A 72,089-nucleotide genomic window follows, 5' to 3' on the forward strand; every position below is an offset into this window, starting at 1 on the left:
GAATATTTATTGGGAGGAGTTTCTCCTCCTGAGTCCATAATCCCTGAGCTTTCAGGGAATTCCAGACTGCTCCCCAGCCTAGAAGGCTGGCGTCTGTTGTTACAATCATCCAATCTGGCCTGCGAAAGGTCATCCCCTTGGACAGATGTGGCCGAGAGAGCCACCATAGAAGAGAATCTCTGGTCTCTTGATCCAGATTTAGTAGGGGGGACAAATCCGAGTAATCCCCGTTCCACTGACTTAGCATGCACAATTGCAGCGGTCTGAGATGCAGGCGCGCAAATGGTACTATGTCCATTGCCGCTACCATTAAGCCGATTACTTCCATGCACTGAGCTACTGACGGGTGTGGAATGGAGTGAAGGACACGACAAGCATTTAGAAGTTTTAATAACCTGGCCTCTGTCAGGTAAATTTTCATCTCTACAGAATCTATAAGAGTCCCTAGAAAGGGAACTCTTGTAAGTGGTAATAGAGAACTCTTTTCCACGTTCACCTTCCACCCATGCGACCTCAGAAATGCCAGAACTATCTCTGTATGAGACTTGGCAGTTTGAAAACTTGACGCTTGTATCAGAATGTCGTCTAGGTACGGAGTCACCGCTATGCCTCGCGGTCTTAGTACCGCCAGAAATGATCCTAGAATTTTTGTAAAGATTCTTGGAGCCGTAGCTAATCCGAAGGGAAGAGCTACAAACTGGTAATGCCTGTCTAGGAAGGCAAATCTCAAATACCGGTAATGGTCCTTGTGAATCGGTATGTGAAGGTAGGCATCCTTTAGGTCCACCGTGGTCATGTACTGACCCTCTTGGATCATGGGAAGGATGGTTCGAATAGTCTCCATTTTGAATGATGGAACTCTTAGAAATTTGTTTAGGATTTTTAAGTCCAAGATTGGTCTGAAGGTTCCCTCTTTTTTGGGAACCACAAATAGATTTGAATAGAATCCCTGCCCGTGTTCCGTCCGCGGAACTGGGTGGACTACCCCCATTAGTAAGAGGTCTTGTACACAGCGTAGAAACGCCTCTTTCTTTGTTTGGTTTGCTGATAACCTTGAAAGATGAAATCTCCCCCATGGAGGAGAAGTCTTGAAGTCCAGGAGATATCCCTGGGATATGATCTCCAACGCCCAGGGATCCTGGACATCTCTTGCCCAAGCCTGGGCGAAGAGAGAAAGTCTGCCCCCCACTAGATCCGTTTCCGGATAGGGGGCCCTCTCTTCATGCTGTCTTGGGGGCAGCAGCAGGTTTCTTGGCCTGCTTGCCCCTGTTCCAGGACTGGTTAACTTTCCAGCCCTGCCTGTAACGAGCAACAGCTCCTTCCTGTTTTGGAGCGGAGGAAGTTGATGCTGCTCCTGCCTTGAAGTTACGAAAGGCACGAAAATTAGACTGTTTGGCCTTTGATTTGGCCCTGTCCTGAGGTAGAGCATGGCCCTTACCTCCCGTAATGTCAGCAATAATTTCTTTCAAGCCGGGCCCGAATAAGGTCTGCCCTTTGAAAGGAATATTAAGCAATTTAGATTTAGAAGTCACGTCAGCTGACCAGGATTTAAGCCATAGCGCTCTGCGCGCTTGGATGGCGAATCCGGAGTTCTTAGCCATAATTTTGGTTAAATGCACAACGGCATCAGAAACAAATGCGTTAGCTAGCTTAAGTGTTTTAAGCTTGTTCATTATTTCATCCAATGGAGCTGAGCGAATGGCCTCTTCCAGAGACTCAAACCAGAATGCTGCCGCAGCAGTGACAGGCGCAATGCATGCAAGGGGCTGTAAAATAAAACCTTGTTGAACAAACATTTTCTTAAGGTAACCCTCTAATTTTTTATCCATTGGATCTGAAAAGGCACAACTATCCTCCACCGGGATAGTGGTACGCTTAGCTAAAGTAGAAACTGCTCCCTCCACCTTAGGGACCGTCTGCCATAAGTCTCGTGTGGTGGCGTCAATAGGAAACATTTTCCTAAATATGGGAGGAGGGGTAAAAGGCACACCAGGTCTATCCCACTCCTTGCTAATAATCTCTGTAAGCCTTTTTGGTATAGGAAATACGTCAGTACACACCGGCACCGCATAGTATTTATCCAACCTACATAATTTCTCTGGAATTGCAACCGTGTTACAATCATTCAGAGCCGCTAATACCTCCCCTAGCAATGTGCGGAGGTTCTCTAGCTTAAATTTAAAATTGGAAATCTCTGAATCCAGTCTCCCTGGATCAGATCCGTCACCCACAGAATGAAGCTCTCCGTCCTCACGTTCTGCAAACTGTGACGCAGTATCTGACATGGCTCTCATCTCATCCGCGCGCTCTATCCTTAACCCAGAGCTATCGCGCTTGCCTCTTAAATCTGGCAACTTAGATAATACTTCTGTCTTGCAAAGTGATTTGTAAGGGCCTCCCTGATGTACTTGGCGCCACAAATCACGCACCTCCTGAGCGGGAGGCGCAGGTACTGACACGTGAGGAGAGTTAGTCGGCATAACTTCCCCCTCGTCGTCTGGTGATAATTTCTTTACATGTAAAGATTGACTTTTATTCAAAGTAGCATCAATGCAATTGGTACACAAATTTCTATTGGGCTCCACATTGGCCTTTAAACATAGTGAACAAAGAGATTCATCTAAGTCAGACATGTTTAAACAAACTAGCAATGAGACTAGCAAACTTGGAAATACTTTTCAAAATTAATTTACAAGCAATATAAAAAACGTTACTGTGCCTTTAAGAAGCACAGAAAAACTGACACAGTTGAAATAACAATGAACAAAAATAGTTATAGCAACCAAATTTTCACAGTAAATGTATTAAGTTAGCAAAGGATTGCACCCACCAGCAAATGGATGATTAACCCCTTAGTACCCAAAAACGGATAACAATTATATAATTAACGTTTTTCTCACAGTCAAATACACTGACACAGGACTACTGTGACTGATTACCTCCCTCTGTGAGGTAAATTTTCACTTATATTACAACAGTGGGGAAGCTCAGAAACTGTTTCTATGCAGAAAATAAAAATGGCCATGTGGTAAAAATCAAGCCCCAATAAGTTTTATCACCAAGTACCTCACAAAAACGATTAACATGCCAGTAAACGTTTTAAACATACATTTGAAAGTTATGTATTATTATTAATAAGCCTGCTACCAGTCACATTTACTGCAGTTAAGGCTCATACATTATTTCAGTATTTACAGTATTTTCAGAGTCAATTCCATTCCTTAGAAAATACATTCAGTGCACACACACTCATCAGCCTAATACCAGTCGCTATCGCTGCATTTAAGGCTGAACTTACTTTACAATGGCATCAGCAGTATTTTCTCAGTCAATTCCATTCCTCAGAAAATAATTTACTGCACATACCTATTTGTTGCAGGGGGCCCTGCATGCTATTCCCCTTCTCTGAAGTTACCTCACTTTTTCCTCAGATGAGAACAGCCAGTGGGTCTTAGTTACGTCTGCTAAGGCCATAGAAAAAAACTCAGGCAGATTCTTCTTCTAAAGCTGCCTGAGAATAAACAGCACACTCCGGTGCCATTTAAAAATAACAAACTTTTGATTGTAGAAATAAAACTAAGTTAAAAAACACCACAGATCTCTCACAGCTTCCTATCTGTTTGGCTGCAAGAGAATGACTGAGTATGACAGGTGAGGGGAGGAGCTATATAGCAAGCTCTGCTGGGTAATTCTCTTGCAGTTTCCTGTTAGGAAGAGAAATATTCCATAAGTAATGGATGACCCGTGGACTGACTACACTTAACAGGAGAAACTGACATTTCTCTCTTTTTTTTTAACATAAGACTTTTCAGGAATGATAACAGAAACAGCAAACTGTGAGGCATCGAACGTGGCTTATATAATGCGATAGAGTAACTGTAGGATAGAGCGTGAGAAAGGCATCCAGCCGAAACCCGTTGCTCTTTTTTGCCCTATTGGGGCTTCCGTATACTCGAGGATCAGTAGCGGTAGAGTTGAACAAAAAACAGGAACATCAGGACTACTGTTTAAACTACTCCAGTAGCTGTATAATCACTTACAGAGCCGCACCGGAAAGGGGTTCTTTTTCAAGAGGACATCCACACCAGTCTGCTTTAATTACGGTGTAAGTAAGAAGCTGCACCTTACGTTTAATAACTTTATTATATTGTGAAAAGGATTTCCTGTCTCACTGCACGGATTCGGTATACGCTTTGCCGCATTGGATTAGGACTCTTACTTACTGTATATGAATTCCTTATGTGATTTTTTTTATAGAATAAATGTCCACATTTTATTTCTGAAGCCAGATACTGCCTATATATTAAGCTGGTTTAGCACTATAGTAACTGATGTTGTGTAAACATTAACGGTCACATTTGTACCTAATCCACTTATCTAGAGGGGGGAAAAAAAATGTGCATCAGACGAGAACAGTAGAAAAAAAAAGCATTTAATTTAGGGTTCTTATAAAAAAAAAACATAATAAAGGAGAACACAGGAAGCCTAGAGATACCACAACATAATATTCTATAAAACAGCAACCACTCTCGGCTAGTAACATGGAAGTATAAGGGCCCAAGTTTTCTGAATAATGCCCATTATTTATTTCAAGTATAACAAGTTTTAATTTATATATTAGAAAAATCTGTCAGTAGCAGTTACCTTTTCTAGGTTCTGAAAAGGACATGTAGCATAAAGGCAGTAGATCCTTCTAGTGAGGGAAGAAAACCCTTTAAATTCACCCTGGATCCAGCAGTTAACTGATCCTTCACTACTAGAAAAGGGAATACACATTCATTTACAAAGTGCTTGTTTATTCCGCTACAGCGTGACTGAAATCTGTATGAGAATCCCAACCTGAAAGAAAAAAAAATTATGAAAAAATGCTCAATTTCAAAGTGGTTGTTTGTTGGATCTTTCCTGATACAAAGGAAAGTGATCTGGTCTTATTACTATGTGAAAATGCCGTTTTAAAATAAATGATCGCTGGTTCTCAGAGGAGAAATGAGCCACGTGTGGGTTAACTTTCTAGGTCCCATAAATAAGGCAAAATGTTCAAGTTCACAGAGAGTCTTTAGAAAACTCTGTCAAATTCAGATTGGTTTGCTGCAGCAGGGTTCCTGCCCTGATTGGCTGGCTGTTGGGGCATATGACCTCCCCGTCGTCTTGGAGGAGCTAAATATTCAAACATGGACTGATTGTGGGTCGATAACATATTTTTCAGGTCAGATGGCATTGGGTCAGACCAGAAGAAATCATGATTAAGAGCGTCATCACTGTCTGTTCTCGTAGCTGGATCCAAAACCAGCAGCTTGTCTATAAGGTCCAGAGCATAAGGGTCTTTGACATAAGCCTTTAGCCTCTCCTTCACTTTTCTCTTCTGGGCTTTGGGCAGCTCCAGCTTCTGGTATAACTCATATTTATCTACGTTGGGCCAGACCTGTGATACAAGAAATCATTGTCAGCTTAAAGGTTAAAAAGAGAATACACCCATAATGAGAGAACAATGGAATAAAAAAAACAAAAAAAACATCTTCAATTTCTGCCTCTAATAGAAACAAATGTTAAATTACTGAGATGGTATCTCATACCAACTCATTTACACTTCATCTATTCTTCTGTACCTGGAGAGTGTTGGAAAGGCTGTGAGTGAAGGCCTTCTCTTGGTCATATTTGTTGGGAACACAAGGCAATTAAATCCTACTCAATCCAGGTGATCAAAGCTAAGGAACTCTCCTTAGGTTGCACCATAGAACCCAACCCATTAATTTTCCTCCCAAACTATCCCCCTATGATAACTTGTAAATATAGACCAGCTCTTTTTAAAATTATGACAAACTGTGTTTCACCCAGTTATATTGGAAACAAACATCCTGCCCGTCTATTATGGAATAGAAGGTTTGGGGAGTCAACGCTTTAGCTTGAAAAGCCTTATATTAAAAGGGACAGTCTAGTCAAAATTAAAAACTTTCATGATTCAGATAGAGCAGGCAATTTTAAGCAACTTTCTAATTTACTCCTATTTTCAATTTTTCTTTGTTCTCTTAGAATCTTTATTTGAAAAGCAAGAATGTAAGCATAGGAGCCAGCCCATTTTTGGTTCAGCACCTGGATACACTATCTGAAAATGTAGCCACCAATCAGCAAGCGCTACCCAGGTGCTGAACCAAAAATGGGCCGGCTCCTTAACAAGCTCAAGCCGGTGGACCCACAACCCACCACTAAAATTGAATTACCCTTTGTATTATTGGACTGTTATCCTTATATTAACCAAGAACTTTAGCTGTATGATACGGCAGAACTACTACAGAGTTTATATGTCAAATCATTTGTTATGTATTCTGCTGCCTTAATGTATTATGCAAATTCTAACAATAAAGTTTGTTTCAAGAAATTTTTTTTTTTTTAAAAATGGTCCGGCTCCTAAGCTTATATTCAAATAAAGATACCAAGAGAACGAAGAAAAATTGAAGATAGGAGTAAATTAGAAAGTTGCTTAAAATGGCTGCTCTGAATTATGAAAGTTTAATTTTGAATAGACTTAAGGCTGACAAACTGGCTTTCTTTCTTAAAAGGGACCTGAAACCAATTTCCCAATTTACTTCTATTATCAAATTTTCTTTGCGTCCACGTGTCTGAAGCACTATATGGTAGCAGTTCTGCAATAATGTTATTTATTTGCAAGATCACTAGATGGCAGCACTATTTCCTGCCATGTAGAGCTCCAGATGCCTACCTAGGTATCTCTTCAACAAAGAATACCATGGGAACAAAGCAAATTTGGTAATAGAAGTAAATTGGAAACTTTTTTGAACAATTGTTTGCTCTGTCTTAATCACAAAAGACAATTTTGGGGTTTCATATCTCAAATGTAGAATTTTATTGGAATGACATTACTTAGAAATATCACAGTGTGGGAATTAGGGGTGGCCTTGCCTGGTACATATTGTCACTTTATTGTACTTCCCCTTCTACTACATTTTTTTTTAAAATAACTTGTTTTGCTTATTGAAAACTTTATCTTTTAAATGATTGTAAACTTAAATGATTATCTCAACAATCTTTGTAATAAAAAAGTAAATGATGGGCACTTTGTCATCAAAATCATTGTAGACGCTAAATTATATAAGTAATTACCCTTTCATTTTGTTTTACATTTCGCCATTCTTCCGCCCGCAACCCATAGTCTATTTCTGTGTAAAATGACGAATCATGCTGTAGCCAATCGTATTGCGCCCCCTTTGGCATCAAAACCAGGGGAGTTATTAACTTGCTGGATGCCAAAGGGGGCGCAATACAATTGGCTATAGCATGATTCGTCAATTTACACAGAAATAAAACTATGGGTTGCAGGTGGAGGAATGGCGAAATGTAAAACAAAATTAAAGGGTAATTATTCATATCAATTTAGCGCCTACAATGATTTTAATGAATGAAACTTCTCAGAAATATTGTTGAGATAATTGTTTACGTTTACAATCACTTTAAATATTAGCTAATGTTGTGGACTATTATCAAATTATTCTTGATGATCCTGAAAAAAATTATTGATTTTTTTCCTTTATTTTCCTCTATCCTCTTGATTTTTAATTTTTTAATTTTATTAATTTGCTGATTTATTATTAGTCTTTGAACCTACCACACACATGCATGAATATTTATATTTTATTGTTTGGTTATAAAATTAATTTTTAAAAATATTACACTCATAGTTAGTTATGGATACCGGGCAATGTTTATAATTTGTGTCTGAGCGTTACACCTTCTCTGGTAGCAGGACATTTAATGTAATCCAAAACAGGTTCGATAGAGAGCGTGCGCCATATAACCATAAAGCAGTCACTATACGTTACACCCACAAGAAGATAGAAACAAAAGTTGCCCTGATTCAGCAATCAACGTTATCAGCTAAACCTCTGCCTGATCTGTGACACTGAAGGTCACCTAACTGAACCAACTAAATTTAAAATGAGATATGAATATCACAAGACAGAAGCCTATGTATATGGTAACAGTGAACTGACAGCTGCACCGTATAAAGTAACAAGAAATTAAATTTGAGGGACAACAGTCATAAAACGTATTTTTCTGTATGGATAAAACAATTTACAAACTGCTCCCAGTTATACGGTCATATTGGACCTGTGGCATCCTCATACAGATGTCCTCCATTTCTATCTCTTTCTCCTGTTATATTTCTCATTATAGTGGTTATTTCCATCTGACATTTTCACTTTGCACACTCACCTCTGGAGTAATGGAGCCGCACAGCTGGCTGATTAGCGTTAGCTGGTGCTGCTCAGTGTTTCCCTGCATTATTGGGCTCCTGGTCCACATCTCTGCCATGATGCAGCCGGCTCCCCATAAGTCAATCGGTGGGCCATAGTCTCGCTCTCCTAAAAGAGAGATAAAAAAAATATATATTTTAAAAAAATATATTTACATACTAGAATAAATGATAAATTACTTCATTATCTATCACACCACGTACTTGCAAGAGAAATGAGCCATGGGTACTGATATATAGAGCTTAGATAAAAGGCACAAAGCAAAACAGGCTATCCCAGAACGCAAAGACCCACGCACACTATCTCACACACACACACCCCCAGTACTTTAACACCATTTTTTGTTGTGGTTTAGTATGTGGCCCTTTTTCTCAGGGTAACTACATTATATACTCCCGATCTTGAGTTCCTCTGGTTCCCCAACCTAAGTGAGACACAATGTAGCACTGCCCTACACACAGACTATCTAAGCATAACTACAGCATGTACTCCTGTTCACCGGTCCCGAGGGGTGGGTGGGGGGGGTTATGCGAGACTCTTAAAAACTTAAATTATGCCTACCTAATAATTTTCTTTTCTTCTGACGGGAAGAGGCCACAGCTGCATTCATTACTTTTGGGAATTCAGAACTTGGCCACCAGGAGGAGGCAAAGACACCCCAGCCAAAGGCTTAAATACTCCTCCCACTTCCTTCATCCCCCAGTCATTCTGCCAAGGGAACAAGGAACAGTAGGAGAAATATCAGGGTGAAATAGGTGCCAGAAGAATAAAAAACTAAAATACGCCTGCCCCATAGAAAAAGCACGTCCGGGGAGCTGTGGACTCTTCCCGTCAGAAGAAAAGAAAATTATCATGTAAGCATAACTTACGTTTTTCTTCTTAAACGGGAAGAGTCCACAGCTGCATTCATTACTTTTGGGAAAACAATACCAAAGCTATAGAGGACACTGAATGCAAACAAAGGGCAGGTACAGAAGGTGGCCCCTTTGAAGGGCACCACAGCATGAAATTACCCAACACCCGATAAACAAACAGTAACACTTAGACACAAGGGTTTAAAAACCTGAAAGGACCAAGTAACTGCCCATCAGTTAACAGCTGCAAGGCTGTCCTAGAGACTACTCAGAATCTCTAGAATCCATTGAGCACAAAAAACCCCAGAGGAACCAAGTCCAGTGGGCTTTCTGATCGCACAGAACTTACCCTGACCCGAAGGAAGAGAGCCTACACCTGAGTTAATTTCGTCGACTAAAACTAGACTAAAATGACTATAAAACTAAAGAAAATTTAATGACTAAAATACGACTAAAACTAAAATGACATTTTAGTCTAAAGACTATGACTAAAACTAAATCAAAATTACATTTTAGTCAAAAGACTATGACTAAAACTAAATCAAAATTTGCTGACAAAAACATTTTATGCAAGGTGTTATAATAAATCCATATCCAATTACTGATCTTTTGTAAAATTTACAAAACTTAATTTTATTAAATTTTAAGATAAAGACGTTATATACCACAACAGTTACATCTGTTAAATCTGTATTGCATGTTCAAACTTTAATACCATAAATAAAAACAGGTTAATAAACCTTTACTCCAGGAGTATATAATGAGTTTGGAAGTTCTAGAGCAGTGCTAATATCGTTGCCAAAATTTTTTCGAATCTGTGAACAATCATTTGATTCTTCCTATAGAAATAAGCATAACCCACGAATATGGGTTTAAGTTATGCTGTGCCTGTGCTAGCTGCAGAAACTTTTTGTTGTGTTGAGTTACTTGATACTTGTTTTAATTATTAACAGAGAACTGTTAGAGTTTTTATATTGGGTAATATGTGCAATACAGCCAATACAGTTTACAGTTTTGTTTTTTTATATTTTTATGAAACTTGGTTTTATTTAATTTTTTTTTTTTTTTTAAATAAAGATTTTTATTGAGGTTGTGCGAAAAACCAATACAGCTTATGCAAAATAACATCGTACAGAACATGCATAAATGGTATACTTCACATATACTACTTCCATCCACATAGATAATAACTATAACACAGGCTATATTATGGAAGAGTTAAGAACCTCTTTTCTATAATTATATGACAGAGAAGAATAACAAGATATAATTCAAGCAACATTGACAAATGCCGTTTCTGGTTAGATAGTTTGGTATGATACGTAAGTATAGTAGGATATTTGTCTAATGGGATTTATGATAAAGTAAATTATTGTTATTAAGTATACGGAAATGCTATGTATAAAAATATGTGGTAGAACTGGTAACACCAACATAGTAAAATAATTAAGTAGGAATAAGCAGGATACGACATGGGCAAGATAAGTCGTGTAGTTAGATCTCCTAAATTAGGAGGTACATTATTATGGTATGGGGGGGGAGGTGGGCAGTTAGGTATGGGAGATATGATAGAGGGAACTCTACGTTATTGAAATAATTGGTTAGGGCAAATAATAATAAGGAAGTATGTCTCCGGTTATAATAAGGGCCTAGGAACACCTACTATGGGCTGGGGCGAACCAAACTTCAAGGATATGTACCAGAGCAAGGTAAAGGAGACTGTACGCAATAAAGGGATATAGCAAGCCCCTAGCGGGACAAGCTAAGCTTGATTATATAAATGGAAGGCTTCCATTTCTGTCAGGACATCCGGTATGGGAAGGGTAGATGAGTCAGTCATATGTAGTAGCTCTGTTTATATGACAATTACCAAGAGTTAATGGCAACATGTAGTTAAAACTAAAATTCATCTATATAGCCACACACTTATAAGAAACACGCGCCCACTGCTTCGGCCGCTAGCAGGGGAGCGTCCAAATCAAAGGCTGCACCATATTACTAGGAGTGTGTCTATTACAATAGAGATTTCCCTAGAATTGGAGGGTACATGTAGGGGCCAAGGTCCAGCCTTAGCCAAACAGGCATGGGAATGAAATAAAGATATCACCATGTAATAGTGCTATTTATCCCTCAGAGTGCGTGACTAACATGAGAGGAGTTTGAGAGTGCAGAATGATAAACATACATACACCTACAGTGATCATACCAAATGTAATAGGAGCTTGCAATCATTGACTATATATAAATATACAATAAGACCGGACTTATCCTAACAAATAATTCTTTGCACTGAGGGGAACAACCTCTACATGTTTAAAAAGTTATATCTAAAATGTAAAGCAGTTAAACAAAGAAGCTGGAACCTCTATGAATTAAAGGAACAGTAGACAGTTGATTATCTCGGTAGAATATGTGACATCCTAGGTCATTAATATTTTAAGCAAAAATCTCACACCTAGCTAGTTACACCTGTAGGAGCATAATCATGGGGAGCAACATAGAGCTTGATATAAAAAATAGGGCGTTGTATGAGCGACAATTAGAAATACACATAAGAACATCTCTCTTTGTAAATAATGCAATACCAGCTTAGTAACTGTATACAGAGGTTACTTAAACTAAAACGCAATGAGGAAACTGTTCAGAAGGCACATAAGTAGGCAGAGAATGTGTGGTTGGACATATTAATCTACAGTCATCTATATAGAGAAAAGTGACAATATAATTAACAGTGGACACACTCACACATCTGTATTAAATATCTGGCACACTCACGTAACTGAGTAAAATAGGCTCAACTAACAAACAGGCAAACATATATTAAACTAAAGTGAACCAGTATTTTCCAACTATCAAGCTGGGCTTATGACATCGAAGGGTCTGAAACTCAAAAGTTGACAATAGGAAGTCCCAGAAATAAGAGGTTACAAAATATAAAATGTCCAGCCCGTATCTTAAAGTGATAGTTAACACGGCTTGCAATGAAGTGTCTATTATAAAGCGCAGTTGGCCTAGCGTAAGAGGTCCACATATTATCGTGTGTATAAGTGTTCCCCTTAGATGACAACATAATCCAAAAAACAAGATCACACATTCAGTCCTCTGATTCACCGGTAATTGTCGCGTGCCGTGCCCCAGAGCAAGCTTAACAATAGAACGATCCGGTAAGATGTAAACATGGCTGTCCCAGAGTATGTCCCAGACTATGTTACCGCTGCATAGGACCAGCCGGGAGAGTGTGTTCTAGCCGATACCGGCTTTAAAAGGGGATGGTGGAGTTCCCTGCAGCGCAAGTTTCTGGAGCGGTATGTGCTGAGGGGAGATCAGCGCCATTGTTGACCCCCAACTCAGATCAGCAGAACAAATAGTAGGGCGCTCAACCTGAATGTTAGCACTCCCGGAACGATCCCCACTCATTGATAGTTGCTTAGTTCGCAGCAAAGCCCGCTCCGGGTCTTTAGACTGTTGATCAGCAATCTGTCTCTCGGAAAGGCAGAAGCCTCCAGCCTCCCGTATGGAAGGTGAGATCTCGTTCAGGGGTGTGCTGCTGAGTTGCAGAGGATCACAAGAGCGCGTATCCTCCAATTTGCCGGCAGGCTGGGCTTTAACATCTGGGTTAGGTAGGTTCACAATAGATTGCATAGATTCAGTGAAGCAGAGTTGATATTGCTTTAGAAGGGCCCCGATGTCCTTCAAGAGGCAGCAAGCGAACGCCATGGTGAGCTTAGAAAGGTTTTTGTGGATTATCCTTCTCGTGTAGATTAAAGATGGCTGCTCTAAAAAGGCCTCAACTTGTTCCTCCGACAAAACAGTCAGGCCAGCTTAACTTCTCATTGTCCTTCAGACTCCGAATTTCTGAATGATGCTCAGTGAGCAATTAGGCACTTTATGAGTGTTAAATTTGCTGAGTACAAAGGCCAAATATGCATTTTTTGGAAAGTATACAGCAGAGCTGTGGCAACATGCGACCTTTCTTTCTCAGAGTTGACTCCGCCCCCCGGTTTTATTTAATTTTAAGTTTAGATGTTACATATCACAACGGCTAAATCTGTGTCTGTATTGCATGTTTAAACCTTAATACCATAAATATTAACAGGTGTTATGTTTACTCCTGGAGTATATAATCAGTTTGTAAATGATAGAGAAATGCTTAAATAATGCATTACACTTTAACTAAACCCCTAACATTTTAGTCGACTAAAAGCTACTGGAGATTTAGTTGACTAAAATATACTGGAGATTCAGTCGACTAAAACTAGACCGAAACTAAAGCAATTCAGATAACTAAAATACGACTAAAACTAAAATGGCATTTTAGTCAAAAGACTAAAACTAAGACTAAATTTAAATTTGCTGTCAAAATTAACACTGACCTACACTTGAAGGGGAAAACGGAGGACCCATAAGGTATCCAAAGGACCACCAACTATGGTAAAAAAAATCTCAAAACGACTAAAGCAAACCCAAGGTTGCTAAAGACAACCACCCAGGGAATGACTCCCTAGATGGACAAGGACCAGGGATCAACTCCACACCTATGAAAAGGCGATCACGAGAAAGAACCAAGGTCTACCCTCAGCTCCCTTACACACCATACAACTTATGGTGCTTCAAGGAAGCCACAGGCTCCTCACTGTACCATAGTTTAGCAGACACAACTGCTAAAAGCAGACAACATAGGAAGAAACCCATCTGAAGCTGAAGAAATTCAGAGCCTGTAGACAAGGATAGTAAACTAATTTATCCTATCAGAGAAAAAAAAAAAAAAGGCTATCTTGTGAAAACACACAGCCACCTCTGAGCTCCAGCCTCAAGGCAGCAAGGCTGACCCTAAACCATCGTGGGAGATCAACCCACAGAAAATTTCGAAAAATATCAACGGCAACTCTCGCCTTAGAAGAACATCCAACACCAGCAGCACATGAAACAGTGGAGGGATGAAACACTGTGAAGCCCCCACCGAAGCTGGAGACCAGATTAGAAAGTTGCCACAACAAGACTCAAACACCAAGCCTTCAGCAAGTAGGCAGGGTAGAGTAGGCTACCTAGACCTGCATTAACTGGAAGTACACGGTTAAGACTCAGCAGAGCAGTCAGATCCCCGACCCCCACTCCGAGGAAACGGACCCAGACCAAAAGGATTGGCAACGTCCAAAAACAAAGAATATAAAATTCTTCGAACCACACCTCAGAAGAAAAAGGAGGGGCCTAAAAGGGAACGACCCCATGGGGGAACAACAACTATTATTTAAATCTTGCTTGCTACTACAAGCCATGACAGAAATACTACATGCTCGGGTTCCAGAACCCCTACACAGCTCCCTCCTAAGAAGGACCACTCCCAAACCAGGGAGATAGACACTAAACTACAGTGTCCCAGTACCAGAATCCAGCTCCATGACCTCTTGCACGCAAGGAGGATAGAACCCCTCGGAAACGAGAAGAGAAGGACCATGGGGCCGCAATGGAAACTGTATGCCGAAACCTCCATGGCATGGAGAAGAGATGAGAGAAGGGTGAAACCAAGTGATAAGAGACCATGCGGTCATACCGACAGCTCAGTGGAAACACAGACAACCACGAGCCCACATCAAGGTGCAATAACTGCCCCCGACGACCACTATCAGATCCCACCGGAAGACAGCAAGCTGAGCCTCAGGTAGATACCAGAAGGGAAAAAACGATGTTTCAAAACTAAAAGGTTTGAAAACAAACCGCCCAGGACCGATCCAGATCCAGACTCTGAACTCTCAGACATGGTCATAAACTAGACCCCCAGAACCCGATCGAAGTTCAAACCCCCTGAGGAACAGACAAGTTACCTCATACGGAGAAGAGCACCCTAGGCAGTGCATCCCACATCCCAATGTCCCTGGACATTGGACGCTTGAAATAGATGGAGACCAAAGAGCCTAGAAGACATCTTAACAGGTCTAATAAAAGGGCAACCAGCACCCGGGAAAGCGTCCGAAACCAGGACCTCTGCTAGTAAACTCCAAAGGCTAGATCTCTTATAGTCGTCGAAGGTCGCGGGATTACACGGAACAGGCTCCATTTGAAGGATGAAGGGCTAAGTCAGCCCTGCCGGGATTTGGACCTGTGACCTTGGGTCTTTAAAACAGGCTTTATTGAAGTCAGTCAGGCTATTTGACTAACTGAGCTACCTCACCGGCCTACAAGCCCTTAGGATGAGAAGTAATAATATCACTAAGACCCCTAAAGGATCAGCCTCCTGGAAAATCCTGTACCTCACAGGAAAAACGGTGGAAGCCTCAACTCCTGGCAGCCAGTTGACCAGGAGATGCCGGGAGAAAAAAACATCAGGGAGTAAATCCAACCCCTGCGCTCCCTAGAGAGCATGCAACATACTAAAAAGGGAAGTAGTAAGGAAGACACAGATGACCTGACCACTCAAGAAGGGCAACCAGTAGCCCCAGCAACCTACGAGAGGTAATGCAACTAGGCCAAAAAAAACAGACATCCAGAAGATACCAAGAATGAAAACTAAAAACGATCATCCATCTGGTACCCCTGACGCCCAGAGGTCATCCAAACCTCCAAACCCATGGGAAATGGAGGAACTTCGGTTCCAAGGCCAAAATGCCTCTCATGAGGAGCCTCCAAGTTCGGAACCCCCTCGACGAGAGGAGGATCGATGTAGTCCCTCCATCTCCTAGTAATGGTAACAAGAACAAACGAACATTTATCAAAGTGAACATCCCAGCACTCTACAAGGTAACCAGCACACTGGCACCACGTGGGTGACATGAACCATAAGGAACAGCAGCTAGCGCACGACCAGTACCTGCCTGGTACGAGAACACTCCGAAACTGTCCAAGGTCCAGGAAAAATCAAAGCCCCCCGAAGGGATTGATAAATTATAGACATAACTATGTCATTATATAGTACTGCGCAACTATCCCCACTCACGTGACCACAAAATTGCAAGTATCAGTTCCAGAGAAGAAACGTACCCAAACGGAAAATCATAACAGACATGAGCTTCATAAAACAAATTAAACACATCCTAACCGGATCAAATAAAATGAAGGCAGCACCAGAGGGTGAGCGCCTAAGGAGAATGGGTGCGCTAATAGGACCAGCTCTAATAGGACCAGAGGCCCTATTCTCCTAAGCTCAGAACTGGAACAGATACTTGAAAAAAAAAAAGAAAAAACAGAGACGTCAAGGAGATTGGCTTCATCCCCATACGTCTAACCCAGTTTGCCACCCGGCACGGAAGACAGAGGATCCATCTGCCCAGTAGGACCGGAAACCTCCAGCACTGCCAAAACATGCCTTAGTATTACACGAAGACGTGCCAATCTATAACTGAAGGCAAAATGTTCCCCCGCCAGATTGATGGACGACCCCAGCCCGAGGGAGGGGCCCCTGAATCCTCAGAGGCCATCGCTTCCCCAGAAGGTCAAACTGGTTCAGGCGATCTCACGCTTGACGAACCCTGGTTAACAGAACACAGACAGTATCTTAAAAATACTTCTCTTGGGAGATGTAAATGTGCCAGTGCCATAGATATGGCCATGCGGAACCGTGCCGTAACCTCTGGAGGAAACAGGCCGCCTTCCGAAGAAGGCGTAACGGCCATAGGGACAACTGCTTGTGTAGTAAAAGAAGGTTCTGAGGCACGCACTTCACAGGACATGGAATCCTCAGGGGCGGATGACTCAACGCACTCTACATTCCCTGATTTGGGGGAAGAGAGAACTCTAGAACGGCAATCGGAACATAACTGATGGGCATGGATAATCCGGGCCATTTCATACACCTCACAAGACGTATACTCCGAGTTGGAGATGTCCGCCTCCTTCATAACTTGGAGATTGCAAATATGGACTAAAGCTAAACGGCACCTTACACCCCCAATGGGTGGGGCACTCACCACCTCCTGTGAACCAGACAACCAACGAACAGACTCTCTCCGTCGCCACTTGGTCAGGGTACGGAAATGGAATTACAACATGACCACACCCGGTCACAAGGTGCACCATGTAAGCCAGCAAAAAAAAAGGCGTGCCAGTCCAAAAGGACAGCGCAGTCTGGTAAGGCCGTTATGTTCTGAATAGCCATGAGCCCAAGCATCACTACACATTAGCAGACAGATCACATAAACATGATTAAAGTCCCCCCTATTCAATAACCCCCCACAGGAGATATTAACCCTTGATTCCATTTTAAGATAGAGGAGTCCCACTGGGACCCTGACTTCTTTCGTTAACATTACATTCACATAATGAAATAAAATGAAACAATCTTACCGGAATCCACGCCATGGAACAGGAACACGGCCATTCAAGTGTGACAGGTTAGTAGCCTCGCTCCTGACAGGGACTTGAGTGAATAAAGGCAGGCAGCGAAACTCATCAACGCTGATTGCCAAAGAGCTGTTAACATGAGTCAGGATGGTTTTGCAGATAAGACACTCCCTGCATCTCCGGACTCTTTCATCTTTCATCCATGCTCTCACTGAGAGGCAAACAGGATTACTTAAAACTCCAGTCCCATGTCGAAGGGTACTACCCTCCATAAGAGACTATCTTCAATCTTCTGACACTTCTCTGCCAACCTCCTGTGACAAAAGGCAAAAAATGACTGGGGGATGAGGGAAGTGGGGGAGGTATTTAAGCCTTTGGCTGGGGTGTCTCTGCCTCCTCCTGGTGGCCTGGTTCTGAATTCCCAAAAGTAATTAATGCAGCTGTGGACTCTTCCCATTTAAGAAAAAACAAAATTTATTCTTACCTGATAAATTCCTTTCTCCTGTAGTGTAGTCAGTCCACGGGTCATCCATTACTTATGGGATTATAACTCCTCCCTAACAGGAAGTGCAAGAGGATCACCCAAGCAGAGCTGCTATATAGCTCCTCCCCTCTACGTCATACCCAGTCATTTGACCGAAAACCAAACGAGAAAGGAGAAACTATAGGGTGCAGTGGTGACTGGAGTATAATTTAAAATTTAGACCTGCCATAAAAAACAGGGCGGGCCGTGGACTGACTACACTACAGGAGAAAGGAATTTATCAGGTAAGCATAAATTTTGTTTTCTCCTGTTAAGTGTAGTCAGTCCACGGGTCATCCATTACTTATGGGATACCAATACCAAAGCTAAAAGTACACGGATGACGGGAGGGACAGGCAGGCTCTTTATACGGAAGGAACCACTGCCTGAAGAACCTTTCTCCCAAAAACAGCCTCCGAAGAAGCAAAAGTGTCAAATTTGTAAAATTTGGAAAAAGTGTGAAGTGAAGACCAAGTTGCAGCCTTGCAAATCTGTTCAACAGAAGCCTCATTCTTAAAGGCCCAAGTGGAAGCCACAGCTCTGGTAGAATGAGCTGTAATTCTTTCAGGAGGCTGCTTTGACCTCTCCTCTGTCCAGAATACACGACAAACAGGGAAGAAGTTTGTCGAAAATCTTTAGTTGCCTGCAAATAAAATTTCAGGGCACGGACAACGTCCAGATTGTGCAGAAGTCGTTCCTTCTTTGAGGAAGGATTAGGGCACAATGATGGAACAACAATCTCTTGATTGATATTCCTGTTAGTAACGACCTTAGGTAAGAACCCAGGTTTAGTACGCAGAACTACCTTGTCTGAATGGAAAATCAGATAAGGGGAATCACAATGTAAAGCCGATAACTCAGAGACTCTTCGAGCCGAGGAAATAGCCATTAAAAACAGAACTTTCCAAGATAACAGCCTGATATCAATGGAATGAAGGGGTTCAAACGGAACACCCTGTAAAACGTTAAGAACTAAGTTTAAGCTCCATGGTGGAGCAACAGCTTTAAACACAGGCTTAATCCTGGCCAGAGCCTGACAAAAGGCCTGAACGTCTGGAACTTCTGACAGACGTTTGTGTAAAAGGATGGACAAAGCTGAGATCTGTCCCTTTAACGAACTAGCGGATAAACCCTTTTCTAAACCTTCTTGTAGAAAAGACAATATCCTAGGAATCCTAACCTTACTCCATGAGTAACTCTTGGATTCGCACCAATGCAAATATTTGCGCCATATTTTATGGTAAATTTTCCTGGTAACAGGCTTCCTAGCCTGTATTAAGGTATCAATCACTGACTCCGAGAATCCACGCTTTGATAGAATCAAGCGTTCAATCTCCATGCAGTCAGCCTCAGAGAAATTAGATTTGGATGTTTGAAAGGACCCTGCACCAGAAGGTCCTGTCTCAGAGGTAGAGACCATGGTGGACAGGACGACATGTCCACTAGGTCTGCATACCAGGTCCTGCGTGGCCACGCAGGCGCTATCAGAATCACCGATGCTCTCTCCTGTTTGATCCTGGCAATCAATCGAGGAAGCATCGGGAAGGGTGGAAACACATAAGCCATGTTGAAGGCCCAAGATGCTGTCAGAGCATCTATCAGAACTGCTCCCGGGTCTCTGGACCTGGATCCGTAACAAGGAAGTTTGGCATTCTGGCGAGACGCCATGAGATCCAGATCTGGTTTGCCCCAACGCCGAAGTATTTGGGCAAAGACCTCCGGATGAAGTTCCCACTCCCCCGGATGAAAAGTCTGGCGACTTAGAAAATCCGCTTCCCAGTTCTCCACGCCTGGGATGTGGATCGCTGATAGGTGGCAAGAGTGAGACTCTGCCCAGTGAATTATCTTTGAGACTTCCATCATCGCTAGGGAACTCCTTGTCCCTCCCTGATGGTTGATGTAAGCCACAGTCGTGATGTTGTCCGACTGAAACCTGATGAACCTCAGAGTTGCTAACTGAGGCCAAGCCAGAAGGGCATTGAAAACTGCTCTTAATTCCAGAATATTTATGGGAAGGAGACTCTCCTCCTGAGTCCATGATCCCTGAGTCTTCAGGGAGTTCCAGACAGCGCCCCAACCTATCAGGCTGGCGTCTGTTGTTACAATCGTCCAATCTGGCCTGCTGAAGGGCATCCCCTCGGACAGATGGGGATGGGGCCGAGAGAGCCACCATAGAAGAGAATTTCTGGTCTCTTGATCCAGATTCAGCATAGGGGACAAATCTGAGTAATCCCCATTCCACTGACTTAGCATTCACAATTGGAGTGGTCTGAGATGCAGGCGTGCAAAGGGTACTATGTCCATTGCCGCTACCATTAAGCCGATTACCTCCATGCATTGAGCCACTGACGAGTGTGAAATGGAATGAAGGACACGGCAAGCATTTAGAAGTTTTGTTAACCTGTCTTCTGTCAGGTAAATTTTCACTTCTACAGAATCTATAAGAGTCCCTAAAAAGGGAACTCTTGTGAGTGGCAATAGAGAACTCTTTCCTTCGTTCACTTTCCACCCATGTGACCTTAGAAATGCCAGTACAAACTCTGTATGAGACTTGGCAGTTTGGAAACTTGACGCTTGTATCAGAATGTCGTCTAGGTACGGAGCTACCGATATTCCTCGCGGTCTTAGTACCGCCAGAAGAGAACCCAGAACCTTTGTAAAGATTCTTGGAGCAGTAGCTAACCCGAAGGGAAGAGCTACAAACTAGTAATGCCTGTCTAGGAAGGCAAACCTTAGGTACCGGTAATGATCTTTGTGAATCGGTATGTGAAGGTAGGCATCCTTTAAATCCACTGTGGTCATGTACTGACCCTTTTGGATCATGGGTAAGATTGTCCGAATAGTTTCCATTTTGAACGATGGAACTCTTAGGAATTTGTTTAGGATCTTTAAATCCAAGATTGGTCTGAAGGTTCCTTCTTTCTTGGGAACCACAAACAGATTTGAGTAAAACCCTTGTCCGTGTTCCGACCGTGGAACCGGGTGGATCACTCCCATTAGTAAAAGATCTTGTACACAGCGTAGAAACGCCTCTTTCTTTATCTGGTTTGTTGACAACCTTGAAAGATGAAATCTCCCTTTTGGAGGAGAAGCTTTGAAGTCCAGAAGATATCCCTGAGATATGATCTCTAACGCCCAGGGATCCTGGACATCTCTTGCCCAAGCCTGGGCGAAGAGAGAAAGTCTGCCCCCTACTAGATCCGTTTCCGGATTGGGGGCCCTCACTTCATGCTGTCTTAGGGGCAGCAGCAGGTTTTCTGGCCTGCTTGCCCTTGTTCCAGGTCTGGTTAGGTTTCCAGCCCTGTCTGTAGCGAGCAACAGTTCCTTCCTGTTTTGGAGCGGAGGAAGTTGATGCTGCTCCTGCCTTGAAGTTACGAAAGGCACGAAAATTAGACTGTCTAGCCCTTGGTTTGGCTCTGTCTTGAGGCAGGGCATGGCCCTTACCTCCGGTAATGTCAGCGATAATTTCTTTCAAACCGGGCCCGAATAATGTCTGCCCTTTGAAAGGTATGTTAAGCAATTTAGATTTAGAAGTCACATCGGCTGACCAGGATTTTAGCCACAGCGCTCTGCGCGCCTGAATGGCGAATCCGGAATTCTTAGCCGTAAGCTTAGTTAGATGTACTACGGCATCAGAAATAAAAGAATTAGCTAGCTTAAGGGCTTTAAGCTTGTTTATAATCTCATCCAATGGAGCTGTGTCAAGAGTCTCTTCCAGAGACTCAAACCAGAATGCCGCCGCAGCCGTGACAGGCGCAATGCATGCGAGGGGTTGTAATATAAAACCCTGTTGAGTAAACATTTTCTTAAGGTAACCCTCTAACTTTTTATCCATTGGATCTGAAAAGGCACAGCTATCCTCCACCGGGATAGTGGTACGCTTAGCCAGAGTAGAAACTGCTCCCACCACCTTAGGGACCGTCTGCCATAAGTCCCGTGTGGTGGTGTCTATTGGAAAAATTTTTCTAAATATAGGAGGGGGGGAAAAGGGTACACCGGGCCTATCCCACTCCTTGGTAATAATCTCTGTAAGCCTCTTAGGTATAGGAAAGACGTCAGTACATGCCGGTACCGCATAGTATCTATCCAACCTACATAATTTCTCTGGGATTGCAACTGTGTTACAATCATTCAGAGCCGCTAATACCTCCCCTAATAATACACGGAGGTTCTCAAGCTTAAATTTAAAATTTGAAATGTCTGAGTCCAGTCTATTTGGATCAGATCCGTCACCTACAGAATGAAGCTCTCCGTCTTCATGCTCTGCCATTTGTGACGCAGTATCAGACATGGCTCTAACATTATCAGCGTACTCTGTTCTCACCCCAGAGTGGTCGCGTTTACCTCTAAGTTCTGGCAATTTAGATAAAACTTCAGTCATAACATTAGCCATGTCTTGTAAAGTGATTTGTAATGGCCGCCCTGATGTACTTGGCGTCACAATATCACGCACCTCCTGAGCGGGAGATGCAGGTACTGACACGTGAGGAGAGTTAGTCGGCATAACTTTCCCCTCGTTGTCTGGTGAAATTTTCTTGACATGTACAGATTGGCTTTTATTTAAAGTAGCATCAATGCAATTAGTACACAAATTTCTATTGGGCTCCACATTGGCCTTTGAACATATTGCACAAAGAGATTCCTCTGTGTCAGACATGTTTAAACAAACTAGCAATTAGACTAGCAAGCTTGGAAAATACTTTTCAAAACAATTTTCAAGCAATATAAAAAACGTTACTGTGCCTTTAAGAAGCACACAAAAACTGTCACAGTTGAAATAACAATGAACCGGATTAGTTATAGAAACCAAATTTTTACAGTAAATGCATTAATTTAGCAAAGGATTGCACCCACTAGCAAATGGATGATTAACCCCTTAATACCAAAAAAAAAAAAAAGGATAACAAATAAAAAATATACGTTTTTATCACAGTCAAAGCAGTCTCACAGGTCTGCTGTGAGTGATTACCTCCCTCAAAACTAGTTTTGGAGACCCCAGAGCTCTGTAGAGACGTCCTGGATCATGCAGGGAGAATAAGGAAGACTTGTGACTGAATTTCTACTGCGTAGAAAAGCGCCAAAAAAAGGCCCCTCCCACTCATAATACAACAGTGGGGAAGCTCAATAAACTGATTTTATTTAAAACAAACGACAGCCAAGTGGAAATTAATGCCCATAAAATTTTTTCACCAAGTACCTCAGAGCTAAAACGATTAACCAGCCAGTAAACGTTTTAAATATAAATACATGAAAAGTTATAAAAAAGCCTGTTGCTAGTCGCTTTTACTGCAGAAAGGCTATAAGTTATATGTATACAGTATTTTCTTAGTGAAGTGCCATTCCCCAGAAATACTTCAGTGCCAACATACATACATAATAGCCTGATACCAGTTGCTACTACTGCATTTAAGGCTGTACTTACATTTTATCGGTATTAGCAGTATTTTCTCAGTCAATTCCATTCCTTAGAAAATAATATACTGCAACATACCTCTTTGCAGGTGAACCCTGCCCGCTGTCCCCTGTTCTGAAGTTACCTCGCTCCTCAGAATGGCCGAGAACAGCAAATGGATCTTAGTTACGTCCGCTAAGATCATACACAAACTCAGGTAGATTCTTGTTCTAATACTAAAATCAAACACAGGAAAGAGGCGCCGTATGTGTGAATCTGAAGAAGCCAACGACAAATATAAGACATGTGCAGGGTACTCACAATGTGAAAAGGCACTCCAATGTGCCTATAGGGGCAGGCTGGTATTCACAGCAAACCAGCTGGCTGAACCGGCTAACCAGGATACCCAAGGTAGAGGACTCTATGTCTTGATGGACTGTGTATACTGGATCCAGCAATGTGGGAACAGGAGCTAGGTGCAAACACAGGCACACCACTGTGTGAATATAAATATCTTCATAGTGTTGTAAGATGGAGCAGAGTCTCTTAATGTGTCAACCATATCCTTTTCTATTTCTGCTAGAGTTGTTTTAGTTTTTTTCAGTATTTACAAATTTCTACAAATTTCTCAAAAGCTCACAGAAAATGCCCTTTTCAAAATTTTATAAATTTGATACTTTTGCTTCTTCGGAGGCTATTTTTGGGAGAAACAAAGGGTAGAGAGAGGGCTCCACAATAGCGTGAAATAAAATTTTGAAAAGGGCATTTTCTGTGAGCTTTTGAGAAATTTGTAGAAATTTGTAAATACTGAAAAAAACTAAAACAACTCTAGCAGAAATAGAAAAGGATATGGTTGACACATTAAGAGACTCTGCTCCATCTTACAACACTATGAAGATATTTATATTCACACAGTGGTGTGCCTGTGTTTGCACCTAGCTCCTGTTCCCACATTGCTGGATCCAGTATACACAGTCCATCAAGACATAGAGTCCTCTACCTTGGGTATCCTGGTTAGCCGGTTCAGCCAGCTGGTTTGCTGTGAATACCAGCCTGCCCCTATAGGCACATTGGAGTGCCTTTTCACATTGTGAGTACCCTGCACATGTCTTATATTTGTCGTTGGCTTCTTCAGATTCACACATACGGCGCCTCTTTCCTGTGTTTGATTTTAGATTTATAACCTTTGGAGGGTGAAGATCGAGTGCTGCCTCCAGTCCAATAGAAGACAGATACCTATACCAGATTGGGTTATCCTGGACTTTGTTTATTTGTCTATCATCCTGATCTAGGATTGGGTATAATATTGTGAATACACACACTTACATTGTATCTATGTTATATTAGTACTTTGTTGATTGTTTGTCTGAAACATCCATATATGGTCACGTGGGCCTACATATATATTCTACACCGTTCTTAGTAGCGCCCCCTATTGGGTTATTCCCTTTGTTCTTGTTCTAATACTGCCTGAGAAAAAACAACACACTCCAGTGCCGTTTAAAATAACAAACTTTTGATTGAAGAAATAAAAACAGTTTTAATAACCACTGTCCTCTCACACATCCTATCTATTAGTTAGGTGCAAGAGAATGACTGGGTATGACGTAGAGGGGAGGAGCTAAATAGCAGCTCTGCTTGGGTGATCCTCTTGCACTTCCTGTTAGGGAGGAGTTATAATCCCATAAGTAATGGATGACCCGTGGACTGACTACACTTAACAGGAGAAATATAAGCAGTGATGATTAAAGTAAAAGTAAACTTTCACAAATGAGTGCCCGGTTTTTAAAAATATTATTAAAAACATTCATAAAAGTTTACATTTTACCGTTTTTGTTAAAATACTTACCTTTTCTTCTTGCAACCTGGAGCAGCGATTCCCCCGCCCGCCGTCTCTTCTTGCGTCAGCAATGATGAATCCGGCTTCCTCCAATCACTGCTTCCCCCCCAGAGCAAACATTGACTGAGGCCATGCTGTGATTAGAGGAAGCCAGATTCTTCATTGCTGACGGATGAAGAGACAAGCGGAGGAATTGCTGCTCCAGCTTGCAAGAAGAAAAGATAAGTATTTCAACAAAACAGCTGAAACATAAACTTTCATGAATGAAAGTGCCCCTGTTTTTAATAGTATTTTTTATAAACCTGGTACTAATTTGTGAAAGTTTACCTTCACTTTAAATAGTACAAGAGGGCAGCAGTTTGAAGGGACAGTCAACTCAAAAACTGTTATTGCTTAAAAAGATAATCCCTTTATTACAAATTCCCCAAGTTTTGCACAGAAAACACAGTTATATTAATACACTTTTTACCTCTGTGATTACCTTGCATCTAAGCCTCTTCTGACAGCCCCCTGATCATATGACTTTATTTACCATCTACTGACTTGCATTTAGGCCAATTAGTGCAGTATCCTCCACAACCCACAGGCGTGAGCACAATGTTATCTACATGGCTCACATGAACTAGCACTCCCCTGTTGTGAAAAGCAAATAAAAAGAGCATGTGATAAGAGGCTGTCTGCAGTGGATTAGAAACAGGCAGAAATTTAGAGGTTTAAAGGTTATAAAGTAAATTAATATAACCATGTTGGTTGTGCAAAGCTGGGGAATGGGTAGTAAAGGCGTTATCTATCTTTTTAAACAATAACAATTTTGAGTAGACTGTCCCTTTAAGTACTACAGCATAATTAATCCATTATTAGGGATGTAACGTTGCACACACTTTACATATCACCGTTACTAAGCACCATATCCCCCACCGATGACACCCAGTTCTCTGAACACTCACCAGTTAATTTCTTTAAGCTATTTGCATATCAATGTGCTACAGACATTGCTCTAGGTCTGCTGGTTATTCACATGGTGTTAATGCCAGACCTAAAGGGTATCCGTGTAATACAAAAACCCATGTAATAAAATGCAAATGCAGGAACTGCGGCACAGGAAGACACACAGCAAGACGCATCTAAATACATTAAAAAAGAATTACATTAAGCAGCCTCCCCCCCCATTTTCTTTCAAATGCTTCATATCAATATATTGTGACCAAGCCTGTAGTGACTATGCTAGGTATAAACAGAAATTACAAAAAAAACAACAACATGGTAGTGCAGGGTTGATGGTCTTAAATGGCATGCTCTAACAAATTACAACATGTGACTTAAATCATTACAGCCCTTTTAAATCAATTTATGTTAAATTATGCAATTAATTTGGGCTTTTGATAGCGTAAAGGGACACTGAACCCAAATGCTTTTCTTTCACGATCCAGGTAGAGCATGCAATTATAAGCAACTTTCTAATTTACTCCTAATATTTTTTCTTCATTCTCTTGGTATCTTTATTTGAAAAAGCATTTAGCCACCAATCAGCAAGCACAACCCAGGTGCTGAACCAAAGATGGGCCGGCACCTAAGCTTTACATTTGATTTTTCAAATCAAAGATACCAAGAGAATGAATAAAAATGGATAATAGGGGTAAATTAGAAAGTTGCTTACAATTGCATGCTCTATCTGAATCATGAAAGAAAAAAACATAATTTATGCTTACCTGATAAATTCCTTTCTCCTGTAGTGTGATCAGTCCACGGGTCATCATTACTTCTGGGATATTACTCCTCCCCAACAGGAAGTGCAAGAGGATTCACCCAGCAGAGCTGCATATAGCTCCTCCCCTCTACGTCACTCCCAGTCATTCGACCAAGGACCAACGAGAAAGGAGAAGCCAAGGGTGTAGTGGTGACTGGAGTATAATTTAAAAAATATTTACCTGCCGCAAAAAAACAGGGCGGGCCGTGGACTGATCACACTACAGGAGAAAGGAATTTATCAGGTAAGCATAAATTATGTTTTCTCCTGTTAAGTGTGATCAGTCCACGGGTCATCATTACTTCTGGGATACCAATACCAAAGCAAAAGTACACGGATGACGGGAGGGATAGGCAGGCTCTTTATACAGAAGGAACCACTGCCTGAAGAACCTTTCTCCCAAAAACAGCCTCCGAAGAAGCAAAAGTGTCAAATTTGTAAAATTTGGAAAAAGTATGAAGTGAAGACCAAGTTGCAGCCTTGCAAATCTGTTCAACAGAGGCCTCATTCTTAAAGGCCCAAGTGGAAGCCACAGCTCTAGTGGAATGAGCTGTAATTCTTTCAGGAGGCTGCTGTCCAGCAGTCTCATAAGCTAAACGAATTATGCTACGAAGCCAAAATGAGAGAGAGGTAGCAGAAGCTTTTTGGCCTCTCCTCTGACCAGAGTAAACGACAAACAGGGAAGACGTTTGTCGAAATTCTTTAGTTGCCTGTAAGTAAAATTTTAGGGCACGAACTACATCCAGATTGTGCAGAAGACGTTCCTTCTTCGAAGAAGGATTTGGACACAAGGAAGGAACAACAATCTCTTGATTCATATTCCTGTTAGTGACTACCTTAGGTAAGAACCCAGGTTTAGTACGGAGAACTACCTTATCCGAATGAAAAATCAAATAAGGAGAATCACAATGTAAGGCTGATAACTCAGAGACTCTTCGAGCCGAGGAAATAGCCATTAAAAATAGAACTTTCCAAGATAACAACTTTATATCAATGGAATGAAGGGGTTCAAACGGAACGCCCTGTAAAACGTTAAGAACAAGGTTTAAACTCCATGGCGGAGCAACAGTTTTAAACACAGGCTTAATCCTGGCCAAAGCCTGACAAAAAGCCTGAACGTCTGGAACTTCTGACAGACGTTTGTGCAACAGAATGGACAGAGCTGAGATCTGTCCCTTTAAGGAACTAGCAGATAAACCCTTTTCTAAACCTTCTTGTAGAAAAGACAATATCCTAGGAATCCTAACCTTACTCCAAGAGTAACCTTTGGATTCGCACCAATATAGGTATTTACGCCATATCTTATGGTAAATCTTTCTGGTAACAGGCTTCCTAGCCTGTATTAAGGTATCAATAACTGACTCAGAAAAACCACGTTTTGATAAAATCAAGCGTTCAATTTCCAAGCAGTCAGCTTCAGAGAAGTTAGATTTTGATGTTTGAAAGGACCCTGTATCAGAAGGTCCTGTTTCAGAGGTAGAGACCAAGGTGGACAGGATGACATGTCCACCAGGTCTGCATACCAAGTCCTGCGTGGCCATGCAGGTGCTATTAGAATAACTGATGCTCTCTCCTGCTTGATTCTGGCAATCAATCGAGGAAGCATCGGGAAGGGTGGAAGCACATAAGCCATCCTGAAGGTCCAAGGTGCTGTCAAGGCATCTATCAGGACTGCTCCTGGATCCCTGGATCTGGACCCGTAACGAGGAAGCTTGGCGTTGTGTCGAGACGCCATGAGATCTATCTCTGGTTTGCCCCAATGACGAAGTATTTGGGCAAAGACCTCCGGATGAAGTTCCCACTCCCCTGGATGAAAAGTCTGACGACTTAAAAAATCCGCCTCCCAGTTCTCCACTCCCGGGATGTGGATTGCTGACAAGTGGCAAGAGTGAGACTCTGCCCAGCGAATTATCTTTGATACTTCCATCATTGCTAGGGAGCTTCTTGTCCCTCCCTGATGGTTGATGTAAGCTACAGTCGTGATGTTGTCCGATTGAAACCTGATGAACCCCCGAGTTGTCAACTGGGGCCAAGCCAGGAGGGCATTGAGAACTGCTCTCAATTCCAGAATGTTTATTGGTAGGAGACTCTCCTCCTGACTCCATTGTCCCTGAGCCTTCAGAGAATTCCAGACGGCACCCCAACCTAGAAGGCTGGCGTCTGTTGTTACAATTGTCCAGTCTGGCCTGCTGAATGGCATCCCCCTGGACAGATGTGGCCGAGAAAGCCACCATAGAAGAGAATTTCTGGTCTCCTGATCCAGATTCAGAGAAGGGGACAAGTCTGAGTAATCCCCATTCCACTGACTTAGCATGCACAATTGCAGTGGTCTGAGGTGTAGGCGTGCAAAGGGTACTATGTCCATTGCTGCTACCATTAAGCCGATTACCTCCATGCATTGAGCCACTGACGGGTGTTGAATGGAATGAAGGACGCGGCATGCACTTTGAAGTCTTGTTAACCTGTCTTCTGTCAGGTAAATCTTCATTTCTACAGAATCTATAAGAGTCCCCAGGAAGGGAACTCTTGTGAGTGGAAAGAGAGAACTTTTCTTTTCGTTCACCTTCCATCCATGCGACCTTAGAAATGCCAGTACTAACTCTGTATGAGACTTGGCAGTTTGAAAGCTTGAAGCTTGTATCAGAATGTCGTCTAGGTACGGAGCTACGGAAATTCCTCGCCGGTCTTAGTACCGCCAGAAGAGCACCCAGAACCTTTGTGAAGATTCTTGGAGCTGTAGCCAATCCGAATGGAAGAGCTACAAACTGGTAATGCCTGTCTAGGAAGGCAAACCTTAGATACCGGTAATGATCTTTGTGAATCGGTATGTGAAGGTAAGCATCCTTTAAATCCACTGTGGTCATGTACTGACCCTTTTGGATCATGGGTAAAATTGTCCGAATAGTCTCCATTTTGAACGATGGAACTCTTAGAAATTTGTTTAGGATCTTTAAATCCAGGATTGGTCTGAAAGTTCCCTCTTTTTTGGGAACCACAAACAGATTTGAGTAAAACCCTTGTCCCTGTTCCGACCGTGGAACTGGATGGATTACTCCCATTAACAAAAGCTCTTGTACGCAGCGTAGAAACGCCTTTTTCTTTGTTTGGTTTGTTGACAACCTTGACAGATGAAATCTCTCTCTTGGAGGAGAGTATTTGAAGTCCAGAAGGTATCCCTGATATATTATCTCTAGCGCCCAGGGATCCTGGACATCTCTTGCCCAAGCCTGGGCGAAGAGAGAAAGTCTGCCCCCCACTAGATCCGATCCCGGATCGGGGGCCCTCAATTCATGCTGTTTTAGGTGCAGCAGCAGGTTTCCTGGCCTGCTTGCCCTTGTTCCAGGACTGGTTAGGTCTCCAGCCTTGTCTGTAGCGAGCAACAGATCCTTCCTGTTTTGGAGCAGAGGCAGTTGATGCTGCTCCTGCTTTGAAATTCCGAAAGGAACGAAAATTAGACTGTCTAGCCTTAGGTTTGGCTCTGTCTTGAGGCAGGGCGTGGCCTTTACCTCCTGTAATGTCAGCGATAATTTCTTTCAAACCGGGCCCAAATAAGGTTTGCCCTTTGAAAGGTATATTAAGTAATTTAGACTTAGAAGTAACATCAGCTGACCAGGATTTTAGCCACAGTGCTCTGCGTGCCTGAATGGCGAATCCGGAATTCTTAGCCGTAAGTTTGGTTAAATGTACTACGGCCTCCGAAATGAATGAATTAGCTAGCTTAAGGACTCTAAGCTTGTCCGTAATCTCATCCAGAGTAGTTGAACTAATGGTCTCTTCCAGAGACTCAAACCAGAATGCCGCCGCAGCCGTGACCGGCGCAATGCATGCAAGGGGTTGCAATATAAAACCTTGTTGAACAAACATTTTCTTAAGGTAACCCTCTAACTTTTTATCCATTGGATCTGAAAAGGCACAGCTATCCTCCACCGGGATAGTGGTACGCTTAGCTAAAGTAGAAACTGCTCCCTCCACCTTAGGGACCGTTTGCCATAAGTCCCGTGTGGTGGTGTCTATTGGAAACATCTTTCTAAATATCGGAGGGGGTGAGAACGGCACACCGGGTCTATCCCACTCCTTAGTAATAATTTCAGTTAGTCTCTTAGGTATAGGAAAAACGTCAGTACTCGATGGTACCGCAAAATATTTATCCAACCTACACATTTTCTCTGGTATTGCAACTGTGTTACAATCATTCAGAGCCGCTAACACCTCCCCTAGTAATACACGGAGGTTTTCCAGCTTAAATTTAAAATTTGAAATATCTGAATCCAATCTGTTTGGATCAGAACCGTCAGCCGCAGAAAGAAGCTCTCCGTCCTCATGTTCTGCAAGTTGTGACGCAGTATCTGACATGGCCCTAGCATTATCAGCGCACTCTGTTCTCACCCCAGAGTGATCACGCTTGCCTCTTAGTTCTGGTAATTTAGCCAAAACTTCAGTCATAACAGTAGCCATATCCTGTAATGTTATTTGTAATGGCCGCCCAGATGTACTGGGCACCACAATATCACGCACCTCCCGAGCGGGAGATGCAGGTACTAACACGTGAGGCGAGTTAGTCGGCATAACTCTCCCCTCGCTGTTTGGTGAAATGTGTTCAATTTGTACAGATTGACTTTTATTTAAAGTAGCATCAATACAGTTAGTACATAAATTTCTATTGGGCTCCACTTTGGTATTAGCACATATAGCACAGATATCTTCCTCTGAATCAGACATGTTTAACACACTAGCAAATAAACTTGCAACTTGGAAATACTATTCAAGTAAAATACTATGATATGAAAACGTACTGTGCCTATAAGAAGCACAGAAAGAGTTATGACAGTTGAAAATTAATAAACTGAAAAGGTTATAGCATCAATCTTTGTAAAAAAACACAATTTTAGCAAAGGTTTGTTCCCATTAGCAAAGGATAACTAACCCTGATAACAGAAAAAAGTTACAGAATAAACGTTTTTTATCACAGTCAACTACAATCTCACAGCTCTGCTGTGAGTGATTACCTCCCTCAAAACAAGTTTTGAAGACCCCCGAGTTCTGTAAAGATGAACCGGATCATGCAGGAAATACAATGAGCTTCTGACTGAATTTTTTGATGCGTAGCAAAAGCGCCAAAAAAGGCCCCTCCCCCTCACACACAACAGTGAGAGAGATCAGTAAACTGTCAGAAATTAGATCAAGCAACTGCCAAGTGGAAAAATAGTGCCCAAACATTTTATTCACCCAGTACCTCAGAAAATGAAAACGATTTTACATTCCAGCAAAAAACGTTTAACATAAATTAAGAGCTATTAAAAAGCCTGTTGCTAGTCCCTGCAAAATAGGCTAAAGTCTTATGTACACAGTGCAATTCCAGTGAAGTACCATTCTCCAGAATACTGAAGTGTAAAATATACATACATGACAGCCTGATACCAGATGTTGCCACTGCATTTAAGGCTGAGTTTACATTATATCGGTATGGCAGGATTTTCTCATCAATTCCATTGTCAGAAAATAATAAGCTGCTACATACCTCTTTGCAGATTAATCTGCCCGCTGTCCCCTGATCTGAAGTTTACCTCTCCTCAGATGGCCGAGAAACAGCAATATGATCTTAACTACTCCGGCTAAAATCATAGTAAAAACTCAGGTAGATTCTTCTTCAAATTCTACCAGAGAAGGAATAACACACTCCGGTGCTATTATAAAATAACAAACTTTTGATTGAAGGTATAAAACTAAGTATAATCACCATAGTCCTCTCACACATCCTATCTAGTCGTTGGGTGCAAGAGAATGACTGGGAGTGACGTAGAGGGGAGGAGCTATATGCAGCTCTGCTGGGTGAATCCTCTTGCACTTCCTGTTGGGGAGGAGTAATATCCCAGAAGTAATGATGACCCGTGGACTGATCACACTTAACAGGAGAAAATGTGGATTCAGTGTCCCTTTAAGTAACATTTACAAGTAATAATGTTATAATATTGTAAAGTATTAATCCCCCCACAACCCAGCTACTTTCTTTATGCCACCCAGCTGGCAAAATATTCTGCTGAAATACTCTTATCTACTTTTCTGTGTGAATCAGTGCTCCCCCACATTTTCTCTCAATCATAAAAAGAAAAGCATTATTTGCAATATTAGTGGACATACTGGGTAGTTCAGTTGTAGATATTTATTACATTTTGTTATTAGACGGAGATCAGAAAGAAGTATTTGTCCGTTTAAATAACGGTTTAATAAATTATTATTAGCCAACTAAGCTGAATCAGTGCTAAACCACAATAAGCGATAAGGGCAGGGTTATCCCAAACTCTCTTTAAAATGGACAGCGTATGCTCAAATTTTTTGCATTCAAACTAGTTTTACAAGCCCTGTTGCCTACAGTAATGTGCATACTAATATTTTTAACTATGAAGTTACACGTTTTCCCCTTGAAAACTACAATGTGGTGCTGTTCTCATAGGGGTGCCCATAAAAATAGGCAGAGCTTTGGTGACTTTGGTCCAACTACCAAACAATCAAGTATGTTATTCAAATAGGAACACAAGTAGCTGCTTAGAGCATGCAAATCTGTGCGAGGGGCGAACACGATAATATCCTTAGCACTTGTGCATGCAATACAGCCGATCTCTGCTCGCTACTCTGTACGGTAAGTTTACACTGGCTGCTAAGTATCCAGTGTCACAAGACAGCATTGGTTTAGAAGAAGAAACTCTGCAGCTTTGTGGAGCTGAATATAAGTATTCAGACTACAAACATATATAACAAAATATTTAAATGGTCATACTAGTTAATACTATGCTGGGTTCTTTGGTACATAAAGCCTGATAAAATATGGAAAATAAAATAAAAAAAAGTTTAGTTTTTTTTAAATCACCTTTTGCTCCACCAGTTAAAAGGACATAATACTCATATGGTAAATCACTTAAAAGTGATGCAGTATAACTGTAAAAAGCTGACAAGAAAATATCACCTGAGAATCTCTATATAAAAAAGGAAGATATTTTACCTCGCAACTTCCTCGGCTCACCAGAGTAAGTGCTGTGTAAAAAGTTATTTCAGTTACTGCCCAGCTGCAGGTAAAAAAAAATAAAAAATGAAGAAATGAACTGCAGCCAATCAGCACCAACAGTTCTGAGGTCATGAACTCTTTTACTGTGATCTCATGAGATTTCACAATAAATTCCCTTAAACTGAATAGGGAAATAAGATTAGTGTGCATGAGGCTCACTCCCTTGCCTGTCCTGGGACAGGCATACTGATTTGCTGCTTAGAGTGAAGGTCAATTTAGATGAATTGGTGCCCGTTTTTTTAATGATCCTATTAAAAACAAGGACACTTTAATTCATCAAAATTGACATTTCACTCGTTTTCTTTAAAAAAAACTTACCTTACCGCTCCAGCGATTCCCCTGGCCGTCGGAAGACTCTTCATACGTCAGAAATGACGAATCTGGCTTCCTCCAATCACGGCTTCCCCCCCCCCCCCCCCGGGAATCATGGCCTGAGGCAACGCGGTGATTGGAGGAAGCCGGATTCGTCATTTCTGATGTATGAAGAGTCTTCCGACGGCCGGGGGAATCGCTGGAGCGGCTGTCAGGATTAAAAAGTACGTTTTTGAAGAAAACGAGTGAAATGTCAATTTTGATGAATTAAAGTGCCCTTGTTTTTAATAGGATTATTAAAAACCGGGCACCGATTAATCTAAATTGACCTTCACTTTAAAGTCCTTTACAATGGGGTATGAATACTTAGGACATTGAGGTAAATATCTTTCTTTTTTACATAGAGATGTTCAGGTGATATTTTCTAGTCAGCTTTTTACAGCTATGCTGTATCACTGTATTTCAACATTTGGGTATCATGGCCCTTTAATGATCTCTCAGCAAACAGCGGATTGGTAATTACATGCACAAAAAGTGGATTTTGGAGTTAATAAAAAGGCTAAAGTAGCTTTTTAATTGTACTTTATATTGCACAACATGTCAGCAAATAAGTGTGTGCCTAAACAAACAGGAGCACATTATAAATAACTATACCTAAAAGGAGCTCAGGTGGTCTATACCAGAGCGTGACTACGCGGTTGGTGTATCTATTGGGCTGGCTGTTCTTTGCAAGGCTGAATGCCCGTGCCAAACCAAAGTCAGCGAGCTTCAGTACGCCATCTCTAGTGATCAGAACATTTGCAGCCTTCATGTCTCGGTGTAAGATCTGTGAATAAAACAGGCATTATGAGAGGTGGCCACAACTAATGGAAAACAAAAAGCCAACAAGGGGAACAGTGCCACACACCTTGTTCCTGTGGATGTAGTACAAGCCGTTGAGAAGCATCTGCATCACCTTTTTGATCTCGGAAAGAGTGAACTTCACATGAGCATTACTAAGCAGGCCAGCCAAATCGTGTTCGCAAAAGTCAAACACCAGGAAGATGCTGCCCTTGTATCTATTATACTGGTTGGCTGTAGGAGAAACTAGGTAGGGAAGACAGTTTTGGAAACGCACTCACAGCGAAGCTTACATAAATCATTCTTGGAGAAATACAGAAACCACACCAGACCAATTTTCCATTTCCTTTTTCTCTCTAAAATGGGACCACCTTTTATGTATAAGAACATATGGCACCCTTTGACAGGGGGCTTTATTCACATAGGGTGTTATAGAATGATCATTTAATGTTTAAAAATTCTTGTTTTGCAACTTCCAATTATATAAACGTAGAGTTTCTTTCCAATTATAAAGGCAGCAGATTACCCCCCAAATTGACTGCATTACCATGAATGAAATTTGGTCTCGTGTCTTTTCTGCCTCCAAGATAACAACTTTTAGCAAGAAATTCTACATTATTCCCTCCTGTGCACTTTTTAAAATATGTGATATTTTTCAACAAACCCAGGTGCAAGAAAAACAATGGTAACTTGGTTTAGTGTGCCCAAAACACCCATTGGTGTCCCCCACTACTCCCCTTGCCAGATGCCACCGGTCATGGTCTGTGTGTAAATTTGTCAAGCCCCATTCATAATACACAGAATTTGCATTTTTACAATAATGACTACCATCTTTATTCTGGGTCCAGCTACAACTACAAATAAATGAAAATTAAATCTAATAATACAATTCTTGACAAACTCTAGTAACAGGGTTATTTTCCCGATTTAGACAGAACATGCAATTTTCTAATTGACTTCTATTACAGGTAGAAAACCCTTTATCCAAACTGTTTGGGACCAGAAAAGGTTTGGATTCGGAATATTTGCACCTTTAAAGGGACAATTTGGAGAATGGATGGAACTAAGTGTAAACGGCAAAATGTTATGCCATTTAGGCAATATTTACTTGTCATAATACATCTTGTACATGTAATCTAGGTAGTTTTATACATTTAATACTTTTGTATACACAGTACCATCAGACAGTACTGTAATGATAAAGTTAATATTTGTTGTTTTAAATAAATATATTTGCATTTTAGAACACAAAAAAATAAGCCAAAGACAAAATGCAGAGAAGATTGCGACTAACAGGCAGGGACAATAGTAATATTTGATCATTTTAATTTATTTAAAACTATTAATTAAAATGTTTGGATTTCAGAATAAGGTTTGGAATTACGGATTTGTACATGTATCAAATTCTTTGTTCTCTTGGTATCTTTTGTTGAAAAGCAGGGACGTCAGCTCAGGAGAGTGCAAGTGTTTGGACCAGCAATTCTGCAAGTGTTTTTAATTTGCAAGAACACTAGACAGCAGCACTATTTCGTGCCGTGTAGTGCTCTAGACACCAACCTAAGTATCTCTTCAACAAAGAATAAAATAAGAACGAAGCAAATTAGATGACCGAAGTAAACTAGGAACTCTCTTATTTAAAATGTATGCTCTGTCTAAATCACAAAATAAATTTTTTGGGTTTCATATCCCTTTAAGTGGCTTTTATTTCCCTCCGTCTTTATTAGATTGCTAATAAAGTTAAAGATGGTGTACAGAGATGATAAGTATTCAGCTGTGTCAGAAAAGAGAAGGATTTTGGGCAAAAATGAGAGGCAACCACTTCCCTAAATCATTTTGATCAGACTATTAAAGAATGAGAATATATTACTGTTTTTTTCTAATAAAAATATTAATTCGTAACCTTGACAAACTCTTGTCACAGTCTATAAAGTATTACTCATAGCTTCTAATTTTTAGGATAATTTCACAATTACGGAAAACATTAACTGAATTTTCCTAGGAGGGAAAGCACCTTTACAGAAACAAAGCCCTGGAAGTGGTAGGATTTAAAGGGACAGTGTACTCCAGAATTTTTATTGTTTAAATAGATAGATAATCCCTTTATTACCCAATCCCCAGTTTTGCATAACCAACACTGTTATATTAATACACTTTTTACCTCTATAATTATATTGTATCTAAGCCTCTGCAGACTGCCCCCTTATTTCAGTTCTTTTGACAGACTTGCATTTTAGTGCTGACTTATAATCAACTCCACAAGAGTGAGCACAATTTTACCTATATGGCACACATGGACTAGTGCTGTCCAGCTGTAAAAAAATAATTGTCAAAATGCACCGAGATAAGAGGCGGCCTTCAAGTGCTTATACATTAGCATATGAGCCTACCTAGGTTAAGCTTTCAACAAAGAATACCAAGAGTACAAAGCAAATTTGATGATTAAAGTAAATTGAAAAGTTATTTAAAATTGCATGCCCTATCTGAATCATGTACGTTTAATTTTGACTAGAGTGTCCCTTTAAGTGTGAGACCTGACAGTGTAAACAGAATCCCTTGGTGCCCGTGCGACTCATCTGCCAGTAAATAAGTTACTGATGTTTAGAGGTTAGTATAGTACAGAATCATGCACTAAATACTCAAACCACACCCATCATCAGCAGCAGTGCAAATATGAAAAAGAGGTCTATTTACCTTTGGTCCTGCAGATCTCGATGAGATTTACCACATTCTCGTGTTTCAGAAGCTGTAGGATTTTTATTTCTCGCAGAGCTGTGATGGGAAACTGGGGAAGAAAGAATATCCACATTAAAATTCCAGTTTGTGTATATATATATATATATATATATATATATATATATATATATATATATATATATATATATATATATATATATATATATATATATATATATATATATATATCTCTTTGTTACATGTTCAAGTGGTTTGTCAGCGAATTACAAGATAGATAAGATGTAGTTCACGTGTTGTGAAATAGCACAAGGTATTGTAATACGGTATAAAGGGATGTGTTTCAAATTGCATTAAACATTTTGTAATGCATTAATAAAAAAATAAACTCCTTACAGAAGGGGCAAAGCAAAAAACATGCCTAAATATAATTACAGAAAGGGACACAGCAGGAAATGCACCTACATGTACTTACAGAAAGGGCACAGCAAGAAACACGCCTACATATACTTACAGAAGGGGACACACCAGGAAACACGACTGCATGTACTTACAGAAGGGGACACAGCAAGAAACACGCCTACAAATACTTACAGAAGGGGACACAGCAAGAAACGCGCCTACAAATACTTACAGAAGGGGACACAGCAAGAAACGCGCCTACAAATACTTACAGAAGGGGACACAGCAAGAAACGTGCCTACAAATACTTACAGAAGGGGACACAGCAAGAAATGTGCCTACAAATACTTACAGAAGGGGACACAGCAAGAAACACGCCTACAAATACTTACAGAAGGGGACACAGGAAGAAACACGCCTACAAATACTTACAGAAGGGGACACAGGAAGAAACACGCCTACAAATACTTACAGAAGGGGACACAGCAAGAAACGCGCCTACAAATACTTACAGAAGGGGACACAGCAAGAAACGCGCCTACAAATACTTACAGAAGGGGACACAGCAAGAAACGCGCCTACAAATACTTACAGAAGGGGACACAGCAAGAAACTCGCCTACATATACTTACAGAAGGGGACACAGCAAGAAACGCGCCTACAAATACTTACAGAAGGGGACACAGCAAGAAACGCGCCTACAAATACTTACAGAAGGGGACACAGCAAGAAACACGCCTACAAATACTTACAGAAAGGGACACAGCAAGAAACGCGCCTACAAATACTTACAGAAGGGGACAGAGCAAGAAACGCGCCTACAAATACTTACAGAAGGGGACACAGGAAAAAATGTGCCTACAAATACTTACAGAAGGGGCACCACAGAAAATGTGCCTATATATTATACTTGCAGAAAAGGCGCCTATAAATACTTACAGAAGGGGGCAAAGCAGAGAATACTTCTACATATATGTACAGAAGGGGGCATAGTAGTAAACCCCTCTACGCTTAAGTACAAAAGGGAGCATATAGCAGTAAACGCCTATATATATATATATATATATATATATATATATATATATATATATATATATATATATATATATATATATATATATATATATATTTACAGAAGGGGGTAAATCAGAAATTAGTCTACATGTATGTACAAAAGGGGGCGTAGCAGAAAACACGTCTACATTTACAGTATGTACAGGAGGGGGCATAGCAGTAAACACCTTCACATTTATGTACAGAAGGGGAAACAGTAGTAAATGCTTAAAGATTTATGTACATAAGGGAACATAGCAGAAAATGTTTCTGAATTTATTTAAATACAACTTACCCCTTCTTTCTCATTTTCCATTAACACTTTCTTGAGTGCAACTTTTTTCCCAGTCTGTCGATGTTTGGCCTTGAATACCTCTCTGAGAAGCAAAAGAAAATGTAAAAGGATATATTACAAGGGTGTAAAAATAATTAAAAACAAACACAAAAAACGGGGAAATTGAAATTTTCCAACTAAGAGGTGGAGAACAGGGCAGGGACGCAGTTGTCTAATGACCGCTGCTTGATAAATCCTGACTGTAGGTTTGCTTGTGCTTCTAAATTTGTTTTCCCCGAGGACAAACATGGGAATATTAGTTTCTAATACAGGGAGTGCAGAATTATTAGGCAAGTTGTATTTTTGAGGATTAATTTTATTATTGAACAACAACCATGTTCTCAATGAACCCAAAAAACTCATTAATATCAAAGCTGAATAGTTTTGGAAGTAGTTTTTAGTTTGTTTTTAGTTATAGCTATTTTAGGGGGATATCTGTGTGTGCAGGTGACTATTACTGTGCATAATTATTAGGCAACTTAACAAAAAACAAATATATACCCATTTCAATTATTTGTTTTTACCAGTGAAACCAATATAACATCTCAACATTCACAAATATACATTTCTGACATTCAAAAACAAAACAAAAACAAATCAGTGACCAATATAGCCACCTTTCTTTGCAAGGACACTCAAAAGCCTGCCATCCATGGATTCTGTCAGTGTTTTGATCTGTTCACCATCAACATTGCGTGCAGCAGCAACCACAGCCTCCCAGACACTGTTCAGAGAGGTGTACTGTTTTCCCTCCTTGTAAATCTCACATTTGATGATGGACCACAGGTTCTCAATGGGGTTCAGATCAGGTGAACAAGGAGGCCATGTCATTAGATTTTCTTCTTTTATACCCTTTCTTGCCAGCCACGCTGTGGAGTACTTGGACGCGTGTGATGGAGCATTGTCCTGCATGAAAATCATGTTTTTCTTGAAGGATGCAGACTTCTTCCTGTACCACTGCTTAAAGAAGGTGTCTTCCAGAAACTGGCAGTAGGACTGGGAGTTGAGCTTGACTCCATCCTCAACCCGAAAAGGCCCCACAAGCTCATCTTTGATGATACCAGCCCAAACCAGTACTCCACCTTGCTGGCGTCTGAGTCGGACTGGAGCTCTCTGCCCTTTACCAATCCAGCCACGGGCCCATCCATCTGGCCCATCAAGACTCACTCTCATTTCATCAGTCCATAAAACCTTAGAAAAATCAGTCTTGAGATATTTCTTGGCCCAGTCTTGACGTTTCAGCTTGTGTGTCTTGTTCAGTGGTGGTCGTCTTTCAGCCTTTCTTACCTTGGCCATGTCTCTGAGTATTGCACACCTTGTGCTTTTGGGCACTCCAGTGATGTTGCAGCTCTGAAATATGGCCAAACTGGTGGCAAGTGGCATCTTGGCAGCTGCACGCTTGACTTTTCTCAGTTCATGGGCAGTTATTTTGCGCCTTGGTTTTTCCCACACGCTTCTTGCGACCCTGTTGACTATTTTGAATGAAACGCTTGATTGTTCGATGATCACGCTTCAGAAGCTTTGCAATTTTAAGAGTGCTGCATCCCTCTGCAAGATATCTCACTATTTTTGACTTTTCTGAGCCTGTCAAGTCCTTCTTTTGACCCATTTTGCCAAAGGAAAGGAAGTTGCCTAATAATTATGCACACCTGATATAGGGTGTTGATGTCATTAGACCACACCCCTTCTCATTACAGAGATGCACATCACCTAATATGCTTAATTGGTAGTAGGCTTTCGAGCCTATACAGCTTGGAGTAAGACAACATGCATAAAGAGGATGATGTGGTCAAAATACTCATTTGCCTAATAATTCTGCACTCCCTGTATATTGTAAAACTTCTTGGCTGCGTGAAAAAAAAAAAAAACACTTATGTTCTATACACACACACACAGAGGTAGAACTTTTCTTCACTTTCTGCAATTAGTTTTTTTTAATGAAATTTTTTTTGAAGATCATTTTGAAATAAAATAAAATGTTAAAACTAGGCAGTTACACTAACTCACCAGTTCAATATGGCAATGTGTTGATTAGAGAATAAAAATATAATATATATTATAATATAGTGCAGCAGTTGAAAATTGCATTGCAAATTAGCTACAAATAAAAATAAAAAAAATGTGTTACGTTTTTAAAATGTCTCGTGAAAAAATCCCAGTGAGCCAGTCCACAATAAATGCTCTGCTGCTTTGCAGTGCTGCTCCATATTTGACTGTTATCTTCAAAGAGCACTTTGTTCTGGATGCACTGTGTTAAGGAAAACGTACAGAGGGCAGCCAGAGCACAGTGCCGTTTGAAGATAACAGCCTGATGCAGAGTAATGATGCAAAGCGAAAGAGTCAATAGTTCCTGCATGTGTCCCATTCTTTCTGCAGAAATAATGCATTTTCAGCAATGACATCTCAGATCAAAGCATGTTCTGCCTTGGGGAACATACGTGCAACAAATCTCTGTGTGGACACCTAAAAATTGCTGGCTAAAAAATTTTGGGCTGACTCCTAGCTATTGAATATATTTGTCAAGCCCTGCTACATATGCAAGTGCAAATTTAACAGTTTTTGCTGTCATGTCATGCTCCAGAAACATGGATGCTACCTACCTAAGTATGCTCTTAAACAAAGAATACAATGAGAACCAAGAACTTTTTATATTTGAATTGTATGTTTTGTCTGAAACATGAAAGAAAACTTTTGCACGTGTAAAAAAAAAATTAAGGACTACTAAAATAAAGCAGAATTTAATAACTGACAAATACACTATACAAAGACAATATAATAGCAATATTATAAATGAGCAGTTAATCCACTTTTCCCTCTCCCCTGTATCATGTGACAGCCAACAGTCTGCACATGCTCAGTAGAAGCTGGAGCCTCGGGAAGTGTGAATATAAAAAGCCTGTGGATGTTTTGCTAATGGAAGTTGTTTTAAATTTTATCTGAATCATGAAACTTTTATTTTGACTTCACTGGCCCTTTAAATACTCCTAATATTTACACACAGTATAGGAGTCTGTATACTCACAAATTTGAGTACAAGAGGACAAAATGATGTAGGTCTTTTGTTTAAAGGGATACAAAACCCAATTTTTTTTAAACCATTATTGTCTTTAAAGGGACACTAAACCCAATTGTTTTTTTCTTTCGGGATTCAGATACAGCAGCACTTTTAAGCAACTTTCTAATTTACTCCTATTATCAATTTTTCTTGGTTCTCTTGCCATCTTTATTTGAAAAAGCAGGACTATAAGATAAGGAGCAGGCCCATTTTTGGATCAGCACCCTGGATAGCGCTTACTGAACGGTGGCTACATTTAGCCACCAATCAGCAAGCGCAACGCAGGTGCTTAAAAATGGGCCGGCTCCTAAGCTTACATTCTTGCTTTTCAAATAAAGATACCTAGAGATGAAGAAAAATTGATAAACCACAAACCTGTACACTGGTAGTATAACCCAACACAGCAACCTTAATTTCTGCACACTAGCTCTATCCATAGACACAGCAGCCCCAATGCCTGCACACTATGTGGCCCTCATGCCCGCAGACACAGCAGCCCCAATGCCTACACACTATGTGCCCCTCATGCCCGCAGACACAGCAGCCCCAATGCCTACACACTATGTGGCCCTCATGCCCGCAGACAGCAGCCCCAATGCCTGCACACTATGTGGCCCTCATGCCCGCAGACAGCAGCCCCAATGACTGCACACTCTGTGGCCCTCATGCCCGCAGACAGCAGCCCCAATGACTGCACACTCTGTAGCCCTCATGCCCACAGACACAGCAGCCCCAATGACTGCACACTCTGTAGCCCTCATGCCCACAGACACAGCAGCCTCAATTCCTGCAAACAATGTGCCCCTCATGCCCGCAGACACAGCAGCCCCAATGCCTGCAAATAATGTGCCCCTCATGCCCGCAGACACAGCAGCCCCAATGTCTGCACACTATGTGGCCCTCATGCCCGCAGACACAGCAGCCCCAATGACCGCACACTATGTGCCCCTCATGCCCGCACACTATGTGCCCCTCATGCCCGCAGACACAGCCGCCCCAATGCCTACACACTATGTGGCCCTCATGCCCGCAGACACAGCAGCCCCAATTCCTGAAAACAATGTGCCCCTCATGCCCGCAGACACAGCAGCCCCAATTCCTGAAAACAATGTGCCCCTCATGCCCGCAGACACAGCAGCCCCAATTCCTGAAAACAATGTGCCCCTCATGCCCGCAGACACAGCAGCCCCAATTCCTGAAAACAATGTGCCCCTCATGCCCGCAGACACAGCAGCCCCAATTCCTGAAAACAATGTGCCCCTCATGCCCGCAGACACAGCAGCCCCAATTCCTGAAAACAATGTGCCCCTCATGCCCGCAGACACAGCAGCCCCAATGCCTGCACACTATGTGGCCCTCATGCCCGCAGACACAACAGCCCCAATGCCTGCACACTATGTGGCCCTCATGCCCGCAGACACAGCAGCCCCAATGCCTGCACACTATGTGCCCCTCATGCCCGCAGACACAGCAGCCCCAATGCCCGCAGACACAGCAACCCCAATACAAAACGTTGGAACAAGGTTCCACAAAAGGAATGCTGTATTAGCACTCTATGCCCAGACTATTTAACAGGCAGGAACTCAGTAGATAAAATATAACTTATTAAACCTTTTAAAAGATGGGCAACAACACACAAATTAAAATCCTTATCTGAAATTCAGTTATAGATACCTAGGTGTCTCTTAATGTCAATAGTACCGATATATATATATAGATAGATAGATAGATAGAGAGAGAGAGAGACTGTGATTAAAGTATTGAAATTGCCGCTTTGTTCACCTTAATATATATGTGGGTTAGATCAGTGCTCAACAAATCTGTTTAAAAATTAGGAGCCAGTAACAATATTTAGAAGCCAGACATATTTTTAGGGGCCAGAGGTAATTGCATAAAGATATATGGAGAATAACTCAAAAAGTTAGGAGCCAGGGATAAAATTCTAGGAGCCAGTGGCTCCCTGGCTCCTGGGTTGGTCGAGCCCTGGGTTAGATTGTCAATCTGATTCAAATTTGGATCAGAGTTTGATTACTCGGCTATTATTAATGGTATTGTTAGGTTATATACTGAGTGAGACTGTTTTTTGGATATCTCAGAGAGGTTAAGGTGTCACTCTGGTTCAAATTTTGATCAGAGTTTAATTATTCTGATATTATTGGTGTTGTTGGGTCATATACTGGTTGTGCCAGTTAACCTTAATATTGATGTTATATTTGTGTCTATTTGTCACTGTCAACGTAGCGGTCAGTTAATAACAGCAATTGGTTCAACACAGTTTCATAGTTATTGGTTAATAATAACAATTTATTTGACACACTTATTAGTTGTCACTTTCATCATGACTTTTGGTTAATACCCGCAATTTATTCAACACACTTTGAGCTTGTCACTTTCAGCGTGACTGTTGGTTGATAACCGCAATATATTTAACACACATTAAACTTATCACTTTCAGCATGGCAGCAGTGGTTGTTAATCGCAATTCATTCAACACACTTTGAATTTATCACTTTCAGCGTGGCTGCTGGTTAATACCGGTAGTTTATAAGGGACACTCAATCAAAATTAAACTTTCATTATTCAGATAGAGCATGCCATTTTAAACAACTTTCCAATTTACTTCCATTATCTAAATGTGCACAGTCTTTTTATATTTAACCTTTTTGAGTCACCAGCTCCTACTGAGCATGTGCAAGAATAAGTGTGTATGCATTTCTGAATGGCTGATGGCTGCCACATGGTATGTGTATGCATTTGTGATTGGCTGATGGCTGTCACATGGTACAGGGGGAGTGGAAAGAGACATAACTTTTAAAATTGTCAGAAAAAAAAAAAAAATCTACTACTCATTTGAAGTTCAGACTTAGGGCTAGATTTATCAAGCCCCTGCAGCAGCAAGTTCTCACAAGAACTTGCTCGCCGTGATTTATCAAGCAGCGGTCACCAGACCGCTGCTTTCCTAACATCTTCGCCACCTCTATTGTGGCGAAATTAAATCTCCTCGGTCGAGTCCGACCGAGGAGATTGACAGTTCCTGCCCGCGCGTGATTGGCTGTGCGTGGGCAGGGGGCGGGATTGCATGCGAGCGCAAAATTGCGCTCGTGTGCAATGTTAATTACCTGCGGGTAATTTCGCCCCGCCACAGGCGAGCTGAGGCGTACAGGGGCGCGTATACGCGCCCCTGTACGCCTCAGCGTTAATAAATCTAGCCCTAAGTGCTATTGCATTTGTTGATTATGCAAATCTACTGTGTTGACTGGTCCTTTAATTCGACAAAATTTGTCACCATCAGTGTGGCTGCTACATAACCACAATTGATTCAACAAACCGCAAACTTCTAAATAGCCCTGTGTACTATTTTTGGTGGTTGTTGTATGGTTTCAGTTTGTTTACTTTTTTCTGGTTTGTTAGCTAAATACCACAATATTGTGCCACTTATATTGCTAGATAAATTATGCAGATTGCTAAATAGCTATAAGTTTACAATCTAGCTTGGTCTATGAATTACCCAATATTTCACACTCCGTATTCACTAGATAAATATAAGTTTGCTATATGGATATAGATATAAGTTTGCAGACTTTGTTATTGCGAACATTATTATTTATAATTGTCAAAATTATGCTCCAGCGCAACCTGTGTTTCTGTATACATATAAGTATGCTATTATAAGTATCGGTTGGTTGTATAAATATAAATTTGCAACATATATTGCTTACAACTGTATCAGTACCAAGCTAACCCATCTGTTTACTTGCTGCCATTCATATTCATTGGCATAGCTGGTGGTTAGTATCATCGGCAATTATGTTTAAATAAACTGGTTTCAGATACTTTAAAATTACACAAATTGGGACCCCATCGTCCCACAACACTCCTCTGACACGTTTCGCCAAACAAACTTGGCTGTATCAAAGGCGGCGGGCCGCCGTGGTACAGGATATTTATATCCTTCCGTTTGCTTAAGTCCCTCCTCTTTCGAGGTTAAGATTGGTTCGTTATGCTTGGACTGCCAATTGGGATCTATTATCACGTTTCGTCTCCATTATTATTATTATCACGTTTTCTTTCGTTGCCAGTACATAAAGAAAACAAAGTACAGTAATGGACAGATTTGGTCGAACTCATACCATCAACAAATATATAAGTTCATGCCAGAAATACTATGTAGGCATGACAACCCGCCAACTCAGAGTCAGGCTAATGGAACATCTGCGAAATATAAAAAAAAAAGCGAAAAGATATAGCAGATGGCAAAACAATAACTAGTGTGGCATCTCACTTCCTGTCAAAGCATAACTCCAACAAAAAAGATCTTCAATGTTGGGGGATTCAACAGATATCATTGGGGAATTAGAGGAGGAGATTTGGAGAAAACACACCTCCAATCAGAAAGTAAATGAATATATTTACTTAATTCTGTATATCCAAATGGAATCAATGAGAATAATAATTATTATGTCTTCTTATAAACATAAAGATCAGTATAAGCTCCTGTATATAAAAAGCAACTCATATCTTGAACCTATAATTACAGGAAATAAATATCAACACTTACACTAAATTCATGAAATCTACACATAAGCACAGTTTTTACAAATTAGTAAAACCCATTCACCACTCACACAAAAGCACATTTTAAATTTCTAAAATAGTGGAGATCTATGTAAACACTCACACTAGAAATAAGTTTTGGACAAAAGAACTTATTCATTACACTTTAAAAAACTAGCACAACATTCAACCTCCATAATATTGGAGAAATATGAATGTAACTAGATAAAAACAAATGGGACAATATCCCAGGATTTAAGTATCACTATAATTCAACATAATTATAATTTACATTCAAAAACATTTTTATATAAAAAAAAAAAAAAAGCACAGACGAAGATATAAATATTACTTCAGAAAAAGATCTCCAACTGATAATGATTCTAATTCCATATTGGATAAGAATAGATCTACATAATTCAGATGCATAAATATTATCTATAAGGAAATCATAATGATTTAAATCTAAATCATTGATCCACATAATAGAAGCCATCACAAAAGAAAAAATACAATGTGTGGCGCATTCACGAATGTGAGTACAGGAAAAACGCTAATCCCTACTAAAAATCAAGATGAAAGGAAAGTAGAAAAAAACACAAACAAAATACCACCTTTAATTGAGACGAACGTGATAATAGATCCCAATTGGCAGTCCAAGCATAACGGACAGCATAACGAACCAATCTTAACCTCGAAAGAGGAGGGACTAAAGCAAACGGAAGGATATAAATTTCCTGTACCACGGCGGCCCTGCCGCATTTGATAAAGCAAAGTTTGTTTGGCGAAACGTGTCGGGGGGTGTTGTGGGACGATGGGATCCTAATTTTTTTCATTTTAAAGTATCTGAAACCAGTTTATTTAAACATAATTGCCGATGATACCAACCACCAGCTATGCCAATGAATATGAATGGCAGCAAGTAAACAGATGGGTTAGCTTGGTATTGATACAGTTGTAAGCAATATATGTTGCAAATTTACATTTATACAATCAACCGATTCTTATAATAGCATACTTATATGCATGCAGAAATACAGGTTGCTTGGTATTGATACAGTTGTATGCAATATATGTTGCAATTTACATTTATATAATCAACCGATACTTATAATAGCACACAAATATGTATGCAGAAACAAGGTTTGCACAATATTGGACAACATATAATCTAAGCTGGAGCATAATTTTGAAACCAGTTTATTTAAATATTAAAAAGTGCCGAAAATAGTCACCAGCTACGCCAATGAATATGAATGGCAGCAAGTTAGATTGTAAACTTATACTTATATTGCTAGATAAATTATACAGATTGCTAAATAGCTATAAGTGGCGCAATATCGTGGTATTTATCTAACAAACCAGAAAAAGTAAACCAACTGAAACCATACAACAACCACCAAAAATAGTACACAGGACTATTTAGACGTTTGCGGTTTGTTGAATCAATTGTGGTTATGTAGCAGCCACACTTATATTGACAAATTTTGTCGAAGTAAACTATCGGTATTAACCAGCAGCCACGCTGAAAGTGATAAATTCAAAGTGTGTCGAATGAATTGCGATTAACAACCACTGTTGCCATGCTGAAAGTGATAAGTTTAATGTGTGTTAAATATATTGCGGTTATCAACCAACAGTCACGCTGAAAGTGACAAGCTCAAAGTGTGTTTAATAAATTGCGGGTATTAACCAAAAGTCATGTTGAAAGTGACAAGTAATAAGTGTGTCAAATAAATTGTTATTATTAACCAATAACTATGTTGAAAGTGTGTTGAACCAATTGCTGTTATTAACTGACCGCTACGTTGACAGTGACAAATAGCCACAAATATCACATCAATAATAAGGTTAACTGGCACAACCAGTATATGACCCAACAACTCCAATAATAACATCAGAATAATCAAACTCTGATCAAAATTTGAACCAGAGTGACACCTTAACCTCTCTGAGATATCCAACAACCAGTCTCACTCAGTATATAACCTAACAATACCATTAATAATAGCCGAGTAATCAAACTCTGATCCAAATTTGAATCAGATTGACAATCTAACCCACATATATATTAAGGTGAACAAAGCAGCAATTTCAATACTTTAATCACAGTGTCTCTGTGATTATATATATATATATATATATATATATATATATATATATATATATATATATATATATATATATATATATATATATATATATATACATATATATACACATATATATACATACACACACACATACATATACACACATTCACACTTACATACACACACACACGAGGGTCAAACGCAATTGTACGGAGCATGAGAAATATGAATTACATGCTAAGGAGCTGACAGACCGCTTTCTATAAAGGGGTTATAACGAAAAGTTGTTGCAAGATGCTAAAACTAAAGTGGATGATCTGGGGAGAGATTCTCTTTTTCCTCAAAAGAGCAAGTTGGATACATTTGAGAATAAGCCTAAATTCATAACCACTTACAGTAAGGAGTATTATAAAATTTGCAACATTGTGAGGAGTTCTTTACCCATTTTAGAAGTAGATGAAGCTTTTAGAGATTTGGTGCATGAGGGGTGTCATTTTATTTCACGCAAAAACAAGACCTTGGGTAATATATCACCATCTATGCTGCCTTTAAATAAGAACAAGAATTAGCTGTCTTTAAAGCCTGGTTTCTTTAAATGTAGCAGCACTAGGTGTAAATCATGTTCATTTGCCAATTTTGGTCTAGAGTTTACTTCTCAGTCCACGGGTAAGACATATCAAATTAGACAACACTCAACATGTAATACGTCATTTGTAATATATCCCTTGACCTGTAGGGGGTGTGGTAAGCAGTATGTTGGGCTAACTACACGCCCCTTAAAAGATTGTTTCTTACAACATCTCAGGTCAATTGAAGATCCTGAGTTCTCCACTCCTGTTTTGCTGCATTTCAAAAAGGGAACACAACTCAGATGTTTTCCTCCTGACATTTCAATGTATCCAAGTTATTCCTAGACACCCCAAAGGGGGCAATAGAGAAGAGATTCTCAGAAAAAGAGAAGTTTTCTGGATATTCCAGTTGGATACTAGAGTGCCGAGAGGGTTAAACTCTGAATGGGATGTCAAGTTGTTTACTAAATAAAAGAACATGTTATAAATCTCTTTTTTTCCATTTTAATTTTTGACATTTCATATTTTGTAACTTTGTGTTCTTAATTGGGTTTTTCGAGTTGACAAGCCAATATCCATCAAAGATATTACTCCAGTACACAAATAGTTAATGATTTACGTATGTTTGCAATTTGGTTAACAGGAGAGGAGTTTTTCTATTGGTGTATATAAGGGCACACATAGCCATGTTAAAAGAAATGGTCACTGAGGAAGTATTGTATTGAATTATACAAAACATGTTTGACCCATCTCATGTTTCAATAAATTTTGACTTTGCTTTTACATTTGAGAGTCATGGTAAAATGGATCTTTTAGACTACATACCGGCAACAACCTGTGTAGCAGTTTGAATTTGGAGACCGGGTGCCTTGATATTGAGATAGATAGATAGATAGATAGATAGATAGATAGATATATATATATATATATATATATATATATATATATATTATATATTTATAAGGCGGTACTATTGACATTAAGCAACACCTAGGGATCTATAACTGAATTTCAGATAAGGATTTTAAATTAGTGTGTTGTTGCCCATCTTTTAAAAGGTTTAATAAGTTATATTTTATCTACTGAGTTTCTGCCTGTTAAATAGTCTGGGCATAGAGTGCTAATACAGCATTCCTTTTGCGGAACCTTGTTCCAATGTTTTCTTTTGTAAGTTTAATGAATGCTAGCACCACTCCTCACTATATCTGATAGATCAGAGGGAAATAATAATATCCCAAGTTACTCATAACATGAGAGGAGCATGCCTCTATAGTGCCCTAGTCTAATTTGTGTGTAGAAAAAGCAGCCCCAATGCCTGCACACTATGTGCCCCTCATGCCCGCAGACACAGCAGCCCCAATGCCTGCACACTATGTGCCCCTCATGCCCGCAGACACAGCAGCCCCAATGCCTGCACACTATGTGCCCCTCATGCCCGCAGACACAGCAGCCCCAATGCCTGCACACTATGTGCCCCTCATGCCCGCAGACACAGCAGCCCCAATGCCTGCACACTATGTGCCCCTCATGCCCGCAGACACAGCAGCCCCAATGCCTGCACACTATGTGCCCCTCATGCCCGCAGACACAGCAGCCCCAATGCCTGCACACTATGTGCCCCTCATGCCCGCAGACAGAGCAGCCCCAATGCCTGCACACTATGTGCCCTCATGCCTGCATACTTTGTGGCCCCCATGCCCACAGACACAGCAGCCCCAATGCCTGCACACTATGTGCCCCTCATACCCACAGACACAGCAGCCCCAATGCCTGCACACTATGTGCCCCTCATACCCACAGACACAGCAGCCCCAATGCCTGCACACTATGTGCCCCTCATACCCACAGACACAGCAGCCCCAATGCCTGCACACTATGTGCCCCCTCATACCCACAGACACAGCAGCCCCAATGCCTGCACACTATGTGCCCCTCATACCCACAGACACAGCAGCCCCAATGCCTGCACACTATGTGCCCCTCATACCCACAGACACAGCAGCCCCAATGCCTGCACACTATGTGCCCCTCATACCCAGAGACACAGCAGCCCCAATGCCTGCACACTATGTGCCCCTCATACCCAGAGACACAGCAGCCCCAATGCCTGCACAGACACAGCAACCCCAATGCCTGCACACTATGTGCCCCTCATACCCACAGACACAGCAACCCCAATGCCTGAACACTATGTGCCCCTCATACCCACAGACACAGCAACCCCAATGCCTGAACACTATGTGCCCCTCATACCCACAGACACAGCAACCCCAATGCCTGCACACTATGTGCCCCTCATACCCACAGACACAGCAGCCCCAATGCCTGAACACTATGTGCCCCTCATACCCAGAGACACAACAGCCCCAATGCCTGCACACTATGTACCCCTCATACCCAGAGACACAGCAGCCCCAATGCCTGCACACTATGTACCCCTCATACCCAGAGACACAGCAGCCCCAATGCCTGCACACTATGTGCCCCTCATACCCAGAGACACAGCAGCCCCAATGCCTGCACACTATGTGCCCCTCATACCCAGAGACACAGCAGCCCCAATGCCTGCACACTATGTGCCCCTCATACCCAGAGACACAGCAGCCCCAATGCCTGCACACTATGTGCCCCTCATACCCAGAGACACAGCAGCCCCAATGCCTGCACACTATGTGCCCCTCATACCCACAGACACAGCAGCCCTAATGCCTGGCCCTGCACACTATGTGCCCTCATACCCACAGACACAGCAACCCCAATGCCTGCACACTATGTGCCCCTCATACCCAGAGACACAGCAGCCCCAATGCCTGCACACTATGTACCCCTCATACCCAGAGACACAGCAGCCCCAATGCCTGCACACTATGTGCCCCTCATACCCAGAGACACAGCAGCCCCAATGCCTGCACACTATGTGCCCCTCATACCCAGAGACACAGCAGCCCCAATGCCTGCACACTATGTGCCCCTCATACCCAGAGACACAGCAGCCCCAATGCCTGCACACTATGTGCCCCTCATACCCAGAGACACAGCAGCCCCAATGCCTGCACACTATGTGCCCCTCATACCCAGAGACACAGCAGCCCCAATGCCTGCACACTATGTGCCCCTCACACCCACAGACACAGCAGCCCTAATGCCTGGCCCTGCACACTATGTGCCCTCATACCCACAGACACAGCAACCCCAATGCCTGCACACTATGTGCCCCTCATACCCAGAGACACAGCAGCCCCAATGTCTGCACACTATGTACCCCTCATACCCAGAGACACAGCAGCCCCAATGCCTGCACACTATGTGCCCCTCATACCCAGAGACACAGCAGCCCCAATGCCTGCACACTATGTGCCCCTCATACCCAGAGACACAGCAGCCCCAATGCCTGCACACTATGTGCCCCTCACACCCACAGACACAGCAGCCCTAATGCCTGGCCCTGCACACTATGTGCCCTCATACCCACAGACACAGCAACCCCAATGCCTGCACACTATGTGCCCCTCATACCCAGAGACACAGCAGCCCCAATGTCTGCACACTATGTACCCCTCATACCCAGAGACACAGCAGCCCCAATGCCTGCACACTATGTGCCCCTCATACCCAGAGACACAGCAGCCCCAATGCCTGCACACTATGTGCCCCTCATACCCAGAGACACAGCAGCCCCAATGCCTGCACACTATGTGCCCCTCATACCCAGAGACACAGCAGCCCCAATGCCTGCACACTATGTGCCCCTCATACCCAGAGACACAGCAGCCCCAATGCCTGCACACTATGTGCCCCTCATACCCAGAGACACAGCAGCCCCAATGCCTGCACACTATGTGCCCCTCATACCCAGAGACACAGCAGCCCCAATGCCTGCACACTATGTGCCCCTCATACCCAGAGACACAGCAGCCCCAATGCCTGCACACTATGTGCCCCTCATACCCAGAGACACAGCAGCCCCAATGCCTGCACACTATGTGCCCCTCATACCCAGAGACACAGCAGCCCCAATGCCTGCACACTATGTGCCCCTCATACCCAGAGACACAGCAGCCCCAATGCCTGCACACTATGTGCCCCTCATACCCAGAGACACAGCAGCCCCAATGCCTGCACACTATGTGCCCCTCATACCCAGAGACACAGCAGCCCCAATGCCTGCACACTATGTGCCCCTCATACCCAGAGACACAGCAGCCCCAATGCCTGCACACTATGTGCCCCTCATACCCAGAGACACAGCAGCCCCAATGCCTGCACACTATGTGCCCCTCATACCCAGAGACACAGCAGCCCCAATGCCTGCACACTATGTGCCCCTCATACCCAGAGACACAGCAGCCCCAATGCCTGCACACTATGTGCCCCTCATACCCAGAGACACAGCAGCCCCAATGCCTGCACACTATGTGCCCCTCATACCCAGAGACACAGCAGCCCTAATGCCTGGCCCTGCACACTATGTGCCCTCATGCCTGCATACTTTGTGGCCCCCTGCCCGCAGACACAACAGCCCTAATGCTTGAACACACTGAGGCCCTCATGCCCGCAGACCCAGCAGCTCTAATGCCTTTCATGTCCGCTCACACTGGGGCCGTCATGCCCACACACAGCAGCACTAATACCCCCCCCGCACTTACCCAAACGTGCCCTGTCCGATCTTAGCCAGCCGCTCGTACTTGGACACCTCATCGCAGTACGGAAACTCTACCGAGTCATAGTTCTTGGCCATGGCCGAGCCAGCGGTGGAAGGAGGCGGCTCTGATGAGCCACGGTGATCCGGCTCCGGGCACAGGCCGCCGGCTGCCGGCCTCTCCCGGTGCTGCGCTGAGGAGTTCAGACTGAATCCGAGAACGAGACCTCAATGCCGTAAAGTTTCGAATCTTTCAGAGACTCCCTCCGGCACTCGCCTTGTGTAGGCCTCAACGTCTGGACTACTTCTCTCCAGTACTTCTTAAACCAACTAGACAGCAAAGCCTCGACCTTTCTTCAAATCACTGGCCTAGATCCGCATAGCTCATAAGAGTTTCAGTCTTGTCTTTCCCCCAACTGAACGAATGCAATTTTTTAGAAGGTAAAGCAGTCACTTACTATACGGAAACATGGCGGGGAGGGACTAGAGAGAAGGAAGGTGGGAGGGAGATAGGAAGAGGAGGGCAGGCAGCAGAGGCAGAGAGTTACCTCAGGGCAATGCTAAATGGTAGGTTACAGATTAGTAGTTCTATTCTTCCTAAATGACAGCACCTTATTCAGTTTATTTGTTTATATTCACTTATTTAATCAGCTCTAATATAAGGGGGAATTACATATGTGTGTATTTATATATATATATACACATACACATACATACACATATATATGCTTACCAGAAGTCCCACTTTTACTGGGATTGTCCCGGTTTGGAGGCGCTGTCCCAGTGTCCCACCCAGTTGTTCATTCTGTCCCAGTAGGGTTGCCACCTCCAGGTTTCAAATCATGTGTCCGGGTTTCAGACCACCTGAAACCCAGACACATTATTCAAAATGACTGGACTGTGACTCAGCATAGTTGGATGCTGGTACTTTGTTGCATACAGCCCTGCTTAGCTTAACGTTCGTGTCCTTCAAAGTTTACATTTAGTAATACAGGCTGAGTGAGCAGCGTAGTTTTTTTTTTTAATTTTTTAGTACTACTTGGTTTATTTTTCTAAGAATTTAACACCTTCTCCCCCCCCCCCGACCCTTGGTGTCATTGCCGGTAATATACCTTTAGGGGAATCATATGGATATGACTAGGAAGTACAGACAGGCAGGATTTTTGGCCTGGATCTTGCTTTACTTCATGCAGGATAGCATTTTGGCTATAATCTTCCTGCATTATGGTATAGAGTAGCCTCTTAAACAGCTTTAGCAGGTACGTGTTTCTTTTTTACTTTCATTCAATGTTGCATTTATGCCTTATCAGTATTTGGCTCTGTTCCTTAATTAGACACATAAAACACATATTGCACTGCAGATATTAAATTGTGAAATTGATAAAGTGATAATTATGCTTGATGTTTGGCATTATTTAGAATCTGAGATTTAGATTAATGATTTATTTGCCATGACAACGCAATGGTGCCTTTTGCACTAGGGGGTGGTGTTATGGTTTATTTAAACTGTGTGATTCACTTGTTTGACTGAGGAAGGGTAGAGTATCCACAAAACATTACACACATAAAAGCTACTACTTTAAAAGGACCGGTAATTGCCACGCCCCCTTGACCACGCTCCTGACCACACCCCCACTGGCACCGCACCAGGTGGTCCCAGTTTCACCTCTAAAAATTATGGTAAGCCTACACATATATATATATATACACATACACATACATACACATATATATATATATATATATACATACACATACATACACATATATATATATATACACATACACATACATACACATATATATATATACACATACATACACATATATATATATATATATATATATATATACACATACATACACATATATATATATACACATACACATACATACACATATATATATATATATATATATATATATATACACATACACACATATATATATATATATATATATATATATATATACACACACACATGTGTATATATATATATATATATGTATGTGTGTGTATATATAACATAATTTATGTAAGAACTTACCTGATAAATGCATTTCTTTCATGGTGGCGAGAGTCCACGATTTGTTACATATGGGATATACATTCCCACCAGGAGGAGGCAAAGTTTCCCAAGCCTCAAAGCCTATAAATAACCCACCCACCTCACTCATATCTCAGTTCAACGAATAGTCAAGAAGTAAGGTGTAAAAAAGGAGTAAGAAAAAGCCATAAAAAAAGGAACAAGAACAAAATATGTGCTCTGTTAAAAACAACCCATAATAGGGAGAGGACCCCGTGGACTCTCGTCACCATGAAATAAATTAATTCATCAGTTAAGTTCTTACATAAATTATGTTTTCTTTCATATAGGTGGCAAGAGTCCATGATTTGTTACATATGGGATATAATACCCAAGATGTGGAAGACCACGAATAACAAATAAGAAGGGTGGGATAAAATATAAACCGCTTTTTCGCTGAAAATTAATATCCAAATTAAAGTTTTTTAATAACTAAAAAACTGAAAAAGAAAATATAAAGGCAACAGTATCCAAGAGTGACCACTGCCTGAAGAACCTTTTCGACCAAAAGCTGCTTCTGAAGAGGTTAGTATTAAATTGGCAATCGGAGATACCAGAGATAGATACAAAAGCTATTATTAGAAGTATTCAAAAAGTGGAAATGCTACATTAGCGGCAAGCTGGCGAGAAAGTCATTTTAAATTAATTAATTAATAGAGTATATAAAGTACCTACTACTTTAAATAAATGGTTCCCTAATATAACTCACAACTGTCCTCGGTGCTCAAACTCTAGCGCCAGTCTAATACATATGCTCTGGAATTGCCCTAAAATTTACCAATTCTAGCAAGAATAAGCTTTTGGCTAAGTAAAACGCTACAGGAATCATTTAAGTTGGAGAAACAACTTTTTTTTTTCTGCTTGATTTCGATACTCGTAGACAGATCAATACACGCTTTATTAATTTACGATATTGGGTGGGATATACTCTATATTTAAAAAATGGAAGAATAAACAAACCTCCTTCAATACACAATCTAATAAATTTAATGATGAAACAAGCTGTAATGGAACAATTCGATTGCTCCGTGGGATCTGACCAAAATATAAAAAAATATTGTAATAAATGGCTTAATTTGATTAAAGTGAAGGTAAACTTACATTTATGCCTATCCAGGATTTCATTGGTTTCACAAAATCAATATCACTTTCATTCATGATTCTTTCTAAATCTAATAACAAACCCGAGTTATCATCATTATTGTTCCATTTGCGATTGTACACAAATGCAACCCGTAATTTGTATTTTTTTTTTTTTGCTGCCGATCACATTTCTGTAGCAGCCAATTGAATTTCTGGCCGTTAGGTGGCCGTCAGTGCACGTCATCCGCATATTTGACCATGTGCGCATGTGCTATTGTTGGCTTCCATGAGCGTTCCCGATTCGCGCATGCGTATTCCAAATATTCAGGAATCCATCATAGAACTTGCCCATTCTCGCTTGCGCAGAACACTGTAAAATCGGCAATTGGCGCATGCGCTGTTTCACTGAGCCTCGTGAACGCGCTTTAGGAAGACGTAGAAAGCGGGTGGGACCGCTCTCTACGTCAAACACAAGAAAAGCCGGAACTGGTGTGTGGGAGGAGTTAGAGATCGCATAGGTAGGGAGATAACAATGTAAAAATAAGAAAATTGTGAAAAAAAAGAAGAAAAAAAAGTTAGCGATTAGATTAGGGTAATATTGAAGAATGCATTCCTGTATTTCATATGCTGAAACTTAACCTTCACTTTAAGGATATACAAAAACAGAAGATTTGCCACACAATAAAAGTACAACAATTTTTTCTTGAAAATGTAGTTAAAAACAATACATCATCTTAGGAGATATCCTCCTAAGATGATGTATCGTTTTTTTAACTACATTTTCAATACAAAAAATTGTACTTCATTGCAAGCTGATTCGCCACACACTACATTGGTGTCATATCATTTACCCCTCTAGTAGAATATATGTGGTAATATCTGTCCCTTTAAGGTTTACTCAGAGACATATCAGATCATCTATAAAAGGAGGGACTAAAGCACTGCTCAGGTGCTTGATAATTGCATATGTATGGGTAAAGCAGAGTTATTGCAACTTATACCTATCTCCTAAACTTAACAGATTGGATAAACTCTTTTCAAACAAACAATATCCTTACCAATTTCGTTATCTTCATACTACTAAAATCTGTTACCATTTATCATACTTCTAAAGATTACAAGTTCATATCGCCTCTCACACCAAAGGAGTTTCACAGCACTCTGACGTCATCTCTAATTCAGCGTGTGTACACGGAAGTCGGAACACGCTGTCTGCAGGGACGCTGAACACGGAGTTTTACTTCAACTAACAGGTCGTCATCTCAGCTCCTCTCATCTATACCGGACCTGTTCCCAATTTACCTTGCCTTAAGGAAATATACGCAAGTATTTAGTATTAAGAGACTGCCTTAAAACATTTGTCTGTAATTTCCAATAGGAATACCTACAAGTTTGAACGCCTAATTGAATTGCTTACTAAAGTGTTTGCCTGTCATAGTAATACCTGCTACAAACTCTAATAATACAGAGGTCAACTGTTAACTACTGTGTTTGCCTGTCACATTAACTCTTTTAATACATGCTGAACTCACTGAAGGACTAAAGCTAAACCTTATTCATAGAAGTGAATTATAAAAGTCCAGGTATACAAAATCATTAATACCTGTGACTACAAGCTCACTTCTCCTCTCATTATTCTCTCATGTTATTCCTAAGAGGTATCAGTTTTCACTAACCATTGATAACTGCATAAATAGGAATAACTACACACAAAATATTTGTTTATCCATAAGTGTTTATTAGGGATATTGCAGAATTATCAAGCCATTAAAAAGGATTACAATGGATCCTGCGCAAATGACCAATGAAATTGGCACCCTTAATCAAAAGGTAGAATTACTTGCGCAGGGTTTAAATGAACTAAAGACTGAAAATAACACGCTTAAACGTTTAATGAATGATTATTTCACACAGAAACCCACTGATCATCCAGAACCACAAATTAATCCACCTCACCCATTCACAGGGGTACGATCGAAATACCGTGAATTTAAAAATTCTTGCATGTTACTATTCAGTATGAAACCCAAGACATACTGTACAGAGAGAATTAAGGTCTGTACCACTATATCATATCTATCTGGAGAACCCAGGGCTTGGGCTGACAGGTTTTTTGAGTCTAGTGATCCTATACTAGATTCATTAGAAAATTTCTTTGCTGCCATGTCTACACTTTATGAGGATACTAACAAACAGAATACCGCGGAACAAAACCTGAGATCCCTTAGACAAGGAAAGCGAGCAGTAGAAGATTATATTGCCGAATTCCAACTATGGGCTACTGACTCGCAATGGAATATAATAAGCCTGAAGAACCAATTCAGGTTGGGATTATCAGAACATCTCAAAGACGAACTTTCTCGTATAGAGTTACCTGAAACTCTTGATGCTTTAATAAAAGTTTGTATATCGATGGATCGACGCTACAGAGAACGTAAGTTAGAAAGACAACACCCCGAAACCTTCACAAAGAAGCATTATCCTGTTCATTATGATAAACCCAGCACACCAGCGGTGGCAATGGAAATTGGAACCATAAAAGGTCCTCTAACTCAAGAGGAAAAGACAAGACGTCGCTTAGCCAACTTATGTATGTATTGTGCTAACAAAGACCATGGAGTGTCTACATGCCCCCTCCTGATTCGTCAAAAGAAGGGTAAGACTTCTTACAGTATCACTAATATCCTTACCAAAGTAAATACCCATTTGACTATTTCTGTGTCTTTACAGTGGGACCAACACCTTTACCAGAGCGAGGCTATGATTGACTCCGGTGCTTTCGGAATGTTCATAGATCAAAAAATTGTTAATACAAATAAAATACCTTGTGTGATGAAAGAAATACCAGTTTATGTCAAAGTTATTGACGGGTCTAATTACTTAAAAGGGCCCATTACACATCACACTATTCCACTCCTCACCACTACAAAAACAGGTCACAAAGAATATATTTCATATGACATCATCCCAGGATCTATACATCCTATTATTTTGGGATATCCATGGCTACAAAAACATAATCCCACTATTGATTGGTCAATAAACAAGTTAAAATTTAATTCTTCTTACTGTTCTTCAACTTGTTTTCCTTTACACACAGATTAATCATGCTATAACAGCTTTTCCTCAAGAATACGCAGAATTTTCAGACGTATTTAATTTAAAGGAAGCAGAAAATCTTCCTCCACATCGGCCATATGACTGCCCAATTGATACAAAACCTGGTGCAGTCATACCGTTTGGAAGAATATTTCCATTATCACAGAAAGAATTACAATTCTTGAGGGAATACCTAGACGATAATTTACGTAAGGGTTTTATCTCACCCAGTACATCCTCGGCAGCAGCAGGCATATTTTTCGTCACTAACAAAGATGGAACTAGACGACCCATCATAGATTATAGAGCTCTTAACTCTATAACTATTAAAAACAGATACCCCCTTCCTCTCATCCCTGAGCTTCTAGAAAGGTTGAGTGATGCTACCATATTCACAAAATTAGACCTTAAAGGAGCTTACAACCTTATCAGGATGAAGAGTGGGGATGAATGGAAAACGGCCTTCAGGACCCGTTATGGGTTGTTCCAATATAATGTCATGCCATTCGGACTCACCAATGCACCCGCCACATTCCAGTATTTTATCAATGATATATTTAAAGATCTTATGGATGTGTGCGTGGTAATTTACTTGGATGACATTTTAATCTACTCTCGTACTGAAGAAGAACATATCAAACATGTCAGGTGGGTGTTAGCTAGATTGCGTGAACATCAACTCTACGCCAAGATGGAGAAGTGTTGTTTCCATGTAAATACTATCAAATTTCTGGGATATATAATCTCACCTACTGGAGTAACGATGGACCCTGAAAAGGTTTCTGCTATACTCAACTGGACTAAACCCACTTCGGTAAAATCGCTACAACGATTTCTTGGATTTGCCAATTTTTATAGACGATTCATAAAAAATTTCTCTATGATTGTCAAACCTTTAACCAGAGTAACAGGCAAACACAAATTCTTATGGAACAATGAAGCTCAAGAGGCATTCAAATCTCTAAAACGGAAATTTTCATCATCTCCAATTCTACAACTCCCTCATCCTGATTACCAATACACAGTAGAGGTAGATGCCTCGAATACAGGGATTGGTGCTATACTCTCCCAACAATCTCTAACTAATCCTACTTTACATCCAGTCGCATATTATTCAAGAACACTTACAAATGCCGAACAAAATTACTCCGTAGGAGACAAAGAATTGTTAGCCATCAAATGTGCTTTAGAACATTGGAGGCATCTACTAGAAGGCACCTCCAAACCGTTTTACATCTTCACCGATCACAAGAACCTTCAATATCTCAAGAATAACAAGACTCTTTCATCTAGACAGGTCCGTTGGGCTCTTTTCCTCGACAGGTTTGAATTTTTGATAACATATAGACCAGGTTCTAAGAATATCAAGGCAGATGCTCTCTCCAGATCCCTAGAACCTACCACTGAAGAACCAGAGAAAAAGTTTATCATTGCCCCTCACAAAATCATTGCCTCTGCCACTACTCTACTCACTGAAATAATAAATGCTTTACAATCTGATACTGAGATTCCACCTTCTTGTGAAAAGGATGAGAAGACAGGTTTATTTATCCATAACAACAAGACCTATATTCCTTCCTCTTTACGCAAAGAACTCATACAACATTATCATGATACTCCTCTCTCAGGTCACCCTGGTATAGTAAAAACAATGGAACTTCTCAAAAGGACATTTTGGTGGCCACGTCTTAATCAGGACGTAGTTGATTACGTGACTAAATGTAATACTTGTGCTCGGAACAAGAAAGACCATCATAAACCATTTGGACTTATGTGTTCCTTACCCATTCCGGAGGTTCCCTGGTCTATGATAGCTATGGACTTCATAGTGGAGTTACCTCCATCAAACCAATTCACTACAATATTAGTGGTAATAGATCATCTCACCAAATTAGCACACTTCATACCACTAAAGTCCTTACCTACTGCCATCACTACTGCAAAAATATTCATGTCACATATTGTAAAACTTCATGGACTACCCACCTCCATTGTGTCGGACCGAGGGACACAATTCACCTCTAGATTTTGGAAAGAATTATGTCGTATACTACAAATCTCATCAAGACTCACCACTGCATTCCACCCTCAATCTAACGGATTAACAGAGCGTACGAATCAAACTCTAGAACAGTACCTTAGATGCTATGTAAGCCATCTTCAAGATGACTGGGTAGAGTGGTTACCTTTAGCTGAATTTGCGTATAATAATTCTATAAACTCCTCCACCAAAACTTCGCCTTTTCATGCTACATATGGATACCACCCTAAGTCTCTCCCTGGTCGAGACCTTGTATCCAGTAATCCAACCGTCATGGATTATACCCAAAACATCAGATCATCTCTAACACTATTGAAGAAACACCTTGAAGAAGCCAAATCCTCTCAAAAGAGATATTATGATACGAAAAGATGTAATCCTCCAACCTTTAAAGTTGGAGATAGAGTTCTACTCTCCACAAAAAATCTTAGACTCCAAGTCCCCTGTAAAAAACTCGCAAACCAATTCATTGGGCCTTACTCTATAACAAAGATCATCAATCCTAATGCCGTCACTCTAAAACTACCACAAACATTAAAGATACATCCATCATTCCATGTATCGCTTCTGAAACCCTACCTTGGAACCAACAGCATACAACCACAAGTCAACGACTCCCATGTCATATCCGAACCTGATCAAACGGATTATGAAATTGAAAGAATACTTGACTCCAGGATACGTTGGAGAAGAGTTGAATATCTTGTCCACTGGAAGGGATATGGACCAGAAGAAGATTAATGGGTACAACACTCTAACATTAATGCTCCTCATTTACTTTCTGAATTCCACACTAAATATCCAACGAAACCACGTGCAGTTGGTGGTAGGAGGACATCCTGACGGGAGGGATCTGTCATATCATTTACCCCTCTAGTAGAATATATGTGGTAATATCTGTCCCTTTAAGGTTTACTCAGAGTCATATCAGATCATCTATAAAAGGAGGGACTAAAGCACTGCTCAGGTGCTTGATAATTGCATATGTATGGGTAAAGCAGAGTTATTGCAACTTATACCTATCTCCTAAACTTAACAGATTGGATAAACTCTTTTCAAACAAACAATATCCTTACCAATTTCGTTATCTTCATACTACTAAAATCTGTTACCATTTATCATACTTCTAAAGATTACAAGTTCATATCGCCTCTCACACCAAAGGAGTTTCACAGCACTCTGACGTCATCTCTAATTCAGCGTGTGTACACGGAAGTCGGAACACGCTGTCTGCAGGGACGCTGAACACAGAGTTTTACTTCAACTAACAGGTCGTCATCTCAGCTCCTCTTATCTATACCGGACCTGTTCCCAATTTACCTTGCCTTAAGGAAATATACGCAAGTATTTAGTATTAAGAGACTGCCTTAAAACATTTGTCTGTAATTTCCAATAGGAATACCTACAAGTTTGAACGCCTAATTGAATTGCTTACTAAAGTGTTTGCCTGTCATAGTAATACCTGCTACAAACTCTAATAATACAGAGGTCAACTGTTAACTACTGTGTTTGCCTGTCACATTAACTCTTTAATACATGCTGAACTCACTGAAGGACTAAAGCTAAACCTTATTCATAGAAGTGAATTATAAAAGTCCAGGTATACAAAATCATTAATACCTGTGACTACAAGCTCACTTCTCCTCTCATTATTCTCTCATGTTATTCCTAAGAGGTATCAGTTTTCACTAACCATTGATAACTGCATAAATAGGAATAACTACACACAAAATATTTGTTTATCCATAAGTGTTTATTAGGGATATTGCAATTGGCTTCAGTGGGATTGGAGCAGGTGTCTGGTTCCGAATAAGGATTGGATGAGAACCGCTGTACGTCATACGTTGCACTCTGTTTGTGGATGGGAGGAGTCGATAGACGCAACAGATCCACGAGGACGCCAGCCGCACCGGAGAAGTCCCTATGAACACTCGTAGAGGCAGGTGACGATTGTTTAGCAGGAGACTATAGTATACCGGTAAGAAGGCATAAGGGCAAGTGGACTTCTATAACCCCATCTTGACATTTGTGCACACATCACATTACGGATTATATCTTAAATGTATGTGTTAGTATATCGAAACACCAGACACCTTAACAGGACTTTATGTTATACTGTTATACTCTTGACGATAATAGGAGTTACTAGTATCTAGCTTTGGACTTAATCTGATTAAAACATATGAAAATACTACGCAAGCGCAGTTTCTTGCCCCATTCACTTCATGTAATTATGTGGATAAACTACTTCAGAGAATTTAACCTAAACTAAATTACGCAGTCAGATAGCAGGAAGGGATGGGGAAGGGAGGAGGAGACTGGAGAGAGATCACATATATTTATCTTTTTTTTTATTTATGATTAAATCTTTTTATTAGCATTTTCATCAACAATTGTACAACAAAAACAAGTAAAAAGAAAAGAAATGAAAATCATCTCTCTTTCTCTGGATTACATCTGTATATATGGCATTCATGCTCAAGCCCTCAGGTATGTCTGGACATGAACAGAAAAGAAAACCAGTCACTGTTGTATATCTATGTGGGAAAGATCAGATATGTAGATCAATGTCCAAAAGGTTCTGGATATACCCAGAGAGGAAGAAGGCTGGTCTTAATCACGAGCCATGCTCCATTTCTTGGAGAGCCTCTAGGGGAGGCTCAGCTGATGGCTTCTGTAGTAGAAAAATAAAAAGGAACATGCTCTCCATCCCCTGTTTCTACCAGGGCCAGGAGGTCAAGCTGTGTTGCCAATTCCTCTAATAAGTGCTCTTGCTCCGGCCCCTCTATCAATACAATGTTATGCAAAAATATACGAAGGCAAAGAGAGAACGAAAGAGAGTGAGAAAAGAAAAAAAAAAAAAGGGAGATTAGGGATGAAACCTAGAGAGGAGGTGGGACTGTGTCTTTAACTTTCTAGTTCCTTAGTGAGCTATACAGTTCCTCCTAGAAATAGGATAGATGAAAGAATTTAGATAAAGTGGGTGAATGTAGAATGGAGTAGAAAGATAAGGTGTAGAGTAGGAATAGAATAGGGCAACCGGGTTCTCCCCCCCCCCCCTCCTGCGCTATGGGCCCCAGCTCCCGTATCACCGCAGAGTCCCTATAGAGTCTATTTAACCAGGTTCCCATTTAATGTCCAGTAAAACCAGACCTTCTCAAACTGGGCTTGTGTGTCTAGGATATGAGAGGCAGATTCGTACATACGATATGTCATGTCTAATTTGTTCTTCACCTCCTCCCATGCAGGGGCCTTCATTTTCCAATATTTTGCTATACTCATTCTAGTGACCGTGCAAGTAATCTTAATAAATGTGTTTATATGTTTGTTGTACCGTGGTAACGGTTCGTGTAGTAGGGCTTGTATCGGTTTAAGTTGTATTTGATCCTCTAAGATCGTACTGAGGAGGGAGGATAATTGAATCCAGATAGGTCGGATTATAGCACAGTCCCACCACATGTGGAGATATGAACCAATCTCCCCGCATCCTCTGTAGCAGAGTCTGTTGTTTGCAGGAGTCATGTGAGAGGTTTTGATCGGGGTTAGATACCATCTAAAGATAGTTTTAATAGTGTTTTCTCTTAAGTCTGCGCTTAAAAGGCCAGAACATGCTGAATACAGCACTTCATCCCAATCTTTTTTGAGTTTGTGTGTACCTAAGTCTTTTTCCCATAGTAAGATTGTTGAAGGTTTGGAAGAGTTATTTTGAGATTGAATTTCTACATACAATCTAAATATCACTTTTTTGGGTCTGTGGGTTGAATTCAATAGGGATTCTGCGAGTGAGAGGGGCTGGGTTCTAACTGATTTGATGTAGTGTTGAATAGCTGAATTGACCTGTAGGTATTGGAACCACAGAAGCTTCACAGGAGCTATTTGGCTTTGGATTTGTGTAAAAGTCTTGGGATTTCCGCCCGCTAACCAATCCGCCACCCTGTATAGTCCTTTATTTGCCCATTTATTCACCACTGCCTGGATGTCTGAGGAAAGGAGGTATCTAATTGGGCACATGATTGTTTGTGTAAGAGAAAATTTGAGTTGTTTGCTTAGTAAGGACCATATGTATGAAGTGTGACCAGAAATATGTGAGTGGTAGCTAATTGGTGTTATGTCTCTCGATTGTTTGCCCCATAATATATCGTCAGTAAGAGTAGAGTCTCTTAAATCTGCTTCTAGTTTGGTCCAGAGGACTAATTTTTCCCTTCCTCCAAGGAGTAATGTTTGTGCTAACCTTGCTGCTCTATAGTATTCAATCAAGTTGGGTGCTCCTATACCTCCCAGAGTCCTGTGTTTTGTTATAAGTGTTGATGGGATCCGAGCCATTTTCTTCCCCCTAATAAAGGTTAGAAGTTCTGCCTGCATCTTTTTTAAATCTGATATCGGCACCGATATGGGGAGCGTCCTAAATAAGTATAGTAGACGAGGAAGGATTGTCATCTTTACTGTGGCTAGTCTGCCCATCCAGGAAAATGTATGTGTTCTCCATTTATTCATGTCTTTCCTAATGTTTCTGTATATGGTTTCTGTAATAATGGCATGATCTGAATTCACATATGGTCTGGAAGGGGTATATATATATACATATATATATGGTATATGTATTCTACAAGAACTCAGCTGAATGGTAAAGAAGGGGTTAACTCCTCATTCAGATACTAGGTCACTATGGAATGTAGAAAGATCACATTACCAGACCCCCATCTGAGAAGGATGACCAGCTGGCTTAAGATCCTTTGTCTAAGGCTAATGCCATTCCCTACCCCCAAAGCACATGCAGGATGAAACCATATACTCTTAAAATTACAATGAGGGCTTGCTTATGAGTGACATCATCATTGTGGGAGGGATGAAAAACTTACAATAAAAGTAGCAGGAATACTGGAGTTCACTCTCTCTTTCACTCTTTTTCAATTGGAATGGTGACCACAGCTAACATCAGAAGTAAGTGATCCTTACAGACACATAATTTCAGCACACCATACTTTCACATAGATTGGGCAAATGTATTAGTGTAATATTGATGTATAGTTCACTGCTGAGTATTTATAAGTGATTTGCATATGTGTAATTTATATTTAATCTGCATATTGTAATAATGTTTAATTAGCCTCATTGTAATAAAAGTTTTGTTACTGCTGGAATAAGACTTTGTGAGTTTATGACCTTACAAGTAGTTTAAGCTAGTGATTGTGTGTTAATATTATATAGTGGGTATAATAATTCATAAGGGATTATTAAATGTAATATTAGCCTTTCACTAAAGTGTATAGCAAATAGATACTAAGATTTATAGAGTCTTAGGGACCATTTAAATGCAGTTATTTCATTGGCGAGCCGAGCCAGCGAATTTTCTTACCAACTACACTTGTTTTAAGGGGGGACTAATCCAGGTTCTTTTTATAATACAAGTGTGATTTTTGGACGAAAATTGAACCTAGTTTTTGCTATACTGTTTTTGAGTTGAGCGTTTCAGCAGTAAAGTCTTTGGCCAAGACTACAGATCCAGAGAGGCATTACCTAAGGATCAGTTGAACCAGACGCAGAGAAAATCATATCGCGCAGGACGTGAATCTGATTTGCTGGCAGTCTGAAGACACTTTAAAGTGTGAGTATGGAATTAATTGTTAAATATGCAGAATGTAGCACATTTGAGCCTATTGTTGATGAAAATACTGACATAGTTAAAAGACTGAAAGATGTGTGGTTGCAATGTGAGAATGAGAATAAGCTTATTGATAAAAAAAGGTTTTGTTTAACAAAAGAAAAATCCAAATTACAGAATTGCATGAAACTGTTGTTAGCTATCAAAGACCAAATGAATAGAGCAATCTTTGAACATTCTCCCCCAATAGCCATGTTAACAGAGATCAATTGTAACACATTAGATGAGAATTGCCCCACATGTGGGGTAAATGCAGAATATATTAATACTTTAGAAGAAAATTATGACGCAAGAGGCCAACTTATTGCTTCATTGAGACAGGGACTTGCAAACTTAACCCCTGTTGCAGTATTAAATGAGGACAATGCATGTGTGTCGCAGGAAGATGGGGCACATGTTGATGGGGGAAGGGTGCAAAGCCCACATGTTGATGGGGGGAGGGTGCCTATTCCACACAGTGAGGAAAGATTGAATCACACACAAAATACAGAGAGCACACACATTCCAATACTAACCCCACAGATAACTAGGCCAAGAACATTAAACACAGAACATCAAACAGATACTTTATCACTAACACCCAGTGTAAGATCCAGGGGAAGAAATTTAACTCAATCGCAAAATTTACTTTTTTCTACCACCTCTGCTGAAACATCATCCCTGGTATCAACTACCCTTATAAAACAAGATAGAGATAAAGTAATGAGACAACTGGTAAAGTTAAAACCTCTCTTTCCAGTGTATGATGTTAAAGCAGATGTTTTCACTAACATGTCAAATTTTGAGTCTGCAGTAAAACAATACATGTTGTCACATAAGGAAGCATGCTTTTTGTTAAAAATGTGGCTTCCAGGCAGCATTGCAGCTAGATTACAATCACCAGTTGCAGGCCCAGTTAATTTGAACACAGATTGGTTTAAGGAGGATAAATGGGGTTCAGATGGGGACAGATTAAAAGCTGTTTGTAAACTAGTGACAGGGAGTAGAGATTTGGACAGTCACTCTCTTGCAGAAATGCAAGTAGCATTAAATGATGACCCATGGGTATTTGCAGCTAAATTTGAACAATTATATAGACTGACACACAGAATTTCACCAGAACAAACACCTCATGATATGTTGCAGTATTTAATTAAAAAATTCACATATTTGGAACCTAGCATACAAATGATGGCTGAGGAAAAGAATACACTAGAGGGTGTGTTATCTATTATAGGTAAGGCTAGGCAGAACATTTTAAAGAAAAAGAACACAGGGCAACACAGAATTGCTGTGGTAACCACTAATGAAGGGAAACAAAAATATTCAGAGGGTCCCTTCAAAGGTACTTGCCATTACTGCAATAAATATGGGCACAGACGAGTAGATTGCAGATTCTTAAAGAGAATTCAGAAGGAAACTGAGGGAGGGCAGGAAAGATTACATCCCTCTGCACCTCCAAAAGAAAGCTATGCACATAATTGGGTAGGGAAAAATAACAAGATTAAGCCCCCAGATAAAACAGGACAGGAATACACCGCAAAGCTTAGGCCTGGTACTAATCTGTATGGCCCAGCGCATGAGGCTTTGAGAGTGATGACTGTGGGGGGAGGGGAAGTGGGATATCATGAAAAGAATTATGAAAATAATTCTCCTCTGATATCCTGCTCTGACTGACTACCTCAGGCCCTGGATGACATGGTCCCTATATGTAACACCTTTAGGGATCATTCTGGACGTCCCTGTGTCTATGGTGTGATTGAGGGCCATCGCACAAAACTCCTCATAGACACAGGAGCTTCAGTAACTTTGACAGACTTACCATTAAGTCCCCCACAAGGGACAAGACAGACATTTCTTGTGGGACTTGGGGGATCCCAGTCCCAAGCATCCCTTATCCCAAATGTGACTATGACACTAGGTAATCAGTGGACTAAGGAAATTCCCATTTGGCAGAGCAAAAACACAGAGGGTACAATACTTGGTGCTGATATAATGAGATCAGAAGGGATGATAGTGGACCTATGTAACAATGTTTTGTGGAGGGATACTAGAGGGAGAAAACCTGTAATATTAGATGACTCTTACATCAGTCCCATAGCATCCATTGCATCAATTCCTTCAGAAAGGGTGTGGCCGGATACTGAAAGTCACCCTGATTTGAAGAGATTGGTCATGGATTTCCCTGACATATGGGCTCAACATAAGAATGATTGTGGCATATTAAAAGGCATTGAAATCAATATTGTAGGCCCTGACCCCCCTCCACAAAGACAGTATCGTTTTCCAGCAGAAGCTATTGAACCTGTGAGGCAAATTATTAGTCAGCTTGAAAGCCAAGGGATAATTAGGAAATGTTCCTCCTCTAATAATTCTCCTTTGTGGCCAGTAAGGAAAGCAAATAATACTTGGAGGTTAACTGCTGATTTTCGTATGGTGAATAAAGTTACCCCACCTGTTACAAATCTAGTTGCTTCTACTCCTGAAGTGGTATCCAAACTGAGTGCCACATGTAGGTGGTATTCTGTTCTGGATATAAGTAATGGTTTTTGGAGTGTCAGACTAGCCCCAGAGTGCCAATATAAGTTTGCTTTCTGCTTTGATAACATGCAATTTTGCTTCAATTCGCTTCCTCAGGGCTTCCACAGCTCGCCTACATACTTTCACCAAGCATTAGCAGAGGTATTAAAAACATTCTCAGTCCCAGAAAGTATCATACAGTATGTAGATGATATTTTGTTACAAACAGAGACAGTAGAGGAACATTTGGAGCGGCTGAATGCACTGTTTGGCTTGATTGCTGAATCTGGCCTCAAGTTAAACACTTCGAAAGTACAATTAATGAGACAAAAGGTGACATTTTTGGGAGTATCAATACAAAGGGGTACAAGATGCCCTACTAGAGAACGAGTTACAGCCATACTTCAGGTGCCCAGACCTTTGCATAGGCAGTCCTTAAGACAATTCTTAGGCTTGGTAAATTTTTCTCGTGATTTCATTGAAGGGTTTGCTGAAAAAGCAAAACCTCTCTATGATCTTTTGAAAGGGGAGGATGTTGGGAAAATTCCTTGGAATACAGAACATGAGGAAGCATTTAAAGTGTTAAAGGAAGGTTTAGCATCAGCCCCTGCCCTTGCCACAGTGGAGAGGGAGGCCCCTTTTGCTTTACAAACATACACATCTGACACTTCAATTTCCACAGTCCTACTGCAGGAGAAGGCTGAAAAATGGAGGCCTGTTGGCTATTTTCCAGGCTTCTTACTCCAGTAGAGAAAGGTTATGACGCATGTATCAAGGCTTTGTTAGGGGTGCATTGGTCAGTTCAGGCTACTGAGCATATAGTGGGATTTGGGAAGCTCATCCTCCAAACACCACATACCCCTATAAAGCTGTTATTGGAGAAATCATTAAGTGGGGTTTCAACACAAAGAGTGACTAGGTGGTTAATAGATTTGCAACATCGTGACATCACTGTACAACACAATGCAAAATACACATTACCCCAACTAATGCACACTCAGGGTGAACCCCATGACTGCACAGAGACATTCACACACAGGGAATCGCCTCATAAATTGTTCAGGGACAAAACCTTCTCCCCAGGATTTACAAATTTATGTAGATGGCTCAAGATTT

General features: G+C 40.9%; 1 protein-coding gene across 2 annotated transcripts; it reads right to left on the bottom strand.

The window, feature by feature from the left end:
- Positions 1-4,416: 4,416 nt before the first annotated feature.
- Positions 4,417-54,989, bottom strand: CDK9 (cyclin dependent kinase 9). Of its 2 annotated transcripts, none has more exons than XM_053695890.1 (7): positions 54,510-54,989; positions 39,554-39,635; positions 37,804-37,894; positions 35,180-35,346; positions 34,927-35,098; positions 8,230-8,378; positions 4,417-5,422 (listed from the first exon to the last, which is right to left on the bottom strand). In XM_053695890.1, the coding sequence occupies exons 1-7, from the start codon at positions 54,599-54,601 to the stop codon at positions 5,057-5,059; spliced, it is 1,119 nt and encodes a 372-aa protein (XP_053551865.1). In that variant the 5' UTR covers positions 54,602-54,989; the 3' UTR covers positions 4,417-5,056. The 2 variants fall into 2 exon arrangements, with proteins under 2 accessions (XP_053551865.1, XP_053551864.1); XM_053695889.1 differs by having other exon boundaries at positions 35,180-35,358.
- Between the last annotated feature and the right edge of the window lie 17,100 nt (positions 54,990-72,089).

This window comes from Bombina bombina, chromosome 12, assembly GCF_027579735.1.
Source record: "Bombina bombina isolate aBomBom1 chromosome 12, aBomBom1.pri, whole genome shotgun sequence".
In the NCBI taxonomy this organism is placed as follows: Eukaryota; Metazoa; Chordata; class Amphibia; order Anura; family Bombinatoridae; genus Bombina; species Bombina bombina.

Coding starts and splice junctions, on each gene's coding strand:
- CDK9 (XM_053695889.1), bottom strand. CDS start 54,601: ATGGCCAAGAACTATGACTCGGTAGAGTTTCCGTACTGCGATGAGGTG. Junction 39,636..54,509: donor ATCGGACAGGGCACGTTTGG/GTAAGTGCGGGG, acceptor TTTGCTTCTCAG/AGAGGTATTCAAGGCCAAAC. Junction 35,099..35,179: donor ACTACATCCACAGGAACAAG/GTGTGTGGCACT, acceptor TTTTATTCACAG/ATCTTACACCGAGACATGAA.